Genomic DNA, 72,089 nt, shown 5'->3' on the forward strand with positions numbered 1-72,089 from the left:
TACAGATAGGTTTAGGTGAGGGGTTGTGCAGTGAACTGTGATGGGATCGAATCCTAGCATGTTGGAGAAATTAAATGTGTGTAGTGGGGATTTTACTTTGAGTTTGTTCGTTATAAGGCTAAGCTCTAGAGCTACTAAGAATGCTAGAATAGTTACATCTAGGGCTGTAAGTTTTAGGTAAGGTGGCATTGTTGTTTGGGGGAGTGAGGTGTGGAACATACTATTGGTGATGAGAATCCTCTGAATAGGCTGACAATTGTGAGGCGTTTAATTGGGTTTATTAGGACGGGAATATTTTCGTTAATATTAATTGTGGTTGGGAAGCGGGTTTATCCTGTTAAGGTGAGAAAAATAATTTGAGCGCTATAGGCGCTTGTTAGGGAAGTGGCGATGAGAGTAATAGACAGGTCTCAGGCGTTGGTATACGACGTATTTGCGGTTTCGATGATGAGGTCTTCAGAGCAGAAACCTGCAAGGAAAGGTATGCCTATGAGTGCTAGGCTGCCAATAATAAGGGAAGCGGAAGTAAGGGGTAAAATTTTAAATAATCCTCCCATTTTCTGGATATCTTGCTCGTTGTTAATATTACGGATAATAGCCCCTGAGCATATAGATAGTATGGCTGTAAAGAAAGTGCGGGTACAGACCTGTGGAAATGCCAGGTGTGGTTGATTAATGCTGATTGTAATTATTATTGGGCCTAGTTGACTTGAAGTGGAGAAGGCTACGATTTTTTACATATCATTTGGTGTTAGAGCACAGATTGCTGTGAATAGGATCGTGATAGCCCCTAAGCATACCGTGAGGCTTTGAATTAGCTTATTATTTTCTATTAATGGGTGGAAGTGGATGAGTAGGAAAATCCCTGCAGCAACTATAGTGCTAGAGTGGAGTAGGGCTGAGACTGGGGTTGGGCTTTCTATAGCGGAGGGATTGATTCAGATTCTCTGGTTCTTAGAGGGCCATGTTATTAGTAGTAGTATAATTGTGGGGATAATTATTTGTAGCATTGGAGTAAGTTTAGATTGTATACATAGTCTAAGCCATATGTGCTGGAGATTGAGACTAGTAAAGCAAGGCCTACTGCTGCCTCATAGACGGTGAACACTAACAGGGCAATAGGCATAATATTGATTAAGGGAGAGTGTATATTTAAAGTTGTAAGAGTATTTATAATAAATAATGAGCATATTATTCCCTCCAGGCATAGTAGGGAGGATATCAGGTGTGAGCGATAGATCAATATCCCTAGAAGTGAAATAGTAAATGCTAATACAATGTTTATGTAGATAGAAGGCATTTGGTAAGTATGACTACCATAATCTAATGAGTCAAAATCATTTATTTTTGTTTAAACTACCTACCAATTCGGCCCAGTCTAACCCCTTTTGAGTTCGTTCATAAGTCAGACCTAGTACTAGTATAAGGGATGAATTAATTATTAGTGGTAGGTTGGTTGTTTGAAGGGCTCATGGTAAGGGTAATACTAGGGTAATTTCTAAGTTGAATAATAGAAAGGTGATGGCAATTAGGAAAAATTTTATAAAAGAATGCAGGTGAAAGATAATAGATCAAACTCGAATTCATAAGGGTTAGACTTTTCTATATAAGTATTGAGTTGTGATAGTCAGAATGTAATAATAATTATTAGTAACAGGGCTTGCAGGGTGTTGATTATTAAAGCTAATGCTACGTTAATTACTCTTTTTCGAATGCTGTCGAAACTAACTGATTGGAAGTCAACGGTACTGTTTATACTAAAAGAGTAAGATCCTCATCAGTGATAGAAACATACAGGAATAGTCATACTACATCTACAAAGTGCCAGTATCAAGTGGTGGCTTCGAAGCCAAAGTGGTGATTGGATGTGAAGTGATATAGCAATTGGCGGATAAGGCAGGTGGTAAGGAATGTTGATCTGATGATGATGTGAAATCCGTGAAAGCCTGTGGCTATAAAAAATGTTGAGCCATAGACCCCGTCAGAAATAATAAAGTGGCCCTCAAAGTATTCTGAGGTTTGTAGGAGGGTGAAGTAGATACCTAATAGGATTGTGATAAGTAGTGCTTGAATTACTTGTTTTCTATTAGACTGTGATGGGCTCAAGTAATTGAAACTCCTGATGTGAGCAATGCAGATGTGTTCAGGAGTGGTACTTCTAGGGGGTTTAGAGGAGCAATGCCTGTTGGGGGTCAATGTCCTCCTAACTCTGGAGTAGGGGCTAAGCTAGAATGATAAAATGCTCAGAAGAACCCAGCGGAAAAAAAGACTTCTGAAATAAGTTTGGAGGAATGGAAAAGCAAATATCCTATGTTTTCACTTATAAGTGGGAGCAAAGCTAGAAGGATGCAAAGGCATAAGAATGTAGATGATTTTGGGGACTCAAGGGAAATGGTGCGAGGGCTGTAAGGGATAAACAACTACATTTTGGGTAGAGAGTACACTGCTTGGGTGACAAATGCACCAAAATATCATAAATCACTGCTAAAGAACTTATCCATGTAACTGAAAACAACCTGCACCCAAAAATATTGAAGTAAAATAGAATAAATGAAAATAAAGTGAGAAAAAGACATGAACAGATACTTCTCAAAGGAAGACATACAAGTGGCCAAGAAATACATGAAAAAAATGCTATCATCACTAACCATCAGAGAAATGAAAATAAAAAGCACAATTATAACATATCACACCAGTCAGAATGGCTTTTATTGATAAGACAAAAAATAATCCTGCTTGTGAGGCTATGGAGAAAGGGAACACTTATCACCATTTGTGGGAATGTGAGTTAGTTTAGCTGCTATGGAAAGCAGTTTGGAGATTTCTCAGAAAACCAAAAACGGAACGACCATTTTACCCAACAATCTCATTACTGAGTATATACCTCAAGGAAAACAAATCGTTCTACCAAAAAGACCAAGAAGTCGCATGTTCATTACAGTACCATGAACAATAATGAAGACATAAATTCAACCTCTGTGTCCATCAGAGGTGGACTAGATAAAGAAAATGAAGCACATATACACCATGGAATACCACACAGCCATAAAGAGAATGAATGTGCTTTGCAGCAAAATAGGTGCAGTAGGAAGCCATTATCTTAAGAAAATTAACAAGGGAACAGAAAATCAAATACCACATGTTCTCACTTATAAGTGGAGTTAATCTTGGGTACAAAAGGACATGAAGATGGGAACAGTAGGCACTGGGTACCTGAAAGTTGGGAGGGAGGAGAGAAAGTGCTGGAAAACTTCCTTTTGGATACTATGTTCACTACCTGCATGATGAAATCAATAAAAATCAAAATCTCAGCATGACACGATACATCCTTTTAACAAATGCTCATGTACCCCCTGAATCTAAAACAAAAATAGAATTAAAAAAGGATACAGGTAGGTTAAAAGAAAATAATGAAAAGTTGGATAAGGCAAATGTTAATCATGAGAAACCCTATGTGGCTGTTTTAACATTAAACAAAAAGAGACATCAAGACAAAGAATAAGTCTAGACAAGGTTTTCCAAATTCCTCTCTGAACACTGGAGTTTCCTTTCCTCTGTTGAGAGTAAAAGAGAGCACATGATGATGGTAGATGTTTCAATTTAGCAAAGAATTCATTAGAACCACAATATGTAGGCTCCGAATAACAACTCCAATTCACAAGGAAGTGGTACATTCAAGGATTGCAGCGTGATGTAGGAATGTCCAATATCTAAACAGAAATGGAATTTGAAGCTTCTGGTAACACCTATCCTGGTTATAATATTGTTTTATATTCTCCGTTGGATTATAAACACCAATGTGAATCCAGAAGAACATGGCTTGCCATACTTGTGACAGCTAGTATTAAAGATAATTTTGACTTTCTAGGGCTGAGTGGTAAGAGTTCTGGTAGCATTTCATGTCTTCAGAATTGTTTTCGGTAAATTACAACTTGGTTGAACATAGAGTATATCAATGTTCCATATAATGCTTTAGAGTACTCTTGCTGCTAGATGCTTAATCTATTTTTTGGTGAGGATCTTATTTATTCTACAATATATAAATTTAAATGACTTATGGTAAAAAAAAAAAAACATTACTAATATGATCCAATGGTCCAACAATTCCTTCTCTCACTGTCTTCTATTCCTCTGGTAAGACTTAAAAAGTCATGCTATATTGATGCTCCAGTTAAGGCTTATGTTTAATCACTTAACTTACCTATATTGGAAACATAATTTTGCTTTTCCCCCAGCTTTTATCACTGAAGCACTAATTGTATCCAAAAAATTCAAGCCTAACATCATTATTGATCTATGTAATTAGTGCTAAAATCACATTGTAGAAAATCTTTTAAAAGTCAGAGTGCATCATGCATTAACAACTATTTTTACTGATTGCCATTTTAGGCAATTAGCTTTGTGATCACTATGATATTTCCCCATAGTATACCAGGTATAAAAATCACACAGAATTTATTACCTGTTTAAGGACAAGCATTTTAAATGAAATGCATTAAAAATGATTGAAGTAGTTCCAGTGGCTACATATGATTATAAAGAAGTTTTACAGTAATGGAGGCAGTAAATTATATTACAGATCCATGCCTGCAATGTTTGAGTGGCGATGATAATAGCTATTCAGTGTTTTTCTTTTAGTTTTTTATAAAGAGCATGTCCAACATATATGCCCTCAAGTAATTAAAAAAAGCAATAATATACAGCAATAATTAAAATACCATGAAGTGCTGCCTTCCAAATAAACAAATGCCAGTGTTTTATTAGGGAGTTTTGTACAGAGTATAAAGGTCTTTGAATCATTATCACAAATGCCAGTCCAGGTTGAGTCAATATGTAAATGAGATTGTGAGTCTCTGTAGAATGCGTAGTGCACTGATGCCCATCACAGGCTTAAGTATTTGAGAAATATAAATAGAAACTGATGAGCCTCATATATTGCCGGAAGTAATTTTAAACCCTTTGCAAAAATAAGATAAAATTTCATTCAAGTAAGTTATCAGGCAGCAGAGCATAGTTAAAACTCATCGGCCTGTTCAATCATAGACACGGTAATAGGTTCTATAATTTACTCTAAGAAGGATTTTTCTTAATTCAGAGGTTTATTAATAGTTTCAAAGGCTCTAATGAGAGTAAAACTCCATCTTGTATAAATTACCCCTTCCACATATTTTCGTAGTCTCTCACTGTAATTTTAGAGGTCAAATCACCAAGTTGGGGTTTTCATATTGTGAGAAACACATTGAATAGCTGGAGAAAGTGGCTATTTACATAAGGTCATTTCCATAGGTAAATGGGATACCTTGAAAAATGTTTACATCAGTGGAAACAAAACAGTAGAAAATTGGAGAGTAGTGATTAGATTACCCTGAATCTATGGAAACAGGTACTTGTTCAAATAGCTCACTTACATATACTCTCTTAATTACAGTGCTACAGTAAAACTAAATAAAACTCAAGGATATTTATTTTATACCTAAAAGTATGTCATAGTCAGAAATCCTTCAGTTGCTTCAGTTGAAAATGACACTACTATTTCAGCAGATTTGAGCCGAAAGTGAATTTATTTGAAATATAATGGGAAATATTTTATACGACATACAGAATCAAAATTATACTTTTAAATGTCAACTATAAGTGAAAACAAGCTTAAAAAGTCAAGTTTTTTCCTTGATTAACAAATAAAATGTATTTAGCAGTAGTTAAAGGTGGTGATGCTTCAAATGCTGTTTGTTTCTTGGGTGATTTAAGGTGAAATCCCAGTTTTTAATGTTATGATATTACCAGTTATATGTTAACCAATTTTGCACTTTCTGTATGAATGTAAAGGAAAAAAAAAGAAAAAAGAAAAGAAAGAAAGATTTGCAATTGTCTTCAACACTACATTAACCTGTTACAGGAGCCCTGCACTGTAAGACAGTTCAATAAAAGAGCCAAAAGTCTACCCTTATTATTTTTCATAGCCTAATGATAAAGAAAATTGAAATAAGGCTGGGCACCATGGCTCACGCCTGTAATCCCAGCATTTTGGGACGTCGAGACTGGCAGATCATGAGGTCAGGAGATCGAGACTATCCTGGCTAACACAGTGAAACCCCATCTCTACTAAAAATTTAAAAAATTAGCTGGGCGTGGTGGTGGCTGCCTGTAGTCCCAGCTACTCAGGAGGCTGAAGCAGGAGAATTGCATGAACCTGGGAGGTGGAGCTTGCAGTGAGCGGAGATAGCGCCACTGCACTCAAGTCTGGGTGACAGAGTGAGACTCCATCTCAAAAAAAAAAAAAAAAGAAATAATTGAACAGAACAAGAGGAAACCTACATAAACAAAAGAAATATGCATTCCAGTAATCTTACATTTATAATTGATAACCAATTTGGTTGGATTCTCTTATAGAGGAAATTGTGTGGCATTTAATTTTCTCAATTTTTCCAAGAGTAGTAACAGTTTAAATCTTATGTTCACTCTTGTTCTAAATAACGTATTTGAAATAGTTGGCCATTGACTTGGCTTTGCTTTTCTCTCTGAAGTCATTTGGCTCAATTCTGATTTTCAGTAATCGTCCCCAGAAAGGCATTTTCACTCTGATTCTAGTCTTCTAGCTGTTGTTCTGAAAATAAAAACAGCAAGAAAAAACACTGGTTTTATGAAACAAAAATGTGTTTTAGATATACTGTTTATTTTCGTAATAAATTTGAAAATTAATGAGACTATTACATGTAAATACAAGCTAACTGCAAGTGGAAAAAAGCAAATGAGTTTCTCTCTTAAAGATTTTAAAGGCTTCTTATATATTTTCTGTCTTTTCCTTTCTTTCTTTCTCCATTCCTGTCTCCTTCCTCATTTCTTTGGCATTCCTTTTTTAAAATTTCTCTTTCTTCCTTATTGCAAGTTGAATAAATAGATGTACTTGATTATTGAGTAGCTTCTTTGTTCTAAAGAACAACTTTTTTTTTTTTTTACACGGAGTCTTGCTGTCACCCAGGCTGGAGTGTAGTGGCACGATCTTGGCTCATTGCAACCTCTGCCTCTCGGGTTCAAGCGATTCTCCTGCCTCAGCCTCCCAGGTTGCTGGGATTAGCCACCTGGCTAATTTTTGCATTTTAGTAGAGATGGGATTTCGCCATGTTGACCAGACTGGTCTGGAACTCCTGAGCTCAGGTGATCTGCTCACCTCAGCCTCCCAAAGTGCTGGGATTAAAGGCATGAGCCACTGCACCTGGCCAAGAACATTTTAATTTACAAAACTCAGTTCAACTTATATTCTAAAGACCTTAATTTTCTTTTTATGGGTCAAGATCACCTTTTAAACAGAGACTTGTGGTAGTTGAGAAACATAAAATTTATATGTAAAAACTGATGTGCAAGAGTATCATTGATTTTCAATACATAAAAAATAATTTATAATGTTATTTAAAACTAGTGATTTGTTAGTGTAAGTTGCTATCATGATCTTAATGTTAAGCAAGTATCCAATGATTCTAACCAATCATTTTGAACTTTTGATCCAATATTGAAAAAGTTAAAATACAGATCTCTGTGTTACATAGTCTTATCAAATAATGCAAATACATAAAATAATTTTTATACCTTTGATTAATTATTATCTCTACCACGAAAAGATTATTCTATATGAACACTTTTTAAAAAAAAAAACTATGTTTCTTTGTGAAACATAAAAGTTTAGAATATAGGTCTATTTAAAGTGTGAATACAGTAAATAAGTGCTATTAAATAATTCTGAGACCTGAAAGAATAATTATTATTAGTTAAATGCAGTTCAAATATTTCAAGATAGTAAATAGCTGTGAGAAAGGGAAGGGTATTAGTTTATTGTTTCTTAATAGTTATAAATTGAAAATGTTTTTATACTTACCTCTAAGCTTCATAAACAATACATACACCTGGTTTGCAAAGAACCACATTGTTTAGGTTACCTGAACGTCAATGTCCAAGAATAAATAATTTCATATCATCATTGATTCAAACTTCTTCCTTGTAACCATCTAGCTATTTATAAGGCCACTAGAAAAAAATTAGACAATTATTATTTAACTCCTTTTTGTAAGGCCTACTCTTCAAATTTTTGACTATGCATATAAGAGTCTTATGTAATGTATTAATGTAGGCTAATTTATATTTTAATATATATATACAAATAAGTAAAATTATGTCGCTATGATAAATAACTAAGAGTCATTCCATGTGAAAGTCATATTGAAATTATTTAAAGCCCTTCCTCACTAGGCATGACTTTTATTGCAAAGCACTATTGAATATTACACTCTGTATTATGTTATCAGAGGTAATTTACCACTCCCTACAATCTATCAGTTTATGCAGTTTGGCAAAGATCCTTTCAAAGAAAGAGTCCTGAACATTCACAAGATGGCAGTAGTGTAACACTAATGTTAATAATGCCTGTCATTCAAAAACAAAACAAATATCTTGAGCTCCTAATCTTGAAAATATCTTCAAATACTAAACATGAGACCTAAGTCTAACTATAGAAAATAATCGTAAAAGTAGATAAATTTGATATAAATTTAATACATTATGCCTACGGGAGGCAGCTTAAGTGCAATCATTTTTTCTTGTGTCAATTTCTTTTCTACTGATTTTCTTTTCATGGGAGAGTGATGCAAATAGGACTTTGGACCCTTTATCCTCTAATGCAAGCATGTTAAAAGAGAGTAAAATCCTGAATACATTTTCACAAATTTATTTTTATAATTCCAACAGCAGAGTAAATTCTATATGAAACAAAAACAAACAAAAATAGTTACCCTTTGTTTTCAAATGTTAATAGAAGTTAGGAATGAGTAAAATTACTCACCAAGGTCACTAAAATCAGAAAGACCCATATACAAATTGTGGCTTCTTCACTTTAGCTGTTACTTAAATTCTCTAAGCCTTCATTTTCATATATCTAATGTGGAGGTAACAGGATCTACTTTTCAGAACAACCGTGGGAAACAAATGGAACACAGCTCTTATTATTGCCATTGCTATTAATGTTTGATGCATGTTTACAGCATATACTCAGATTGATGCATTTTCTATCAGTGTGAGATCTTTCCAGCAAAAAAAAAAAAATATATATATATATATATATTCTTATGTGCTTTCGTGGCAAAATTTACTGCGTTGTTCTGGGACAAACACAGTTTTTGTTTTTACCACCATTACTCCAATTCCTTTCTACAGCCCGTCTGAGTTATTCAGTCAATATTGGTTCCAATACCTGTGTTATTCTCAGATGGGTTTTTGGTCAATTCTTCAATGATAATTATTTGGACTTACTCTTGTCCTCAGTCCAATGTATGCTGTTACTAAGGAACCCCACTGGGGGTATGTCAACACCTCTCAAATACTCAAAAGTATTTACTCTGTTGGAGCTGCCAGTAAGATGTCATCTAGGTAATGGATGATCTTGCAATTAGTAAATTCTTTTCTACTGGGGAGCAAAGCCTGATTTACATGATACTGACACATGGTAAGACTGTCTGGCATTCCTTGAGGAAGTACTTTCCAATGATATCAGCAAGCTGGCCTTTCATTATTGGTGGCTGATATTGTAAACACAAATTTTTCTCTGTCTTGCTTTGAGAGGGGAATAGTATAAAAGCAGTCTTTTAAGCCAATAATGACTATAGGCTAATCTTGAGGAATCACTGCAAGGGAAGGGAGCTCCCGTTGAAGGGGCCCCATAGGTTGCAAATTAGCATTGATAGCACGTAAGTCATGCAAAAGTCTCAATTTACCAGACTTTTTGGGAATGGTGAAAATGGGCAAATTCCAAGGGCTGTTTGATGGTTCTATATGGCCAGCTTTTAATTGTTCCTCTGTAATTTATGGGCTCACTGTAATTTGTCTCCCTTTAAAGGCCACCATTCTACCCAAATAGGATTTTGAAAGAGCCATGTTAGGGGTAGGGGAGGAATTGTAGCCAGTAATAGGAAGGGGTCATATGGAAGTTTTCTGCTATGGCCTCACCTCAATTAATCGTTTTGTAAATGGGATAGCAGCTCCATTTTCTCTAATGCTTTTTCTTATTTCTTTATAAGGGTTGAAAGTAATGAGTTCCTATACTAGATTGCTTTGTTGATCTTGCATCACTGGGCAGGCCAAGAGCTCGCCTTGTAATGCCGCTTGCCTAAGACAGGGTCCCATAACTGTAGTGCATCCCTTGTCTTTTTTGCAATATATTGGAGGAGGGGGCTCTGGTGAAACCTCCATTTCCTCTTTTGTATCTTTACCTGGTAACGGCGGGGCTGAGGGAGGAGGAGGAGGCAGTAAGGTAGGTTATGGTTCCTTCTCCCTTCCCTTTCTAGGCTCTTCTTTGTAGAGCAGGGCCAAAGCATCCCTGACTAAGGCCCACAACATTAAAGATGTTACTGGGATCCGTTGCCCTTAGAACTTAGAACTACCACTTGACCCAGCAATCCCATTACAAGCTATATATCCCAAGTAAAACAAATCATTCTATTGAAAAGGCATATTCACTCATATGTTCATTGCAGTGCTATTCACAATAGTATAGACATGGAATCAACCTAGGTGCCCATCAATGTTGGATTGGACAAAGAAAATGTGAAACATGTACACCATGGAAACCTGCACGGGCATAACAATCAACAAAAGTATGTCCTTTGCAGCAATATGGATGGATGTAGCTGGAGGCCATTATCCTAAGCAAATTAATGCAGAAACAGAAAACCAAATACCGCATGTTATCACTTATAAGTTGGAATTTACTCATGGACATAAAGGTGTCAACAGTAGTCACTGGAGACTACCGATGGGGAGGCGGGGAAAGGTACAAGGGTTGAAAAATAAACTGTTGGGTATTATGCTCACTACCTGGGTGATGAGATGATAATAGAAGTTGCACTTATTTAAAAAGTTTTTAAAAAATTTTAAAAACAAACAAGACAGCAAACATTCTGCACTACTAAGTAGAAAGATAATAGGACATTTATTTACACTAGAAGAGCAGAAACAAGAAGGCAGAACATCACTTTATTTTATCTTAGGTGAGAATACGAGTGTCAGGTAACTCATATTTTTGACCTCTTTGCATGTCTATAAATGACTGTAATAGCAGAGTATTAAGTATGAGGTTGCTAATAAATTTCAGCCAGTAAGCAAACTACTAAGTATAAAATCCATGAATAATGAGGACCAACTGTATATACTTCTGTATATCGGTGGGGTTTATTAGCTATACTTAAAACATCAATTGCATCTGTGGTGATGAAACATATTGGAAGGTCATTACTTTTTATTTATCTTGAGGTCTTTATTAGGTAACAGAGTAATGCAGACATCATAAAATAAAGAAGTATGCCCTCCCCCTCAATCTTTTCAAGAAATGTGTAGAATTAGAATGATTTCACTTTTAGTTATTTGGCAAATGTTGTTTTCAGTATCAATCAGCTGAGTCTTGAGGGAGTTTTTGTTTCTCTATTTATTGAAGGGTTTTTAACTATAAATTTATTTTCTTTAATAATTTAAAGCCCTATTCAAATTATTTATTTCTTCTCGAGTGAGATTTTTTAGTTCATATATTTTAAGTAATATGGCCATTTTATATCAGTTATTGAATTTATTCACCTAAATTTGTTCACAATGTTTTCTTCTTATTCTTTTAATATATGTAGAATCTAGGATAATGGCATCTCCTCATTTCTGTTACTGGTAAATTGTGTCTTTTCCCTTTTTTTTAAACTTGGTCGGGTGGGAGGTTTATAAAATTTATTAATATTCCCAAATAACAGACCTTAATTTCTAAATTGATTTTCTTCATTATTTATGTTTTCAATCTTACTGATTGCCACATGCTTTTTAATATTTTCTTTTTTTGATTACTTTGGGCTTCGTCTATTCTGTCTCTGTTTTCTTAAAGTGGAAGCTGAGATAGTTGACCTTTCTTTTTAGATATAAGAATTCAGTGTGATAAATTCCCTCTTATGTATTGTTGAGTTCAAAGCACTTTTTAATTTTACTTTGGACTTCTTAGTTACACAGTAGTATAGTCTGAATTGTGTTCTTCTGAAATTCTCATGATGAACTATGAATCCCTGGTGTCTCAGAAAGTGACTATATTTGGAAATAGATCCTTTATAGTGATAATTAAGGTTAATGAAGTCATATGGCTCTATTCCAATCTGACTGGTGTTCTTACAAGAAAAGGACATTGTAATGTATAAACACCAGGGATGCATTTGCACAGAGGAAAGACCTTGTGAGGACACAGCCAGAAGGTGGCCATCTGCAAGTCAAAGAAAGAGGTCTCAGAAGAAACCAGCTGCGAAGACATTGATCTTAGACTTCTAGCCTCCAGAACTGTGAAAAAATAAATTTCTTTTTTTTAAGATAACCAGTACTTCGTGTTTTGTATGGCAGTCCTAGCAAACTAATATATGTAGGTAATTTAGAAGTGTTATCTAGTTCTAAAATATTTGAAAATTTTGTAGACATCTTTCTGTTAGTGATTTCTTAATTCTACCGTGGTTAGGAAACATAGTCCTTTAACTTGATTGACAGAACTCTTATTCCCCACCACGTGGGCTCTCTTAGCAGTCATCCAGTGTGGACCAGGATAAAATATATTTTTTATGCTTTTTATGTGGAGTAAAAGGAAAAATTTCAATTAGGTCAAGTCCCGATTGTAGGTGTTGCCCATGATTCAGCTCTCTGTCTGTCTGTTATTGGTGTATAGGAATGCCTGTGATTTTTGCACATTGATTTTGTAACCTGAGACTTTGCTGAAGTTGCTTATTAGCTTAAGGAGATTTTGGGCTGAGTCAATGGGGTTTTCTAAATATGCAATCATGTCCTCTGCAAACAGAGACATTTTGTCTTCGTCTCTTCCTATGTGACTACTGTTCGTTGCTTTCTCTTGCCTGATTGCCCTGGCCAGGCAATCAATTTGCCAAATCTCTGTCTACTTGGTCTCTCAATTTTGAGACAGAGATGTCGAAATCTGCAACAATTATTGTGGGTTTCTCTGTTTCTTCCTTCCTAGATCAGTTCATGCTTCACGTATTTCAAATTTCTGTTATAGGTACATAGTCTTTTAGGATAATTAATTCCTCTGGATAAATCGCCTGATTTATCATTATAAAGCAAGCTTTTTATCCACAGGAATGTTCGTTGCTAAAATCCGCCTTGTCCGGTGTTAGTATTTCTAGCGTCCTGTAGTTTGATGTAATTGTGTATGCCTTTCTGCATTTCTTTACTATTAAATGTGTGTGGCTTTATTATTTAAGTTTGGTTTCTATAGGCATCAAATAGTTGGATCTTGCATTTTTATAATTTAATTTGAAAATCTCTACTTCTTAGTTTTGTGTTTATATTACCTACATTAAATGAGATGAAATTGCTGATAACTGCAATCCTCAGGGGTTTCATGTGGTGGTTAATCAATCTTCCCAGAGGTGACTTCTCCACTTTTGTCTGATTAATGTCAAAGATGAATCCTAGGAGTTTTAGGCAACATCTGATGCTGAAGCTGTTTCTTATGGCAGCACTTTTACAAGATGGCTAGAAGGAGCACGTGGGTGGCAACGGCCACATAAAGTTGGGATTCAGCTGTTCACCTGACCAGGAGAGTCTTTGTCTGGAGACCTTCCTCAGAGAATGGAGAGTTTTTCCCTCTTTTTTATACCTGAATTTAGTCTGAGTCAGTAATCAGGTGTTTTTCTTTCTTTTTTTTTTTTTTTGTAAAGGGAACTTTAGCTATTTTTAATTATTGCCTCAATTTCAGAATCTGTTATTGGTCTATTCTGAGATTTAATTTCTTCCTGGTTTAGTCTTGGGAGAGTGTATGTGTCTAGAAGTTTATCCATTTCTTCTAGATTTTATAGTTTATTTCGTAGAGGTGTTTATAGTATTCTCTGTTGGTAGTTTGTATTTCTGTGAGATCAGTGGTGATATCCCCTTTATCATTTTTTATTGCATCTATTTGATTCTTCTCTCTTTTCTTATTTCTTAATCTTGCTAGAGGTCTATCAATTTTGTTGATCTTTCAAAAAACCAGGTCCTGGATACACTGATTTTTTTGAAGGGTTTTTTTTGCGTCCAGCCTCAGTTGGAAATGCAGAAATCACTCGTCTTCTGCGTCGATCTCCCTGGGAGCTGTAGACCAGAGCTGCTCATATTTGGCCACCTTGGAAGCGACCATAGGATTTTCTATACTATTACTTTGTTTGGGTGACACTGAGAAGTTACTGTCATCTGTTCTTATAAGTAAAATGTTTTAACATAAAAACTTGTAACTCTTTATAACATGCATAATTTGAGCATATATATCGCTAAAATCCCCATCACCTACAAATGCAACATTTAAATTATCTATACCATAAAGACTCAGAACATGGGGCCCTACTGAAGCATTAATAAAATAAATGGCTTGTTTTTAAATATTTTTAAACATAACTTTAAAATTAAATTGTTTTAGATTTGTTGAAAGAAACAATTCTCATTCAGGATATATTATTAATATACACTTAAAAATTAAGAGAAAAACTCTAGTGTTCTTAAAATTAAGAGAAAAACTTTGGTGTTCTTGGAATAAAATAATCATTTCTATTACTTGTTCTTTTATTCTAAAAGCAATAGACTTTCTATAGAAAGTGAATTTTATAAAGTATATAGACTATTAAAAACCTACTGAATTGATCACTGTGAAACTGACCATGAAACAATTATCTTAAATTTAAATCCAACAGGGTTAAAACAATTTCTGAGCAGGGCATATTGATAAATACCGGATACAATCTGCATTATAAACTAATGTAAATGTTACAGATTTGTGTTTGCTATTTTACTGTTGCACATATTCTATATGCCTATATTCCTTTAGCATATATTTAAACATTGTTATAAATGTTTTTTGCTTAATTTACCCAAGATTTTAAGATATTTAAAGAAGAAAAATTAAGGAAGGGGCAAAGAAAATGTTATATTATGGGTTTTATGAAACGAATTAAGATTACAAAGGTAGTATTGAGTTGGTGGCTTTCACAGGGTTGTTTGGAAAATGAATGGAGTCAGGAGTATTGCAACATAATACAATATTTGAAGCATGATCAAACGTGGGAGTTGGTAGAAAGAACTGGCAATGGAAGAATACTGCTATGGCTTGAATAATGCTGTTTCCTGAGGAATTCTTGTAAAAAATTAATCCTTAAGGCAACAGAGTTGAGAAATGTGGCCGTTAGTAGACAATTGTATCACAAGGCCTCTATCCTCATGAATGGGATTGTTATGCTTATAAAAGAGTTCAAGGTTAAAGCAAGTGCCCTCTTACCTTTCTAACATATAAAGATACAGTGTTCTTTCCCTCTGGGGGAAGCAACAACAAAGTGCTGTTTTGAAAGGAGGGATGTCATCATGGAAGGTCCCTCACCAGGCACAAAAGCTACCGATGCCTTGATCTTGTACTTTCCAGCATCTAGAACTAAATGAGAAATAAATTTCTGTTTGTTATAAATTACCCAAGCTAAGGTATTATGTTAATAACAGCACAAGCATACCAACAGATACCTAAGAAACATACTTCAAATGAAGAATTTATAGGACTTGGTCATTCAAAAATAAATTCGAGATGACTTACCAGGTTTTATGTTGAGGAGACCATGGTAATGGAGAAGCAAATTGCACAGACAGGGACATCGATAGTGGGGTTTCAGTTAAATGGGAAGATGATGGTTTTGTTTTAGATATTAAGTGGATATTTACTTAGCACTTAAATATTTCACATGTACATAAAGGGAAGGTGGCTGCTCTTGCTATTTTAGTATGGGGAATATGAAAATATACTTTTTAGCTCTAAAAACCCGCTGTAAGACTAAAAACCATGTAAAAATGTAGAAACCCAAATTATAATGGCTTAGATTTTTTTTTTTTTTTGAGACGGAGTCTCGCTCTGTCGCCCAGGCTGGAGTGCAGTGGTGCGATCTCGGCTCACTGCAAGCTCCGCCTCCCGGGTTCACGCCATTCTCCTGCCTCAGCCTCCCGAGTAGCTGGGACTACAGGCGCCGCCACCACGCCCGGCTAATTTTTTGTATTTTTAGTAGAGATGGGGTTTCATCGTGGTCTCGATCTCCTGACCTCGTGGCTGTAGAGAATACTTAGTTGGGGTCTTTTACTGAACAGGAAGATAGGTTGTCAGCAACTTTAAGTGATGCTTCTCATATCTACACAAAGGGACATTTGCAGAACTGGGACTGTAACCAACCTCTCATGGTACTCTGAGTTCACAGCTATTTCTTCACTACTGTGCTGCTTCCCAATCTTGTGAGAGATAAATATCAATTTAGTGTCTCTGGCTTCGAGTTGTATTTGATTCAGTCTTATGCAAATTGGATTTCAGAAAAAATGTAGCAATGATTGTGGATAACATTTTATATTTGTAGGTGTTTTGTAATTTATCACAAAGTAAGACTTAGCACTGTATTAGATAATTTGGAATAACATAAAAAACAGACACTTTAAGCTCAGGTATCAAGTTGGAATGAAATGGACAAAATAAGTTATAGCTGTATAAACATGTCTATTTAAATATTTTAAGAACAACAATTCAATTAGATAAAATAGATGTTTTTAATAACAAATATTAATATCAAATAGCTCAGGTTTTACTATTTACCTAGTTGTTTTCGTAACCTAAGGGCAAAAGTATAGCTGTTTATTTTTAGTATAATTATAAAGTATTTAGTTTTAGAGCATCATATTCTCAAAAATTGGTATGGCATAACGTACAGTAAGAGGGATCAATAAAAACATAATTCAAGTACCTATTTTCTTCTTTACCAGGATTACTAGTGTACATCAATTAAAGTCAACTTCTAATGACAATATTCTCTCTGAAACTGTGGGCATAGAGTAAAAATATACAACAGAAATCTTTTTATCCAAAGGTAATTAAGATTTAGCTGCCACACGTTAAATGCTCCAATATGTTATAAAAAGTGAAGGCAATATCACTGCCAATTTAAACACTCCATGTTATCATTTTAATTGCAATACAGCAACAGGATGTTGTGATTCTATTAATATACATTAAAACTTTCAAAAGCAAGTGAAAATTAGAGAATAAGAGTACGATATCTGGAGCCAGACCATCTGGGTTTGAGTCATGCCTCTGTCCTTTTCAAATTGTGTGACCTTGGGGAAATTACTTTAGTTCTGACTGTTTCTATTTTGTCCTCTGTTAGGTAAGATTGATAATGTAATAATGCTACTACCATCCAAATAAGATTTCTGTGGTAATTAAGTAAATTAATATGTGCTATGAGCTTAAAGCTGTACTAAGAACAAAAAGTATTATCTTATTATTAGCTATTAATACAATTTCTTTTTTCTGTATATATTGATGCCAAGTTGTCATCATGTTAATGATGTGGAGAGAAAGATTTGGAAGGGCAGTATGACGTGTTTTAATGTAAGCAATTGAAAATGCATACAATACCATCTTTAGAGCTACTGTGCATTTTTTTCAAAGAAAGATTCAACACTGCCTTTGCCAAAATAATAGCTAAAACTCACTCAATTTCAAAACTTTTATTAATGATGTAACCTGAATGAGAACACACGTAAAATAATTTGATATTGCACTTACGTTCAAAAATATTTAAACAGTGGAATTTATTTTCTTAAAGATGCATGAAGACTCCATGTTCTGAATGTTTATTTGTATAAATAATTTAAATATTGCATTTGTAGGCCATGGGGATTTCAGTGATAAATACATGTGCCCAAATTATACACCTAAAGAAGAGTAACATGATTTTTTATTGCAGTATATTTTACTTGTAAGAGTAGAAGTATACAGTGGTAACTTCTCAATGTCACCAAAGCAAAGTAATAGTATGGGAAACCCTAGCATTTTCTTTCTATTTTTAAAATTTAAGTTGATTGTTTCATATTTTTAAATTACCTTTAAACAAATGTGTATTATTCATACTTCACTATGTGCAAGGTAATATACTGGAAAAAAAACTGAGTATTAACAATGTGTTATCATGGACCAGTACGGAAACATAGCATCTATTTTAAAAATTAGTTAAAATTAACATTTATGCCTACCTCATCATTTCTAAATTTTTCTATAAACGTGAGAAAAGAATTATTTCTAGTGATTTTTACAAAGATGCATATTTTCCAAAATATTTATTCTAACTAGCTACTCTTTTCTTGTAATTTTAAGAAAGCATCATATATATTTTATGTTTATATCCTACACAGTTTAGCTATTTTAATGGAAAAAATATTAAGTAATATTTTAGAATTTAGGTTATGTTTATTTAATTATATCTGAAACCAAAAAGAGATAGTTGTGATGCATTCGCCTATTTAATTATGTTAAATTTGCAAAGTTTCTAGTAGTGCTTGGCCTGTAAAAGACTTCCAAATAAAATACAAGCATCACTAGTATATAGTTACAACTGTTGCATCAAATTGCATCAACTTATTTTAACAGAAATTTATTTTGTTTCTTTGCCTTTTCTCTATATTGTAAAGGAGGTAAAAATTTCAGGGCAGAGATATATTAGTGAATAAACAAAATTGCATCACATGCAGAACATTTTATGTAATAAATCTCTTTGGAATTACAGAGTATCAAATGTCAAAGAGTAAAATGGACCAGGACAAAATTATGCTTTTCTATTTAACTGTAGATGATGTAAAATTGGTTTGAGTTAGTGAGAATATTCCTTGTCTCTAGCCCTAGTAAATCTGGAGGATTATTTTCCTTGTCTTTAATATTATAGGAGCGTGTTTCAAGGTTCACAAAACACAGTGAAGTTTTTCAGAACTTTAAGTATTGCCAGGTCATAGTAGCTTGAATTTACGTGCCAAAGAACTATTTTTAGAGAGAAGTAATAAATTATCAATGTGTAGTCTTTCATTTTTTGTTGCTTATGAATTACTCACATTTAATAGGTCCAAGATTCTGATTTAATTTTTTTCTCAGTCATTTTTGTATTACATTGATGAAGTATTTCTTGTGTTCAAAGAATACAAGGTTTAGGTAAACAATTAAATTAACAACATTTATTTAGAACTAAAAACTGTTTTTTCATTTAAGTACTTCAATAGATAAATGTATTTATCCTTTTGAGAAAACATTGTGGGTGACATTTTCTGAAAACTTTGTCATTTTGTAAATATGGTATTTTCTCAAATTTAGCCAGATAGAAAATTCTAGTGTCACAGTTTGTTTTTCTCTGACTTCTTTAAATATATTCTTTTCTGCCTTTTAATGCTGTAGATAAGAAGTCTTAACAACTATTACTCCGCCTTCTGTAGGTAAAAACAACTTCTCTTTCTCTAAAAGTTTTGTCTAACTCACAAAAACTCTTACTAACATATGTACAATTTTAAATACTGTTTTCCATTAAGAAACAGGACTTTGACATAATTCTGTGAAAGCTATGTTTGAATCTGATTTTGTTTCAAATTTTTAAATTTGGTTAATATATTATGTGCTTTTTGTTAGTAATTTTGTAGCAATTAAAAAATACAACTTAACTAATGATATTGCTCTTATTAATATGTCTCCATTAATGTTATAGAATTATGATAAATATTAAACTAAAATGCAATTAGGAAATGAAATATAAATTAATTACTTATCTTTAACAAGTTAGAATATAATTTTAAATGATGATGAGAACACTTTACTATTTTGTTCATAATATTTACTGAATGTCAGGTATTGCATTCCAGGCACTGTTAAAATCCTGGATAATGCAGCAGGACATAAAAGACAGTGTTTGGGCCAGGCACCATGGCTCATACCTGTAATCCCAGGACTTTGGGAGGCCGAGGAGGCCAGATCACCTCAGGTAAAGAGTTCGAGACCAGCCTGACCGACATGGAGAAACCCCGTCTCTACTAAAAATACAAAATTAGCCGGGCGTGGTGGCGTGCGACTGTAGTCCCAGCTACTCAGGAGGCTGAGGCAAGAGAATTGCTTGAACCCAGGAGGCGGAGGTTGCAGTGAGCTGAGATTGTGCCACTGCACTCCAGCCTGGGTGACAGAGTGAGACTCCGTCTCAAAAAAAAAAAGAAAATGTTGGATCCCAGTGTTTAATATTCAACTGAGAGGAGATAGGCAATAAACACATTAACAACAATGATAACACAAAAATAATTTAATTAGAATTTTAAAAGACTAAGAACGGCAGAATATTCTCCTGGGTGAGCAGCTTTATCATATTTAGGCATAGGCAATATTTGGAGGTTATATGAACAACTGAAATTTAATAGTGGTTTCCTGAATGGAGAGTAAGTGAAATTCTTTTAAAATGAGAAAACAAAAAACAAAAATCACATTTTTGTGGATGAAAAACAATACATTGATTTGTTCTTTCATTTTATTTTTCATATCTATTTCATGTATTATGAGCAATATAATTTCATTAATTATTTTGGTTAAAAAAAGTAGAATAACAATCATTCCATCTATGATGATCATAGCACTTTTTGTCGGTTTCTTAGAAACAGCCTCCTTTAGGAATACACGGTGGTTAGATTTGTGTATATGATTGCAATGTGCAGCAGAGCTTTCAGAAAACAGCTCAAAACTCAGGCAAAATTAATTCTTCCACATTTAGTCTTTATCGTGTTTTCAGTAACATTTGGAGGGAAGGGTGATGAATGGCTAAAATTCATCTGACTTTAATAATTTCTTTGGCCTACACTTTTGATAATTTACCAAATGGATAAATATTTGAGTAAAATTATTCTCCATAAAAAACACAAATATAAAATTTTTAGTCCTTATGGCATATGTATAAATACATTTTTTTATTATGGATTCCATAAAAAGTAAATTTAAAGGCCGTAATTGAAAGGTAATAATTCTGCAGTTCTTAGTCTTAAATCACTAGACAGTCAGGTGCGGCGGCTCACGCCTGTAATCCCAGCACTTTGGGAGGCTGAGGCGGGCCGATCACGAGGTCAGGAGATCGAGACCATCCTGGCTAACACGGTGAAACCCCGTCTTTACTAAAAATACAAAAACTTAGCTGGGCATGTTGGCGGGCGCCTGTAGTCCCAGCTACTTGGGAGACTGAGGCAGGAGAATGGCGTGAACCCTGGAGGCGGAGCTTGCAGTGAGCCAAGATCGCGCCACTGCACTTCAGCCTGAGCGACAGAGGGAGACTCCGTCTAAAAAAAAAAAAAAAAAAAGAAAGGAATCACTAGACAATAAACATTATTTTAACTAAATCTTACTTGAAACTAAAATTAACTTAATGTTAACGTCTTTTGCTGTCTAACTAGATCCTGAATGTCATTTCCTTTGGACCTACTGGAAATTTACTAACGGCAAGAGTTTGGATCTGGGACTAGATTGAAAGGACAATGTCACTTTCCACTGCAACACTGTTATCCAGATAGGAGCGACATGAGCATGGCATCAGCCACCTGCCTAAAGAGAAAATGGGGCCAATTGGCACATGTACAAAACAGACATTTTAAAGCTCATTAGGAAAAGAGCCGGCAAGCAGCAGTCATTTTCTCTGATAAAAATCCCTTGATCTTTTTAGAAGAAATGTCTTTTAATTGTATGTAGGAGTTCAAATGCACCACAAACTATCACAGTGTATCAAATCTCTATGCACTCTTACTACTGCTTAAGTGTAACGTTTCCATTATTCTAATTTAGTTAATTACACTGTACCTACCTAAATTCCCATGGCAATTTTCGTTGGATGTAGCAGTTAATTGCCTTGTTCCAAAGAGACATTATCGGGGGCTGTTAAACTGCTACTGTTCTCAACTTCGCAATGGTTGCTTTCAGTTTTGCTTGGAATGGGTTCCTGGGTCTGTGTCTTAGAAGCCATTTAAAAGCTTAGAATCTATATGTTTTAATTCAGTTCTAATAGTTTTAATATGTCAATTAAGGTGTATATTAGTTCTTGAAATGTCTTATCCTTGATCACACTTTTTTTTTTTGGCATTAAGGTAGTGTAAATTAAGTTCCAGTGTTTTATTTAAATTTGGGAGATATATTTATGGTATATATGTGCATGGTCAAATAGCTAAAAAATACAGTAGGAATTATATGTAAGATGAACATGTTTTTCAATTAGGTTAGAGTATAGAATTTAAACAGAATGTATAGCAATGGTAACCTGACACAGGTTATATTTTTTACATGTTAATTAAGCATAAATGTGGTACACGTTATGTAAATGATGACATTTCACTTTTACATAAAAATCAGACACAATGTATTCTAGGAGTCAGGTGTAGAGAAGAAAAAATGAACTATAAAAAAGAAAAAGTCAGCTCCATAACCACAACTGAGACTCCTTAACCTATGCTGACAGAAAAAAAGTGGGTTTTTCCAGGGATTTAGCAAGAAGTGGCTAAGAACATAGAAATAAATGGTGCCTAAATTTTGCAAGTCTTGACCACAAACTGGTTGTATCTCTGTCTCTTTCTCCAAAGCTCCCAGCCATAGCAGAGAGTAAAACCAGCAACTGTTTCCTTTATTGCTGCTGACTGGGCACTATTTTGTTGGTGCCTGAGGCACAGTCTTCTGTAAACTATTTTATGTTATTTTATCAATTTGTCAGACTTTTATTTTAGGTTCACGGTACATGTGCCGGTTTGTTGTATAGATAAATTGCATGTTGTGCAGATTTGGTGTACAGATTATTTTGTCGGCCAAGTGATAAGCATAGTACCTGATAGTTTTCTGATCCTCACTCTCCTTCCACCCTCTACCCTGAAGTAGGCATCAGTATCCATTTCTCCCTTCTTTGTGTCCACGTGTACTCAATGTTTAGTTCCCACTTACAAATGAGAACATGTGGTATTTGGTTTTCTGTTCCTACATACAAATACATTTTAAAGAAGGAGAAGACAACTTTTATATTAAGAAGTAGAGGGTATTTTGTTTGAGTTTCTGGCAATTGTCCTATGTGTCTCCCGACAGGAGGGTAAGAAGTACAGTTTCAGCTTTCCCAACTCTAGATGACATTTGGCTAAATACTGAACTTTGATGTCAGCTCCCATAACCAATGAAATAACCAATTATCTTTCTTTCCACAGCATCTCTTCCCATCTCATATTCTAGCCAATTAATTCCAAATTAATATAGAAATTTTTATCCAGCATTCAGACAACTAAACATATTTCTCTCCCTCAAACCTTACCTACTGTCACTTTCACACAGCAGCCCTTGAAACTGCAGACCACCTCTGATCTTCTAGGCAAGAAGCAATAATTCTTTAGTTTAAAAAAAAATGTTTAGTCATTATGAATGCATAATAGTTATATGTGTGCATGGGATACATAGGATATTTTGATACAAGCATATAATACGTAATGATCAAACCAGGGCAACGGGGATATCTCTCACCTCAAATATTTATCATCTCTCTATGTTAGGAAAGTTCCATTTCAGCTCTTTTAGTTGTTTTGAAATATAATATAAATTATTGTTAACTAGAAAAGCCCTATTATGCTACTAAACACCATATTCATTTCCTTCTGTTTAACCGTATTTTTTTACCCATTAACCATCTTCCCTTTGCTTCCACCCTTCCCTACCCTTCTCTGCTTCTGGTAACCATCATTCTATTTTCTGTCTCCATGTACTATTCACAGTAGCCAAGATATGAAGTCAACGTAAGTGTCTTTCAGTGGATGAGTAGATAAAGAAAATGTTGTGCATATGCACAATGGGCTATTATTCAGTCATATAAAAGAGTGAAATCCTGCCATTTCCCACAACATGATGGAACTGGAGAACCTTATGTTAAGTGAAATAAGCCAGATACAGAAAAACAAATATCATAATTTTTAATAATATGTGGAAAGTAAAAAAATACTTTTCCTGACCTCATTGCTATATTTTTTTTATATTTAATACCCATCTTCTACCTTCTATTATTTGTGCAGAAACCTTATCTCCTAGACTGTAACTCTCACAGGCCCAATAATTCCTCATTTCATTTTTCCTAATAGTCACTGCATCAGGTTAATAAATGAATTATCAATTACTTTTTAAAATATATTTAAGGGATTATTTAATGATATGTTTAATCCCAACCACGTACCAACTTCTAATGCTGGTATCTGACAACAGACTGATTTAGGTAAAAACTCAAAACTGAAAGATCATTTCAAACCTGACCTCTTTCTTGGCCGATCTGGTATGAGTTGTCCTGTTTCCTTTTCTGGGACTCAGGTTAGAATACGTAGGAAACTGACTTTGAGATGTATACTAGCTAGGAGAAAGTATAATGGGGAATGCTTCCAGAGAAAGAGGGGAGACTGGGAAAATAGGGAAACTGACTTGCAACTCAATCCCAATAAAGTTCTCAGATAATCCAAAATCTTGCTTGAATGTCGATGGTCCTTTAGAGTTGTCATGAATTGAGGCAATGGAAAAGAGATTTTTGTACTTCCAGTTCAGTTAGTCATCCCATAGATGTGTATAGCCATAAGTGAGACAACTAGAAACTCTTTTCAGTAGGAACTAACCCAGGAAATTTCATTCTTCAGCAGCCAAAACTACTGACAGTTGAAGAAAAGGGTACCTAGATTTCAAAGCATTCATTTGGTAGCACATCCACTATATGGGTTCCTCTCCGCTCACATAAATCTGCCAACTATATCCAGGCTTCACTCCTTTCAGATATGGGACCTGGACTAATCCACACCTCTATCAATTCTACAGTGGTATGAGGAAACTCTCTTCTCTCTTTGTGTTTCACTACACTTGGTCTCACCACTGCCTTCAAGTTGGGAAACACCTTTATGAAGATAAGAACACTTTAATAAAAATCCTCTGTCTAACAAAACCCTTTGTGGGTGGGGCAGATTATCACTAATAAATTACATTGACTTTTTTACATGTAACAAATTCTTCCCAAACAAAAATTTAATTTGTTTGAAAATCCTACTGAGCATCATTTATTTTATATTTTTTAATATAAATATTAAACTAAAATGGAAAGATAAATAATGGGTGTTAAACCTGTACTTCTTATGCATCTTCATTAGTCCATTTTCATGCTGCTAATAAAGACATACCCAAGACTGGGAAGAAAAAGAGGTTTAATGGACTCATGGTTCCACCTATCTGTGGAGGCCTCACAATCATAGCAGAAGGCAAGGAGAAGCAACCCATGTCTTACATGTATGGCAGCAGGCAAAAAGAGAGAGCTTGTGCAGGGAAACTCCCCTTTTTAAAAACCATCACATCTCATGGGACTTATTCACTATCACCAGAAGAGCATGGGAAAGACCTGCCCCCCGCTGCCGCCATGATTCAATTACCTTCCACCAGGTTCCTCCCACTGATGTGGGAATTCAAGATGAGACTTGCATGGGAACACAGCCAAACCATATCATCATTTCATTACAGGAAAGGAAACTGGGTATTTGAAAGAAAGTCCCTGGGATAGCCAGAGGACTGAAGAAGGAAGGAGTCAATGACTTATATGAGTGATAAAGTGAAAACAATTTTAAAAAGCCTGTTTATCTGAAAATCATTTTCCTGAAACCTAACCATTATTTACACTGATGTCATAAAAATATGAAGACAAATTCCAAATAAGTTTTTAATGAAAGTAAAATGTAAGGAAAAATTATTTATTGAACTAAATAATAACTCCTAGCAACAAGGTAGTTCAGGCAATATGCTTATTAGGCATTTCTACATGAAAACACTAAACTAAAGTAAAAAGTGACACAGATGATTGACTTTCACAAAAATATCACATAAAACCGGTCCAGAAATATTAAGACACATATTTAGGCATTGAGTTCCTACATAAGGGGTCTACTAACATTACAGCTTGCTACTGAAATGTTAAGAATTTGTCAGTATGCACACACATTTCCTTACACACACATTTGCACACACCCGTACAAACTCACAGCTCCTGGTTTTGCTAGAATGCACACTCTGGTTCATGTTGGTAGATCAGCTGCTCTGTGGTACAAAAAAAATCACTGATTCACTTTAACTTCCATGGCTCACTGTGTATAGTCAGTATTCCTATATGATAAACTTTATTTCATGGGCTCTGTGAAGACAATTTGTTGGCTTTCAGATCCATTTCTTACTTTATTCTTATTCTGCTCTGTATTGGGGCTGAAAGAGGGGGAGGCTGGCATCTGAAAGAATTTTTTTACAAGTCCCTTTGTAAAATGGCTTCCAACTGTATTCAGTCCATGGAAGGAATCGGCAGGAGGATGTAAAGCCAAAGAATGGAGAAGTCTGGTATTTCTTGTTCTTTCTACTTGTGGTGGCATCACTCTAAGTAGTAGCCAGTGGCTGTGTTTCCAACATGTTTTCAGCGCTTCATGGAGATATACAACTTTGATGGACCCAGCTCTTTCAAGAATCCCCCGTTGTGACTCTAGTATCCACCAGATGATCTGAGTTTGGAGGCACAGGCAATATCTTCTCCTCCCTGTGTCTCCTTAACCCTAAGGATGATGGGAACTTCCTGCTATTGTTAATCTCTGGTCCACCCCACCATTACCAGTTCTAATTTTCAACCTGTTCATTACCTGTGTATCTAATTCCCTGTATTTTCTTATTTCTTTTTGAAATATCTAGAGGGATCCACATTTTTTGGCTGGATTCCAGCTGAAACACACTGAGTAGTGTGCTGTTAATATTTAACAATACATTCAACTGGGATAGAAATTTACCCTCAGAGATTTGAAATTTGCCAACTTTCAAGGTGTAAATACTCTCATTATGGTTAATGTTAAGTTACTAAGATGATGCCATAGAACCTGGACTTGGGAAGAGATGAGCACGATCGGTTCTTGTGACACAGCGTGAGCCAGCTCCTATACTTCACTGTCACGCTTTAGTCATCAGCTGAATTTTCATTGATCATGTTCTTCTATCTTACAGACATTTCTGAATTTTAAGAATTAAAATTGTTGCTACATTGTAAAATCTTCTAATAGGCTTCCTTCCTCAATGAAAATGAGATGACAAATAGAAATTTGGCTAGGAGTTAAAATTTATCTAATCCTAATTAATAATTCTGCCCAAATATCAGATAGAGCAACACTAATTCCCTTTGTATACCCAATGCATCAGTACATTATAACTATGCCATCTTATCGCTTCACCTTAAGAACAAGCAAATCAGTGATGAGAAAATATGACTGCTTTTTGCCTTCAGAATTTGATTAAGACATAAAATTAGGAGAAAAATTTATTAAAATTATTGTAAAATTGTAAGATTATTATCAACAGTTACACTTAATACCTCATTTAAGGAATTTATATACAACATATGTAGATGGATATTTGTAGAAATAACATATGGATCTTAAATCCCTCCTTACATTTTTAAATTTGGGAATATAATAACTATCAACAATACTCCTCCAAAAGATAAAATTTTAGTTAAATGCTGTTCTTACATCATGAACTGTGCTAAGATATTTGCATGCATAATCTCAACTCCCAATGGATATTTGATTCAGGAATCCTACTACTGGGTATTTACCTCGCCCAAAAATTATTATATCAAAAAGATACCTGTACTTGTATGTTTATTGCAGTACTATTCACAATAGCAAAGATATGCAATCAACTTAAATGTCCATCAACAACTGGTTGCATAAAGAAAATGTGGTATATATGTATAATGGAATATTATTCAGCCTTAAAAATGAATGAAATTATGTCTTTGCTACAACAGGGATGGAACTGGAAGTCATTTCCTTAAGTGAAACAATTGAGACACAGAAAGCAAAATACTGCATGTTCTCACTTAAAAATGGGAGCTAAAAAATATGTACACATGGGCATAGAGAATGATATACAATGGAGACTCAGAAGGGTGGGAGGGAGTAGAAATGGAAGACGAGAAATTACTTAATGGGTACTGTGTATGCTTTTTGAAGGATGAATACCCTAAAACCTCTGACTTCACCACTACGCAATCTATGCATTAACAAAATTACCCTTGTCTCTCATAAAATTATATAAATAAATAAATAAATGATAACACGATGTTACAAAGCAAATGTTTCTATTTATGCTATTTTGTAAATAATAAAATAGGCACAAATAAGTTTAGAAAATCTGTCAAATCACATACCTAGCAGTGAACACATATTATTTTATTATATTAATTTCATTCTGTAAATCATCTTTTAGCCATTGTGTTTTATAATCTCTGACCTATTACAAATCATTGCTATATTTAACATACTTCTCTGATTCTAGTGATTGATAAATAAGGACAGTGGTGAATTTATCCTCTCACACAAGAGGAAAATTTAACTCTAAGCAAAAATGAATTTCCAAACTGCTGCGTAAATTGTTCAATATTTTGTCCTTTCGTTTTTGTTTCTTCATTTCAAAAATTTCTTTAGAGATTATATCCTCTTGTGCACCTCAAATATCCTTGAAAATAAAATTGTTCTTAATTTCTTTCCTCCATCCCTTAATTATTCTAAAGGAGTTGAATTACCTGTTGCATATATCATTAATAGTCCTAACCTCATTGCAAATAAAGGAAAAAAATGCAAAGTGAGCTTCTTTTTCAGTACCCATGACTCTCATTAAAGAACAGTCTGCTTTCAAAGAGAATAAAATTCTTAACAATTAGAGTCTGACTTTTCCACCTGGAGCTGCTGGCAAAGGTTAGCATCAAGGTGTGCTGTGACATATTTGTCTTTTTCTGTTTCAAATTGGGATAGAAAAGAGATTCTCACTCTATGAACAAAGGTACATTTTTTGTTGCATGACTTCCAGATGGAGAGGAGCCAGCAGGTATGTTCAGATGATAGGTTTGACTTGCACAGCAGGCTCCAGAGCATTCTTTTAAGCAGTAACTCTGTGTCATTAAAATGTTCATAGGCCTTTGTCACCTTTAATAATAGACAAAATGCCAGGAGCTTCCTATCAATTTTGGTTTTCACCCACTTTGTAACCATGTCTAGAGAACATGAAGATGAGATTGGGAATTACAGATAATTTATTTCCTTAACCACATCAGAATAATTCATTTTAATGCTTAAATAAGTTAGCTTTTGCTACAAAACATTTAAAGCAACGACCATTTTTTGAGGTCACAATTTTGCAATCTGGAAATCTGGGCTAGCCTCACATAGGCACACCTTCTGGTCTGGTTCAGGTTCAGCTGATCACACCTGAGGATGGCTCATGCCTCTGTAGTCAGCTGCTGGGACAGGCAGGGCCTGGCTGAGTGGAGTCTGGAACACTCGAATCTGCTCCAGTTGACCTCTCATCCTCCAGCACACTATCTCATTTTGGGCTCATACTTGTTCTTAGCTTTCCAATAGCCTCAAGACCCAGCATACAGCTCTTGTCACCCTCTGCTTGTGTTATATTTGCTGATGTCCCATTGACCAAAGGAAGTCCCATGACCTGCCCAGATTCAGTGTGTAGGAAACAACCAAAAGGCTTGCATAAAAAGGAATGATTTGTGGTCATTTTTGCAATTACAACATGTCCCTAAAGTTAAAACCAATTGAGTTTTACACCTTTAGCATCCACACTAACCCATCATTTTGTTCTGTTTCTAAGAAAGAAGCTAATGGTCTTCTTTTAGACTGGCCTATAAATGAGCGATGCATATCCTTTGTCCTTCTTTCTGTTTGGAAACTCTCTTCTTTTCAAGTCTCCACTCCTTCCTTTTCGTTGTTGTTAGTTTTTAAAATATTGTATCCACAATCAAATCCAACTCCTATAAAAATTAATAGTAGTATTGTTTTCTAAGCAATTTCTGTATTTTATTTAATAAAATTTATTAAACTTTCTTTACTTCCTAATCAAGGATTTTCTTAATAAACTAAAAAATTTGCCTTTATCAAATACTGCATTGCTTTGATTGGTTTCTGTCTACATTCTACTCACATTCTATGTCTTTTCTTAGTTCACATTCTTCCTAGTCTCCCCATACTTGTGCTGCTATTGATTGTGAGATTATAAGGGCTTTATTTTGCTCCTTTTCACATACTACTATTTTTAATACAAATATTTGTGCCTTCTCAATTTATTCATCCAGTTATTGGCCTTAACCTTAGATTGTTCTCTAAACACACTGGTCTTAAGACACAATAAACTCATTTTGATACCTTTTACCTTTACTCCAGTAACTTAAAAGCGATATGTTCATACCAACTTTTTCCACTGCTCTATTTCAAATATTTTTCTGTGAAATAAGAGGCTGCTTGGCTTTTAGTTATGCTATTTATTTTTAAGTGCCAAACACCATAATAATAAGGAAATATAAAACAGGTTTAATAATGTTTTTGAACTAACCAGATATAAGCATAGAAAAACAAGATTCTATCCACACCTCAATCGTATGTGTAGTGACAACGAAACATTAAAAATCAGTTATATTCTAGCCAATGATGAACACATATTACAAGAAAAGAAAATGAGAAGGAAGAAACAGAAATAGGAAGCCTAGCAGTATTCTGTGGTAAGTAGAAAATTTAGAACCATGGGACAAATTCTGTTAAGGTAAATACATTTTTAAATTTAAAGAAAATAAAAGGGCTGGGCACGGTGGCTCATGCCTGTAATCCCAGCACTTTGGGAGGCTGAGGCGGGCAGATCACCAGGTCAGAAGATTGAGACCATCCTGGCTAACACGGTGAAACTCTGTCTCTACTAAAAATACAAAAAATTAGCTGGGTGCGGTGGCGGGCACCTGTAGTCCCAGCTACTCGGGAGTCTGAGGCAGGAGAATGGCGTGAACCTGGGAGGCGGAGCTTGCAGTGAGACGAAATAGCAACACTGCAGTCCGGCCTGGGCGAAAGAGCAAGACTCTGTCTCAAAAAAAGAAAGAAAGAAAGAAAAGAAAAGAAGATGTTATTTATAATTTTGTAAATATAGTTGTCAACCATTTCCAATTATCTCATTATCATGATTAACTGGAAAGCTTCATCACAAGCTTCCTGATAAGGAAGCTGCAAAGTTCACTGTCTTTCACAGTGTTTGCGAACTGGATTGTGATTGTAAGATTAATGGCAGCAATATGGTTAGGCTTTGTGTGCCCACTCAAATCTTGTTTTAAATGGTAATCCCTATAATCCCCAAATGTCTAGGGAGAGAACTGGTGGGAGGTGACTGGATCATGAGGGCAGTTCCCTCCATGCTCTTCTTGTGATAGTGAGTGAGTTCTCATGAGATCTGATGGTTTTATTGGGGGCTCTTTCCCCTTGGCTACTCACACTTCTCTTTCTTGCCTGCCACCATGTAAGACCTGCCTCTGCCTCTCCTGCCATGATTGTAAATTTCCTGAGGCCTCCCCAGCCATGAAGGACTGTGAATCAATTAAACCTCTTTTCTTAATAAATTACCCAGTCTCAAGTATGTCTTTATAGCAGTGTGAAAATGGACTAATACTGGCAGCTTGCTGTGTCTATTTTATTATACTAGAAGGAAGGTTGATGCCATTGTTCACAAAGTATAGTGAAGAGGCTAAAAACAGACAACCTTCATATTTTTTTAAGACCTGGGACTGAGAAGGGCTAAAAACTTAGCTCTTATTAGTTATAACAATTCATATTTAACTATTAGCCTTTCAGAAATTCTAACTTCTATTCTTTATTGTGTGTGTGGTGGGGGTGGGTGGTGGCTGTTTGTCAGTACACACACACACACACAAACATTCCACTGCTTCAAGCTTCAGTATCTAGGTACTCAACCCGTACTGTCATAATTGGGTTGTGTGTAGTAATACTAGGGAATGATAGAAAACAGGAGATAGGTTAGTTCAACTTTTTACTTTTTTCAACTTCAAGGGACAGGAATCCAATTATAGAAAACAGGCATTTAGCTTTTTAATAGGTTTTTTTTTTTATTTTCTCTGTGTGTAGATACAGACACAGATGCTAAATTTTCTACCACTCTTATCAAAAGACAAACCACTGTCTTCCTGCTTCTGAAAGATTGTGTTATAATATGGTTGTTACATGTTATCCTGATTACTTTATCCGGAGTATTGTTAGTTTTCAGGAAACTCTCAATGTTTTTTTTTAATTTTTCTGTTTTACTTTAATTTCTGGGATACATGTGCTGAATGTGCAGGTTTGTTACACAGGTATACACGTACAATGGTGGTTTGCCGCACCTATCAACCCTAAAAATCACGTAGGTTTTAAGCCCTGAATGCATTAGGTACTTGTCCTAATGCTGTCCCTCCCCTTTCTCCCCACCTGCTGATAGGCCCCAGTGTGTGATATTCCCCTCCCTGTGTCCATGTGTTCTCATTGTTCAACTCTCACTTATGAGTGAGAACATGTGGTGTTTGGTTTTCTGTTCCTGTGTCAGTTTGCTGAGGATGATGGTTTCCAGCTTCAGCCATGTCCCTGCAAATGGCATGAACTCATTCTTTTTAATGGCTGCACTGTATTCCATCGTGTATTTGTGCCACATTTTCTTTATCCAGTCTATCACTGATGGCCATTTGGGTGTGTCCCAAGTCTGGGCTATTGTAAATTGTGCTGCAATAAACATACGTGTGCATGGGTCTTTATAGTAGAATGATTTATAATCCTTTATGTATATACTCAGTAATGGGATTGCTGAGTCAAATAGTATTCCTGGTTCTAGATCCTTGAGGAATGGCGCCATGCTGTCTTCCACAGTGGTTGAACTAATTTACACTCCCACCAACAGTGTAAAAGTGTTCCTATTTCTCAACATTCTCTCCAGCATCTTTTGTTTCCAGACTTTTTAATAATTGCCATTCTAAGTGGTGTGAGATGGTATCTCATTGTGCTTTTGATTTGCAATTTTCTGATGACCAGTGATGATGAGCTTTTTTTTCTTATGTTTGGTGGCCGCATAAATGTCTCACTTCGAGAAATGTCTGTTCTCATCCTTTGCCCACTTTCTATGGGGTTGTTTCTTTTTCTTGTAAATTTGTTTAAGTTCCTTGCAGATTCTGGATATTAGCCCTTTGTCAGATAGATAGCACATCAAAAAGCTTATCCACCACGATCACATCAGCTTCATCCCTGGGATGCAAGGCTGGTTCCACATACACAAATTAATAAATGTAATCCATCACATAAACAGAACCAATGAAAAAAGTCATGTGATTACCTCAATAGATGCAGAAAAGGCCTTCGATAAAACCCAACACCACTTCATGCTAAAAACTTTCAATAAAATATGTATTGATGAAACATATCTCAAAATAATAAGAGTTATTTACGACAAACCCTTAGCCAATATCATACTGAATGGGCAAAAGCTGGAAGCATTCCCTTTGAAAACCAGCACAAGACAAGGATGCCCTCTCTGACTATTCCTATTCGACATAGTATTGGAAGTTCTGTCCAGGGCAATCAGGCAAAAGAAAGAAATAAAGCGTATTCAGATAGGAAGAGAGGAAGTCAAATTGTCTCTTTTGCAGATGACATGATTGTCTATTTGGAAAACCCCATCGTCTCAGCCCAAAAACTCCTTAAGCTGATAACTTCAGCAAGGTCTCAGGATACAAAATCAATGTGCAAAAATCACAAGCATTTCTATACACTAATGATAGATAAGCAGAGAACCAAATCATGAGTGACCTCCTATTCCCAATGTTTTTTAAGTTAATTACTAAGGATCTCATTTATATAAACCCCAATTCCTTTTAATTAGGAATACCAAAAGCACATTTTACATATTTATATTCTTCTTGAAGACTGAAAAGTCAAGAAATTAAGATTCTTAATTACCTAAAATACTGTTTTCTTTGTTTGGGTAGCTTATATATTCTCATGTAGCTATCTGTCGAATATATTCTCGATGTCTATGACATCATTTTACCCTCTCAAAATTATATATATTTGGCTAGGCAAAATTATAAAATTTCGAGAAATGTATTTAAAAAGATAGATTCTTATCAAATCTAGTCTCCCTGAAGTTTTTAAACAAATACCATATGATGAAAATATGTATGAAATAATCTACTTACTTTCTGTTCAAATCAGGAAAAAAATAAACTGAAACAAATATCAAATTCTTATTCCTCATAAGTGGCTAAGAGTAATTCATTAAGTTAGAGAGAGTCCTGTACAGTGCGTGATACACAAATAACAGACCCATGTTTCACGTAATGGAATGAGAAAACTGTACAACTTGATTAATTATGCAAGTTCTTGTGACTTCATGCTGGTGTAGACTTATACGAGTTAGTGTAATTGAAAATTAACCTTTTGTTACATACAAGTAAAATTATTTGACTAATTTTATAGAAAAATATCCACAATTACATCAAAAGAACTATCTGAATAAGTATCAAAATTTTACATTTTGACTGATATTATAGAAGAAGAGTGGTTTTGAAACAAAATATAAGTTGAAAGTAGCCTTTAAAGAAATCTATTAATGATATTTAAGTTAAAGATGAAATAACTGAAGCCTTGAAATATTTCATTTCTACATATTTTCACTGTAGATATTCACGTTATAATGAATGTAAACCAAGTTTTTACAAGTAGAATTTCAACATATTGAGTAGAATATTTATCTTTATTTATTATTCACCACAATTTCAGTATTATAGATACTGAATATATGTCTAAAAGACCATTAAAGCAAGGAAACAAGAATTTCCATTAAAAAAAAATTCGTACTGGGTACTTCAAGAAAATATTCATATGGTCATTTCAGAAGAAAATAGAAATGTTTGAATTTCTTATAGTTTTACTTCAGCTTTGTGTGATTTTATTTTGAATTATGTGTTGAGGATTGATGTATCTTTCCAATGTTAACAGCTACTTAAGATTTTCTGGGTACTTCACTCTTTCCTTCTAATTTCTGAATTTACTGTACCCCTAGCCAATGCCATCAGGCTTTGTGTCTTATTCTTTCTGTAGAGAAGGAATCCTTATTTTCTTTCTTCATCTGAGAAATTTTTGTCTAACCTTAAACACTCAATTCAAGTAGTGAAGTCACCCTTGATTATCTGTGTTATATTCTTATAACACACAATTTTACAATAAAAATTAGCAATTTAAAATACAGTTTCAGCTATAATTATTTGTTCTTAGAGCTGTATCCCACAGAAGACTGTGAACTCAGTGGGTCAATGATAAAATTTTATTTCTATGGAGACTATTATAAGTTACTGGTGCATAGTGACAAGCAAATATGTGCTGAAAGAATGAACTCATTAATGTATGAATAAGCTAACTAATTAATAGCTGAATATGTGAAACAAAAGGATGAAAGCATGTATAAATAAATGAATATAGACATTGAGTTTATTAGTTTGGGCTATATTAGACTGATGTTTTCTTTTGTTACTTCTTATTTTTAAAAAAGTTAGATGAAGATGAAGGAATCCCAAGATTAAAGGTTTCTTCAGTATTCTTTGATTCCATTGGGGTCTAGTTTGTAGTACCCATATGTTCCTTTAAAATCACAGAAAATAAAATAAAGAAAAATAATTTAAATATTCTCTAACATTTTATTAACTAAAACTTTCAACAATGTGTATATACATGCTTTGGTTTGTGTGTGTGTCTGTGTGTATGTATGTGTGTGTGTATATATATATACCCACATAAAATATGCTATGATATTGAGTAACTCTGGAAAGAAAATGTATAGAAACATAAAAGAAATAAAATCAATCACATAATGTCATAAGGGTTATGATTTCCACTATATACGGTTTTATAATGCCTATATTTTAAAATGAGAAAGGTGAATATATCTTATTAACACTGGTTTCCTGCAGACATCTTTTTGGAGAAGAAATATGTAAAATTAATATATGACCACTCTAAAAGGCAAATAATGAATGAATTATTAGAAGTGATAAAATGTATTTTTTAATGAAAATAAAAATATATACGGCAGTGCTTGTCTATTAATTTCTCCTCAGCCTAAATCTACTCACGTACAAACCTGGCTTGTTGATTGAGTTGTTTCATTAACGATATGAAATGAGACACATGGAACACTTGGGAAAACAGCAAGATTTAGAAGCAAAGAGTGAATTCAAAGAGATGATTTGAAGGTTATGTGGTAAAAGTTCAGTTTCTTCAACTAATTAGGGCTGTTGGGACTCTTACAATATTTAGTTTCTAGGTCAAATTAAGTTTTGTGGCTTATTCTGTAGCCAAGTGAAAAATAAAGTTAATAAATATTTTATAATACAATTATTTTCAGTTGGTAATGTCATCACTTATTTCCTTTTTACTTTCTTATTTTCTTTTTTCATCAAAAAGAATAGCAGATAGTTAAAAAATGTAATTTGCACTACTACATTTTCATATTTTGAACTTCTATTTTAAGAAATTTAATAAATGTTAGTGTGATATAACATTTAAATTACTGGCTGTATTTTATTATTAGAATCTAACTAATGTAACCACCATAAATTAGTTGCCATTCAAAAATTCTTTACCAAAAACATATACGTTGCAAGAGAACTAAACCCAAAATTGTTTTACCTAATGATTTTATATCTAGAGTTGAAACTCCAGCAGAATAACATCATTGGTTATGATCAATGAAAAGCATTTTGATTCTATCACATGTGTCTTATTATTGGGGGGTTGGACACTTCCAATTTTTCATTCTATTTCTTTTGTTCTTTAACAGTTTTATTGTGACACAAAAAAGGCATTCAGACAAAAGTATAAAACATAAATGCACAAGTGAACAAATTATCTTAAATCAAATACCCAAGTAAAACCTTCTGTCTGAAGATACAAAGTATTGTCAGAAATCCCAATTCTGCCAAAATCTTCTGACAAATCTCAACTGACAAATGTCAATTATCTACTTGACAGGGATAATTATAGTATACCTTTTTGGTAATCACTTTCTTTAACCACCTAAGTATGCAACTTTATACGAGGTAAGTTTGGTTTTGCCAGTTTGATACTCTAAAGTGGAATCACACGGTACATTTTTTGTGTGTTCTGTTTCTTTTCCTCAGCACTGGATTTTTAAAAGACATTTATATGGCAAAAAAACATATGAAAAAAACCGCATTATCACTGGTCATTAGAGAAATGCAAATCAAAACCACAATGAGATACCATTTCATGCCAGTTAGAATGGCGATTATTAAAAAGCACTGCCCTATACATTTTTATTTTCATTAGAAAATACATTTTATCACTTCTAATAATTCATCATTTGTCTTTTAGAGTGAGCATATATTAATTTTACATATTTCTTCTCTAAAAAGATGTCTGCCAGGAAACAGTGTTAATAAGATATATTCACCTTTCTTGTTTTATAATATAGGCATTATAACACTGTATATAGCTGAAATCATAACCCTATGAAATTATGTGATTGAGCTTATTTCTATTGTTATGTTTCTATATATTATCTTTCCAGAGTTACTCAATATACTATGATATATAGATATATTGATATACATAGATATAGATATGAACATCATAGCACAATGTGTGTCATTTTGGTTTTAGTCTTCATTTAAGATTTTTTCACTACAACTGATATAGAACATTTTTCATATTTTTCATATTTCTCAGTATGTTTGTTATCCATTTGGATTTTCTCTTTTATAAAATTCTTACTCAAGTCTTTTGCATTTTTTTTCTATTGAGTTCACTCTCTTTATATAATGATTTGTAGGTATTTGTTGATTCTGCACATAGATTCTCTAACTATTGTATGTATTGCAAATGTATTGTCTTGCAATTTGGCTTGTGTTTTGTTTTTCCAACTTTGATATGTTTTGATACACAAAAGTTTCACCTTAATTAAAAACGTATCAATCTATTTTTATATTTAGTGCATTTTTTGTCTTGTTTAATAATGTATCCTATTTTAATTATGCCATCCATCATCTGGATTTCAAAAAATGTTCTGAGGAATGTGTTCAAATTGTTTTTATTTCCTCCATATGCATATTCAATTCTCTCAATACTATTTACTGTGAAGACTGATAATGTTTTACTGTTCCACAGTTCTACCTTTTTCATAAATTTTATTTCACATATATGTTGGTTTGATTAGGTGCAATTCTACTCCATTCTGCTATTCTATTTTTCTTGAATACTTGGGAGAGAAAAATATCTCACTTTGTATTTTCATAAATATTAGAAAATGTTTTCACTTTTAAATCATGACCAGATGTTGAACATCAGCGGCAACTATGTCTCTTCATCCATTGTTATGACTGATGTTCCTCCTTAATTCTGCTATACTCACCTGCAGTTCCTGAAACAATCAACTTGGTCAGGACATATGACCTCTGTCAACCATGGGAGATTCGTTTTGCAAATCATTTGTTAACAAATTTTGCATTTATGTCCATGAAAAAGTGGCCTTTTTTCTATTTTCCCTTAACCTTTTTGTCTGTTTTGATATAAAGTTTATGCTAACATCATAAAATAAGCTACTTAAGTACTTTAAAATAAGATACTAATTTTTTTTCTAGTCCCTGGAAGACTTTGCATAAATTTGACTATTAATTCCTAGAAAGAATGTTTTTGTATGTCAAAAATATTTTAACTATAGATTTGACTCCTCCTAGCTGGTTTAGAGCAATTCAGTTTACTGGGGGTGGGGAGACAGGGGTTGCATCATTTTAATGTTTATTCTCCTAAGCATTTAATTTTAAATACAATTACAAATATTTTGGTATACAGTGTGCAAATTTTTTTATCTATATCTACATGAAATGTACTCAGGTCAGATCGTCATTTCTGATATTTGACTTTTTGAGTCTTCTTTTTTGTTTTTATCAGTCTTTCCAGAAGTCTATCAATTCTTTTTTTTTTTTTTTCCGAGATGGAGTCTTGCTTTTTTTGCCCAGGCTGGAGTGCAACGGTGTGATCTCGGTTCACTACAACCTCTGCCTCCCGGGTTCTAGCAATTATCCTGTCCCAGTCTCCTGAGTAGCTGGGATTACAGGTGCCCACGACCATGCCCAGTTAACTTTTTGTATTTTTAGTAGAGACAAGGTTTCACCATGTTGATCAGGCTGGTCTCAAACTCCTTACCTCAGGTAAGGCCATCTGCCTTGGCCTCCCAAAGTGCTGGGATTACAGGCATGAGCCGACACACCTGGCTACATATGAATTAATTTAGAAATTTATTTCCAAATTCCAACTATATATAAATATTTTATACTTATGTTTAGGTTATTTTATTGCATAGTTTTATGCAAGAAAAATTAACTATTTTAGTCTTGTTATAAGTTATTATTGCTAATTTGTCACCCATCTTTTCATCTACCCATGTATGGAAAAATGTGATATTTTTTAGGAAATAATTTTATTTATCTCCAAAAAAATCTTACTGTAAGTGAGAGACTTGAAATTTTTAAAGCCAACCATTTAATAAAAAGCCCAGAGGTAGCCTACGCGAGCCCTCATTTATTTGGGATTTACTTTTAAGGCCATCTCAAAGTAGTGATTAGATCACCTGGGTCCTCAATCTCGGCAGCCACAGATTCTTCTAGTTCTGAAAGGCTAACATAAGGACAACTTAAGCTGTCAGGGGCACCTCCAGGTTTCCCAGTGATTTGCTTTGCTCATACTTTTAAATACCAGAATCTCATACTTGTGGTTCTTGTTACGTTTTAGCTTTTGTGGCTATAGTCAGTAGAAAGGGATGGTCTAAATGACCTAATCAGCTATTATATAAAAAAAAGAAAAAAAAGTCATTTTAATTATTCTCAATCAGGTATGATAGCCAGCAGATGACTTGCATGTTTTTTGCTATGAATTCACAGAATTTTCAAGTAAAATTTCTCTTTGCACTTTTACGTCAATTTTTTTTTTTTTGCTAACTCATGGGTAGAAGCTAAAAGATGAAATCTTCCTAGAAATACTCATGTCTTTATAAGTGATACATACAATTTAAAAAAGTCATAAATATGCAAAAATGTTCTCAACATCATTAGATTTTAGGGAAATGCAAAGTAAAATCATTGTAATATTACATACCAATAAAGCAACTAAAATAATAAGATTGATAATATACAATCTAGATTTATTGTGGAGAAACTGAAACTCTCAATTCTGCTGATAGGAATGTAAAATGCTAAAAACCACATTAGAACATAGTTGGGCACTGTCTTAGAGATTAAACATATAATGACCTTATAACCTAGAAAGTTCCCTCTTAGGAGAATTTTTTTAATATACCTTTGTAGAAAGACATATAGAAAAAGTATCAAAGAGGGTTTATTGTTTGAGAATAGGGAGTTGTAATCAACTGGAAAACAGCAAGAAAAGACATTTTGAGGATGATGGAAATATCTTTTATGTTGATTGGTTTTCTAAGAGTTACACCAGTATATACTTGCAAAACTTATTCAACTCTACAATATATATTTTTTCATTTCTTTTCTGTGGAGTAGGCACATTAAATCTCAATTTAAGGCACGAGAACTACGTGATGAATAAACAAGCCTCAGTAGCTGATTCGATCAACTGGAAGAAAGGGTATCAGTGATGGAAGAGCAAATGAATGAAATGAAGTGAGAAGAGAAGTTTAGAGAAAAAAGAATAAAAAGAAATGAACAAAGCCTCCAAGAAGTATGGGACTATGTGAAAAGACCAAACCTACGTCTGATTGGTGTACCTGAAAGTGACGGGGAGAATGGAACCAAGTTGGAAAACACTCTGCAGGACATTATCCAGGAGAACTTCCCCAATCTAGCAAGGCAGGCCAACATTCAGATTCAGGAAATACAGAGAATGCCACAAAGATACTCCATGAGAAGAGCAACTCCAAGACACATATTTGTCAGATTTACCAAAGTTGAAATGAAGGAAAAAATGTTAAGGGCAGCCAGAGAGAAAGGTCGGGTTACCCACAAAGGGAAGCCCATCATACTAACAGCTGATCTCTCAGCAGAAACTCTACAAGCCAGAAGAGAGTGGGGGCCAATATTCAACATGTTTAAGAAAAGAATTTTCAACCCAGAATTTCATATCCAGCCAAACTAAGCTTCATAAGTGAAGGAGAAATAAAATACTTTACAGACAAGCAAATGTTGAGAGATTTTGTCAACACGAGGCCTGCCCCAAAAGAGCTCCTGAAGGAAGCACTAAACATGGAAAGGAACAACCGGTACCAGCCACTGCAAAAACACGCCAAATTGTAAAGATCATGGAGGCTAGGAAGAAACTGCATCAACTAATGAGCAAAATAACCAGCTAACATCATAATGACAGGATCAAATTCGCACATAAAAATATTAACCTTAAATGTAAATAGGCTAAATGCTCCAATTAAAAGACACAGACTGGCAATTTGGATAAAGAGTCAAGACCCATTGGTGTGCTGTATTCAGGAAACCCATCTCACATGCAGACACACACATAGGCTCAAAATAAAGGGATGGAGGAAGATCTACCAAGCAAATGGAAAACAAAAAAAGGCAGGGGTTGCAATCCTAGTCTCTGATAAAACAGACTTTAAACCAATAAAGATCAAAAGAGACAAATAAGGCCATTACATAATGGTAACATGATCAGTTCAGCAAGAAGAGTTAACTATCCTAAATATATATGCACCCAATATAGGAGCACCCAGATTCATAAAGCAAGTCCTTAGAGACCTAGAAAGAGACTTAGACTCCCACACAATAATAATGGGAGATTTTAACACCCCACTGTCAACATTAGACAGATCAACAAGGCAGAAAGTTAACAAGTATATTCAGGCATTGAACTCAGCTCTGCACCAAGTGGACTTAATGGACATCTACAGAACTCTCCACCCCAAATCAACAGAATATACATTCTTCTCAGCACGACACCGCACTTATTCGAAAATTGACCACATAGTTGGAAGTAAAGCACTCCTCAGCAAATGTAAAAGAACAGAAATTATAACAAACTGTCTCTCAGACCACAGTGCAATCAAACTAGAACTCAGGATTAAGAAACTCACTCAAAACTGCTCAACTACATGGAAACTGAAGAACCTGCTCCTGAATGACTACTGGGTAGATAACGAAATGAAGGCAGAAATAAAGATGTTCTTTGAAACCAACCAGAACAAAGACACAACATACCAGAATCTCTGGGGCACATTCAAAGCAGTGTGTAGAGGGAAATTTATAGCACTAAATGCCCACAAGAGAAAGCAGGAAAGATCTAAAATTGACACCCTAACATCACAATTAAAAGAACTAGAGAAGCAAGAGCAAACACATTCAAAAGCCAGCAGAAGGCTAGAAATAACTAAGATCAGAGCAGAACTGAAGGAAATAGAGACACAAAAAACCCTTCAAAAAATTAATGAATCCAGGAGCTGTTTTTTTGAAAAGATCAACAAAATTGATAGACCACTAGCAAGACTAATAAAGAAGAAAAGAGAGAAGAATCAAATAGACGCAATAAAAAATGATAAAGGGAATATCACCGCCGATCCCACAGAAATACAATCTACCATCAGAGAATACTACAAACACCTCTACGCAAACAAACTAGAAAATCTAGAAGAAATGGATAAATTCCTTGACAAATACAACCTCCCAGGACTAAACCAGGAAGAAGTTGAATCTCTGAATAGAACAATAAGAGGCTCTGAAATTGAGGCAATAATCAACAGCTTACCAATACAAGGAGGAACTGGTACCATTCCTTCTGAAACTATTCCAATCGATAGAAAAAGAGGGAATCCTCCCTAACACATTTTATAAGGCCAGCATCATCCTGATACCAAAGCCTGGCAGAGACACAACCAAAAAAGAGAATTTCAGACCAATATCCTTGATGAACATTGATGCAAAAATCCTCAATAAAATACTGGCAAACCGAATCCAGCAGCACATCAAAAAGCTTATACACCATGATCAAGTGGGCTTCATCCCTGGGATGCAAGGCTGGTTCAACATACGCAAATCAATAAATGTAATCCAGCATATAAACAGAACCAAAGACAAAAACCACATGATTATCTCAATAGATACAGAAAAGGCCTTTGACAAAATTCAACAACCTTCATGCTAAAAACTCTCAATAAATTAGGTATTGATGGGATGTATCTCAAAATAATAAGAGCTATCTATGACAAACCCACAGCCAATATCATACTGAATGGGCAAAAACTGGAAGCATTCCCTTTGAAAACTGGCACAAGACAGGGATGCCCTCTCTCACCACTCCTATTCAACATAGTGCTGGAAGTTCTGGCCAGGGCAATCAGGCAGGAGAAGGAAATAAAGTGTATTCAATTAGGAAAAGAGGAAGTCAAATTGGCCCTGTTTGCAGATGATATGATTGTATATCTAGAAAACCCTATCACGTCAGCCCCAAATCTCCTTAAGCTGATAAGAAACTTCAGCAAAGTCTCAGGATAAAAAATCAATGTACAAAAATCACAAGCATTCTTGTACACCAATCACAGACAAACAGAGAGCCAAATCATGAGTGAACTCCCATTCACAATTGCTTCAAGGAGAATAAAATACCTAGGAATCCAACTTACAAGGGATGTGAAGGACCTCTTCAAGGAGAACTACAAACCACTGCTCAATGAAATAAAAGAGGATACAAACAAATGGAAGAACATTCCATGCTCATGGGTTGGAAGAATCAATATCGTGAAAATGGCCATACTGCCCAAGGTAATTTATAGATTCAATGCCATCCCCATCAAGCTACCAATGACTTTCTTCACAGAATTGGAAAAAACTACTTTAAAGTTCATATGGAACCAAAAAAGAGCCCTCATCGCCAAGTCAATCCTAAGCCCAAAGAACAAAGTTGGAGGCATCACGCTACCTGACTTCAAATTATACTACAAGGCTACAGTAACCAAAACAGCATGGTACTGGTACCACAACAGAGACATAGATCAATGGAACAGAACAGAGCCCTCAGAAATAATGCCACATATCTACAACTATCTGATCTTGGACAAACCTGACAAAAACAAGCAATGGGATAAGGATTCCCTATTTAATAAATGGTACTGGGAAAACTGGCTAGCCATATGTAGAAAGCTGAAACTGGATCCCACCCTTACACCTTATACAAAAATTAATTCAAGATGGATTAAAGACTTACATGTTAGACCTAAAACCATAAAAACCCTAGAAGAAAACCTAGGCAATACCATTCAGGACATAGGCATGGGCAAGGACTTCATGTCTAAGACACCAAAAGCAATGGCAACAAAAGCCAAAATTGACAAATGGGATCTAATTAAACTAAAGAGCTTCTGCACAGCAAAAGAAACTACCATCAGAGTGAAAACACAACCTACAAATTGGGAGAAAATTTTCACAACCTACTCATCTGACAAAGGGCTAATATCCAGAATCTACAATGAACTCAAATAAATTTACAAGAAAAAAACAAACAACCCTATCAAAAAGCGGGCAAAGGATATGAAGAGACACTTCTCAAAAGAAGACATTTATGCAGCCAAAAAACACATGAAAAAATACTCATCATCACTGGCCATCAGAGAAATGCAAATCAAAACCACAATGAGATACCATCTCACACCAGTTAGAATGGCAATCATTAAAAAGGAAACAACAGGTGCTGGAGAGGATGTGGAGAAATAGGAACACTTTTACACTGTTGGTGGGACTGTAAACTAGTTCAACCATTGTGGAAGTCAGTGTGGCGATTCCTCAGGGATCTAGAGCTAGAAATACCATTTGACCCAGCCATCCAATTACTGGGTATATACCCAAAGGACTATAAATCAGGCTGCTATAAAGACACATGCACACGTATGTTTATTGCGACACTATTCATAATAGCAAAGACTTGGAACCAACTCAAATGTCCAACAATGATAGACTGGATTAAGAAAATGTGGAACATATACACCATGGAATACTATGCAGCCATAAAAAATGATGAGTTCATGTCCTTTGTAGGGACATGGATGAAACTGGAAACCATCATTCTCAGTAAACTATTGCAAGGACAAAAAACCAAACACCGCATGTTCTCACTCATAGGTGGGAATTGAACAATGAGAACACATGGACACAGGAAGGAGAACATCACACTCCGGGGACTGTTGTGGGGTGGGGGAAGGGAGGAGGGACAGCATTAGGAGATATACCTAATGCTAAATGACTAGTTAATGGGTGCAGCACACCAACATGGCACATGGATAGATATGTAACAAACCTGCACATTGTGCACATGTACCCTAAAACTTAAAGTATAATAATAATAAAAATAAATAAATAAATAAATAAAAATAAATAAATTTGATATTGTGCTTTAACAAAAAAAAGTTAGGTCAGAATAAATTCATTCATTGAATTAAGATTATTTTATTTTCCATATAATTTTATGAGAAAATCTTTTTTCTGCCTACATGTAGGGCTGAATCCAGAATTTTAAAATCTTTCCTGAAAGTGTCATTAAATCACATTAATTAGAAATACAGAAGGCATTTTTCCAAGTTCCTAATTTGTTGAATCATTCTGACAAAAGTAATGAATTATACTACTACATATTAAATAATTCTATTTACCTTTTCATGAATGTATCTATTACTCTTAAAATATTAATTTAATATATGAAGTGTCATTTTAACTGCATGATTTCAGAACCACAGTGTAATACTAATTTAGATATCAAATGTCTATTTTAAAAATGCATAGAACTCTGTATTTACAAATATTTTATTTAATAGAAACTCAGAATGCTGCAGTAGTTATGGTACCAGATGAAGGTTTAATAAATCCTTTTAATTATTTATTAACTTATAACTCCTCATCTTTGGAAGAGTAATATAAATTGATTAAGTGTTTTGCTGGTTATACTGAGAAAAATACATATATATTTAGAAATGTATCTATTATATTTGTCCTAAAATGTTTATAAGAATTATTGTGCTACTAAATATATATATGTTATACATGTTAGAAACTGGCTCAGAAAAAAATTTACTTTTCCATCTAGAGTTGTATTAAGTTACTTTTTTTATCTTTAAAAATGTCCAGACCTTGGGCTTTTTAAAATCCATTGCACATATTTTAGCTTAGCCACCTACCTAATTCTACCCAGATTCTTTGTACTTTCATTGTTGTGAAACTATTATAATCATTCTCAAATTATTATTATTATTATTAATTATTATTATTTCTTGAGACAGAGTCTCATTCTATCACCCAGGCTGGAGTGCAGTGGCGTGATCTCGGCTCACTGCAAACTCCACCTTCCTGGTTCAAGCGATTCTCCTGCCTGAACCTCCCAAGTAGCTGGGATTATGGGCATGCGCCACCACACCCAGATAGTTTTTGTATTTTAGTAGAGACAGGGTTTCACTATGTTAGCCAGGCAGGTCTCAAACTTGTGGCCATAAATGATTCGCCCACCTTGGCCTCCCAAATTGCTGAAATTACAGGCATTAGCCACCACACTGGGCCCATGATTATTAAATTATTAAGTACTCGATGTTACTCTGGAATGAGGTGATTCTTGACAAACGTTTTACATCTTCCAGAATTAGTCAAAAAAGCTAGAGATCATTTGCGCACAGAGGTATGAGAGAAAAATGGAGAATTCAAGGAATTGAATAGTATATGTGCATAGCACTTCTGTGTGTATATGTGTGTGTGTATGTTTCTGTTATTTTATCATTATGTGGGTGTTAGCACATATGGCTGATGGATAATTAAATGAGTGAAGGAATCACTAGCATTGGTGTTGCTAGAATGCTTAAAGTTGGGAGAGATTTGTAAAGATAGGAAAAAGCCCTGGAGTGGTGTCATCCATGGCTCACTTCAGAAAATGAGTATTTTTAATGGAAATAGAGAACAGATGTTGAAGTTAAGATATATTTAAGAAACCAAAATAAAATAATTTTCTAATTGTTTGGATATGAGAAGACACGGAGTAGAGTGTAGAATGAACTTCAGTTTTCTGGTTTGCATGAATGCATGACAGGGGAAACAAAACAAGTGTGATGTAGGAGAAAGATGAAGAGCTTGATGATGGACATAGGGAATTCGCAATATCTCAAATGAAGAACTAAGGATAGAAGGTAGCCCCTACATATTGGCTCCACTTCCTCAACTTATATTTTTCTTTGGCAGAGCACAGACTGATAACCTATCCAACTATTTTAGTGAAACCATAAATGCTAAGGGCAACCAAGATACCAAACCCATCAAATAACACTAAGCATACTGATGGTTGTAGAAATAACCCAAATATACATTTTTAGACTTGATAAAAAGTTACAAAAATCACAGTATCCATAGAAGGAACAAAATAAATAGGTTTTCAACATGATTATTTTGTACTTACCACGTATGAATGACAGGAAATCACTCTTTATGTTCTTTTAAGGTTCGTGAGGGCTTGGTTTTAAAAGAGAAGTTAGAACCCTAAGAGTTTCAAAAATTCAGTAGACAAAATTGTGTAAACACTAAAACTACATTTTATCCTTTTTCTATTGATTTTTTACTGTTAGTTTCTATTTTAAGTATAGTTTGAGAGACATGTAGAATTACAACAGCTTTGCGTATTTCATTTAGATAGATTTTATAACCTTTCATTTTAAATCACTGCATTGAATCAAAGTAATTCATATCGAATTTTGTTCAAATTATATTTATAGTTTGAATAATATTTTATTAGGCATCATTGCTAGAAGTAAAAGCTGTTTGGAAAAGCATAAAGACAAAGAAGGATATATTGAGGGTTTATATGGTATATTTTGAATTCTGCTAAATATTTGTTTTGAGATTGTTTAATTGAAGTTTAGACAAACTGTTGAGGAAGAGAAATATGATTTTAATTTTGAGTTATGTATTTATCATATTTTTTGAAGATAACCAGCTTTTAAGAGCCTGCTCATAGCCTAAGTTTGATATAAATGGGGAATTATATATGCATATAAAAAGCTTTTTAAAACAATACCATAATGTAGAATAAAAATAAAGACCATTGAGTCTCAAATATTTCAAAATTGGAAAATCTTCCTAGTTTAATTAAATTTGTGAAACTAAGTATTTCTTGCATCATTACTATTAAAGGTGAGTTAATTCAAATTAATTTTGTTGTAGATTTAGAACACTCCCATGATCTGATGAGTGCTAAAAATATTTAAAAACTGACATGACGTAGGATCGTCCAGCAATTCAGAAGAGATGACAGAGACTACCAACTCAAATTAAGAAATACACAAGGGAAAGAAATTTTGAAAAAACATAATTTGTAATTCCAAGTTTCCTTCTTTTTATTGGTACACCAGAACAATGTAATTTAGTGAGGCCTGAAAAGAAAAATGATGTGTCATTATGTGTCAAGACCAAGAGTTTTCTTGCTGTAAGCATAAATTCTCTGTGGTTATTGGCATAACTCTGTTTCCATTTTCCTTAATCACAATCTTATTCTTATCTGACAAAATTATCTAATTTAAGTAAGAAGATTTAGAGAAATATTGTAAACTTTTCTGTTAACAATTTCAATTTGTTTCCAGCCACCAAAATTAAAATAATAAACTGATTTTTAAGTCAAATAATTATATAGTCCTTACAACAACTGTTCAAGACAGGTTTCATTTTCCCTGTTTTATAAAGGGGACACAAAGTCATAGAGAGGTTAAGCTGATCATTCATGGTCTCATAGCTAAAAGGTTTTAAACCACTTGTGACCCAGAACTATATATCTCCACAGTTAGCATACTCTGCTCTGCTCCACAATGCACGGCATTGTGGAGAGGTTTTGGACTAGTGGTCAAAGACCTGGAGAAAAAAAAATCCAGCTTTTTAACTTGAATAACTTTTTATGTGTTACCACACTTCTCTGGAAGTGGATTTCTCTGACTAGGTAATTATAGCACTGACTCATAGGGTTCCAGTAAAAATGAAATAAAATTGCCGTAGGCATTCAGTAAATGTGAGTTTCATCTGAGTTACAAGGGAGAACATTACAATAATTTTACACCATGTTTAAAATTATTTTTAAGGGTATAATAAAGTTAATCATTTCTAGTGTTTCTGTGATTAATAAAATTTCTCAGGTAATCTCTCCTAATATTTTATTTTATGAATAACAAATGGGTTTATCGCTTGAATCAACGAGGCAACTCAGTAGGAGGGCATAAAGATTGCAAAAATATTAACAGAGACCTATTCAGTACCTTGGGCAATGGAGTAGCTGTCTTCTAAGTGATAGTGGCTCAGAAATGGCCCAGAGGCTGCTGGGAGCTACTTAATCCTGTATTCTGCTTCCCCATCCGGGAGCCTCCCTCCGCAGAGCTGTTGTACTTTCTGATGCTGTGACATGTAAGATTAAGGGTAATCTTACAGAAACATAAGATACAGATACGAATATATCTTATGATGTATATTTATAACATATTCTTTATATATGACATGTATTCTTTATAACATATATTTTCATCTACAAATACATATAAATTCAAATTTATGTGGATGAACCATTTATATAATGTACTTAATAAATCAAATTATCAGCCAACTAAGTCAAATTTAGAAAAGATAAAGTTTTCTTTAATTATAATTGTTTTTACTCAACTAAGATGACTTGAATAATTATCTTGCTCTCTACTTTTCCATTATTTTTGCTTGACTCTATGCATAAGACAAATCTACCAGATAATTTCAAACAACCATATCCATAATATTTGCATAGAGGTATTATGGCTTCAGTATGTTATGCTTCTTTTGCCTGTTTCAGTGGTATAGTATATTGGCAAATTGCCTTTAACCCAAAGACCTCGATTTGCATAATAATGTGCATAAGGGTTTTAATCAAAAATAAAATCAATTCTGAAATTAATTTGCATCTTCATGATAAATTAGAGAAATTATATGGTAGATGTATACCCCAACAATTAGGACTGGCATTTGGTAAGCATTTTATTTGCTTTATTTTCCCAGGAGATAATTAATATGACCAGGGAAAAGGGGACAGTAGGTTAAGTACCAACAAGAATCATTAATATCTTAAAAACCTCACAATTGACATCACTAACAAATAGAACTGAAATTTTAAAATTATGTTATTAACTTCTCTGTACATATTAAAAAAATTCAGAAATAGATATTACTCTTTCGTACTGAATACATTTTATTCAAAAATGGAATAATATTATATTTCCATTTTATATACATATTTATATACTTGTATAATAAACAAGGAAGAATAAAAGAATAGTCACTGCTTTTTAATAGCTTTACTTAAGTTAAAAGATATCTCTAGTAATTAATGATGTCTCCAGTTGATAAGCTAAAATTTTAACTATACTTTAAAATTCTTCATTAATAAATATTTGTTTTCTTTATTTCTATTTACATGTCAAACCACTGATCTTTCTATAGCTTTATATCTCCGAGTGAACAGAGCACACACATAAAATACAATATTAAAGATAATTTTAATTCAGCCCCTTTTATCATGGCAAAGAAACATATGCTGTAAAATTTCTTATCAAGTTAATGAGACTTTAATATCCACTTCCTCATTTGTTGTTTTTAAGATCCGAAAATATTCAGAATGGACAACATTTCATAAATCCTCTAGGCAGGATATTTTATATAATCATTTTTATAGAATGACTTTGGGCTGTTTACATTCCATTTCTTCATTTATTTTGTGGAAAATGAATTATGCGCCTATAGTTTAAGTGATGTTTTTGTTGATTGAAGCAATCTTATCGATAATTTAGTCAAAATAAGAAAGAATTTTTGATCATATGATTACAAAATCTCATTCTTAAGAGTAATTTTTAATTTGGCCAACTGAGCTCACAATTTTAATGACCAGAAAATGTATAAAGATTGAGAAGAGCAATATCAGATAGAATACAGTCATTAAAAAAATTATATTCTATCTGAATGTAAAATTAAATTAATTTACAATGAGCTAAAATTAAATTACAAATATATAAATACTAACATTTTAAATTAGTGAATGTGAATACTAGCATATTTTAAATAATTCTTTTGAAGTATTAAAGCCTATATGAGAGTGAGGAATTGAATTAACGCGAGCCACTTGTGAAGAAAAATTTTAGTCAAAAGTGTGACATGGAATTTACCAAATAATGATGATAATTTTTTAAAATTGTCTATACCACCTCCAAAAACTACCTCATACTATGTGATATTTTGTATGAAAAGAAAATAGAATTCAGATTGGAAAATGCTATAAAAAATTATGGAGTCACTGGGTTATAGAAGTTAAGAGAAAAGACTCTGGAGCCAGATGGTCCAGATTTAAATTACATAGCTCTGCCAGGAGCTGGGTGAGCAACTTTGGAAGGTTTAGCTATTCTGTCTGGGCCTCATAATTCTCATCTGTAAAATGGAAAATAGTAATATCATATATACTTACTTTATATGGTTACTGTGAAGATTAAATGAATTAATACATCGAAAACACTCAGAAAGTTGCCTGGAAGAGATTAAACACTACATATGTAATTTGCCTTGAAGATGGTGGCTACCAGTAGAATAGTGCAAAGGGCACTGAAGTAAGAACAGGAGCCCTGGTTTCTGGTCTCAGCTCTCTAAGTGAGACAGGGTTGTAGAACCATAAGAAAGTACTGTCATTACATTGATTCTCTTGTCTTTAAAATGAATGAGTTCAAATACATCAGTGATTCTCAACCCTGAATATAAGTAGAACTTTTATGGCTTCTTAAAATTAAATACATATATATATATAAAATATTATACACACACACAGACATGCACACGAGCCATGAACTATACATAAAATCAAGAAAACAAAACTCCTGGTTTAGGCCAAGGTATCAGATGTTTTAAGAACTCTTAGTGATTCTGAAGAGTACTCAGGATTTTTAACATAACCAAAATGATTAATTAGTTCTCGTTTGCTTAAAAAATCCTATCATTCTCATCAATTTAATTCATTCTTACCTGTAATTTTACCTTATAAAGTAATGTATACGTATAACATGTATCTCATAGAAATTAGCTTAGGATAAACTAACAGTTTTAAAACAAATAATAAAGTAATAATAGGTTCATTAAGAATTGTTAAGTAGTGTTATGCAAATGAAGATGTTGATACTACTTTCCATAAATTCTGTTCTCAAAGGGATTTAGTCAGCTGTATAAACTGTAAATGTCAGTAAGCACTATGGTTTGAATGTGTCCCAAAGGCTCTGTGTTACAAAGTTAATCCCCAATGCAATAGCGTTGAGAGATGAGGCCTAATGGGAAGCAATCAGGTGACAAGGGCTCTCACCTCATAAACGGGTTACTGTTGTTAGTGAAGAACTGGGTTGGTTATCAAGAAAGTAGATGTTTTATAAAAGCACGTTTGGCCCCCTTTTTAAGGTCTTGCTCTTGCCCTTTCTTCTTCATCGTGGGAAGTCAGGGACTCCAAACGGAGGTACTGACTGGAGCCACGGCAGAAGAACATAAATTGTGAAGATTTCCTTTTAACATAGACATTTATCAGTTCCCAAATAATACTTTTATAATTTCTTATGCCTGTCTTACTTTAATATCTTAATCCTGTTATCTTCGTAAGCAGAGGATGTACGTCACCTCAGGACCACTGTGATAATTGTCTTAACTATACAAATTGATTGTAAAATGTGTGTTTGAACAATATGAAATCAGTGCAGCTTGAGAAAGAACAGAATAACAGTGATTTTTAGGGAACAAGGGAAGACAACCATAAGGTCTGACTGCCTGAGGGGTCGGGCAAAAAGAGCCATATTTTTCTTCCTGCAAGAGAGCCTATAAATGGATGTGCAAGTAGGGAAGATATCACTAAATTCTCTTCCTAGCAAGGAATATTAATATTAATACCCTGGGGAAGGAACGCATTCCCTGGGGGGAGGTCTATAAACGGCCGCTCTGGGAATGTCTGTCTTATGCAGTTGAGATAAGGACTGAGATACGCCCTGGTCTCCTGCAGTAACCTCAGGCTTACCAGGGTGGGGAAAAACCCAGCCCTGGTAAATTTGTGGTCAGACCAGTTCTCTGCTCTCGAACTCTGTTTTCTGTTGTTTAAGATGTTTATCAAGATAATATGTGCACCGCTGAACATAGACCCTTATCAGTAGTTCTGCTTTTGCCCTTTGCCTTGTGATCTTTCTTGGACCCTTATCAGTAGTTCTCCTTTCTGCCCTTTGAAGCATGTGATCTACTCCCTGTTCTTACACCCCCTCCCCTTTTGAAACCTTTAATAAAAAACTTGCTGGTTTGAGGCTCAGGTGGGCATCACAGTCCTACTGATATGTGATGTCACCCCCGGCGGCCCAGCTGTAAAATTCCTCTCTTCGTACTCTTTCTCTTTATTTCTCAGCTGGCCAACACTTATGGAAAACAGAAAGAACCTGTGTTGAAACACTGGGGGCGGGTTCCCCTGATACTCATCAGATGACATGGAACCCTCCCCAAATCCCAGCACCTTGATATAAAACTTCCTAGCCTACAGATCTGTGAGAAATAAATTTCAATCAAAGGATTTAAGTCAGAGACTCACTGCTAATCTTTATTTTGATTTGTTTGTGAACAAGTAATTATAGGAATTGTCAAGCAATTAGCAAAGCCTTCATGGCCTATTTAAAGATGTAGACTTAATTTATTTTTTTAAGTTGTGGAGAAATGACTTTTTCCTTTTGAGAATTCTCTAAAATTTCAAGTTTTGAAATTGATGCTTGAAATGCATCCAGTATTTTCTCTAGATGTGCTTGGCATGCACATTTTTTTGAGTATGTAAAACATCATTGTTCTCTGAAGAACAGCCAGCCTAATGACTTGAACACAGGTGGAGTGGATTCTCTGACTGAAGATGCTGCTATGTATAATTTTGTTTTTTGTTCTTGTATAGCTTATCAAATCAGATAATTTCTGTAATTTTACATTATGCAAGAGATGGGCCTGTTTTCTGCTAAGGATATGGTATAAAATAAAAGCCAGAAATCTTATGAAGCTCATAAAAATTTGAGATTTAAATACACTCAAGCTAGGCAGTTGAAAGTGATGGCATGGGGCAACCTGCTTGGGTCCCCTTCCATGCTGTGGAAGTTTTGTTCTTTCGCTCTCACAATAAATCTTGCTGCTGCTCACTCTTTGGGTCCATGCTGCCTTTATTAAAAAGAAAAAGAGAGAGAAAAAAAAAAAAAGAAAATGATGGCCCTGCCAGAATAAGCCTTAGGGACTTCAGAAGTCCTCTGTAGTAACAGGGAATATCTCTAACAGAGAAATAAGCTAAGTAATTTGTTGTGTTATAATGAGCAGAAGATTAGAGTCAAGAAGTCCTAGATTTAAATTATTATCATGAATAACTAGGATGAGCCTCCAAAAATTATCTGGTTTCTCCAACATTCAGCTTTTTTATCTTCAAAAAGTGGGATTTGGAAACTAACCAAACCTAATGTGTTGGTTCATGCCACAATATATAGTCACGTGTTGCTTAACATTATGAGAGATGAATTGTTAGGCAATTTTGCCATTGAGTGCACCTCATAGAGTATACTTACCTACACCTAGATGGTAAAATCTACTGCACACCTAGGCTATTTGGTATAGCCTATCACTCCGAGATCACCAACCTGTACAGCGTGTTACTATCCTGAATATTGTAAGCAATTGTAACATGGTAAGTATTTGTGTATCTAAACATATCTAATTATAGAGAAAGCACAGTAAAAATACTGTATTATAATCTTTATAGAACCACAGTTATAGATGCAGTCCGTCAGTGACTGAAACATCGTTATTCAGTGCGTGATTGTATATTCAAAGTGTCTAGCACCATTGCTATATGATATGGTCCTGGCAGCGCTCAAGGAACATCAGTCTCCTTCGCTTTGGCCTTCCTAACGGGAATCCCATTCTTTGGTGCATCAGTATTAGTTTGGTTCTGAGACTTTTTCACCAATATCACAGGTAAACAAAGTGAATGATTATAAGAGTTAGCAGAATTTTCCAGGACAAACTACGAAGTTTCAACCTTAGCCAGATTTGTTCAATAAGTCATTCATGTCAAATAAAAGGAAAATGTTGGTCAAGTTCCCAAATGATTTGAAACAAACTTACTTTATCATGTAAACACTTTATATATCTGATACAAGAAATAATCCATTCTACTGAATACAAATGAATTACACCTTTCTGTTTTGTGTGTGAAGATTAAAATTTTGATGTGCAATGATTAGAAAAAATCTACTAGAAAGCTTTTGCTTCACCTGGAGCAACTCTTTTTCACATCATGCACCGGAAGTAAATCTGACAACTATTTTATATAATTATAATTAATTATTTTTGCTATGTATAATAAATCCACAGAAGTAAAGGCAGAGCTACTTTTATATTAGTTTACGATCATATGGGAAAAATATAATGACCTCAAATTCCATTCAAAGTAATCAGATTAATCAATCATAAAAGTAGCAAAATGAAAAAAATCTACCACAAGTTCCAAAGTAATCAGATTAATCAATCATAAAAGTATCAAAATGAGAAAGATTTATAGGTTAATTCTAAATATCTGTATTATTTTCAATTTATTCAAAGAAAAAAGTTATTTCTATATTTTGTGTATGTTACAAAAAGAAAAACTTCCATGAGAAGAGCCTAAATAAAAGTGCAGTTTGTCTATGGATTTATAAAGAGCTTGGTTCTAAAATAGCCCATAAGCCCTAGTTTTTTATTTTTAATATAATGAAATATAATGAATATAATATAATGTATAATATAATATAATATAATGAAATCAATGTAAATGTTTAACATTTTCTTTAAGTCTGGAAAAACATTTAGAAAATTTACCTTGACACTTCTGTTGTTTATGGTATTACAATCAAATTATCTTTACATTCCTTCTAGGCCAAAGCAAATAAGGATTTAGGATTGTGAAAAGTTTTATTAATTTTTTTTTCTTAACTTTGACCTTTGGCTTCCACTTATTTTTTGGATCATGACATTCATCCTCAACCCTAAATTTTAAAGTATATCATTCTATATTAGATCTTGGCATTTAAAATACTAAAGAATGCACTCTTTAAACAATATGATGTTCAAATATTGTTAATAATATTGAGGACTTCTTTTATATTCCTAGGTCTGAAATAAGATCTCAACTAGAAAAAAATGGGCTTAATTATATAAGGTGAGTGTATGGATTAAATTACCTAAGAAATATGCAAATTATGATTTAGACATAAAATTAAATAGGAATAAATTTAGATTAGTATTCATTTAATAGTGTATTTCTTTCCATTTACCATCACTAGGTACCGAGTAAATTCTATTGAAATCTGAATTGCAATAGTAATATTAATTTACAAAATGAATCAAGAAGTACAAGGATTTTGTTTGGCAAAAGGAGTATAAAGCAACACTTCTTTGAGTGTGTTTTATACAACAATGATCCCACTGGTTCCAAGAAATATTCTGTGAAGGATATAAACAAATATGTATATTCCGCATATTTGAAAGTCCAACAAATAAAACATACACTTTTATTTAAACCAGATTTTTCCAAAATTATTTGGCAGATGGTAAGGGTCATTTCATAAAATTTATTTTCATGAGATGTTTGAGAAAATTAAAATTATTCAGCATTAGCATTAATTCTTTAATGTTATATAATTATTATAAGCACATGCATGGAACTTTAGAATTAAATACACATATTTTTCAAAGAATTGTATCACATATAAAGCACAGACGGCAAAACTACACTTCTTAGAGGACTACAAAGTCCAAAAGATTTCATGTTATTGACCACCATATGATACAGTGGTAAGACAAATACAATCAAATATAAATTAAGACTATGTATTTGGTTATTCTATATAATAGGATAAAATTTAAAATACAACATATATTGATGAATAAAATTGAAAATCAGAAACAAAAAAAAATTACGACCTTGCTAAATATTGTGAAAATCAAGCAGCATTCACCATTAGTTTCACTTCTTTGTCAAAGAGAACAATAACACATTACAGGGATATTTCAGACAGCTTGGCTTTTGCATAATGTATGGCATCATGTTATTCATCAGTGTGCATTCTTTGCCAATCAATGGGACAGTTTCCCATTGTGTAGTGGTGAAAAGGAAGTCTGAATAACTAGAAATAAAAAACAAAGAAAAAAATGGATTTGTATAGAATATTTGTCAAAAAATACCAAGAAAATAATGTTTTATTTTTTAAGATAACATCTATGGTTTAAAGTCAGTTCTCATCCAATATTGGGTTCTATAAGATACAGTATCCAGATCATCACCTCAAAAATTATTTTAATGTCTCCTTAATGTCAGTGAAATTGAGAACAAAGTCTGTCAAAATATTTTTCATGTATAAAAAATGTATTTGAATATTTTAAAGGTAACTAACTCTACAAATAGGAAACTGATTTTTTGAAATCTATCTTTAGTGTTTAGGCATGATAAACTATACACTGCATTGTAATAACTGATCAAAACAAAGCTGACCTTAGGAAAAATTCCCTTTAGCCAAACAGGTCTGGTGATTATCTTAGATAAGTTTCCCTTCAGATTTGCCACATTGCTTGATTTTATATTTTGCCTAAGTAACTGTGTTTCGATATTCCCATACAGGTATGTTCCAATATTCCCACCTGTATATTCCCATACAGGTGGGAATATTGGAACACAGTTACTTTGGCAAAATTCTAAATTATGAATTTATATAACTACTGCATAAAATATAAAGTGAAGCATTTAGGAAGGAGATAGCACTTTTTTACAAAAATCTACAAAATATTTTCAAATGCTTCACCCCACAAAAAATATACATATATATAGATCATTATATGTGTGCGTGTGTGTGTATGCATACACATATACAAGAACATTGAGCACTTGCTGTGTGCTAATCACTGAGTTAGGCACTCAACATGTATCAGTTCATTTAATCTTCAAGATAATCTCATGAAATACTCCATTATCATTTACATTTAGCTTGTGAGAAAACGGCACAAACAAGCTAAATTAGTCTTTTGAAAGTAATAGAATCAGTTAGTGGTAAGGCCAGGAGTTGAACTATGAGAAGTTAATTCCAGGTTCTGGGGCATTAATGACTTCTTTAGGAACTATATCTAAAACGTGATTTTTAAGCCTATCATTTCTCTTTCTCTAGCTTTGTTTTATCTCAACTACACAATTGGGAATATACATGAAATTTAGTTTTAGGTTTGTTATTGCCACGTCATGCACATTTTCTTTTTTGTCTTTAACTCATTTTAGCCTAAGCATCAGTAAAATAAAATGGAGGGGTTGTGCATATAATGGCTTTTTTTTTAGCTCTTTTTGAGGTAAAATTGTATAATTTTATAAAAAGTTATTGCATCCTGACCCAATTACTGAGCTGAATGTGAATGAGGTTATCGCTGTTTAATGGACTGCATTCTCTGTAGATGCTCTTGCGTTGCCCTTGTATTGAGCTCAGAGGAAAACATCAATTTTTTCCGATGTGACTGGTGCCTTCTCAAGATTACTGCGCTGTCTTATGTGTTCTCTCACAAAATGCATGCTGATAGTTACGTTTAATCACTTTACTCAAGAGCACTAAAACTAATAGCCCTTGCTTTAAGCACATGAAAAATCCATAGAGTCTTTTTAGAAACAGTGCATTACCTGGAATTCTGTTTGTAAGATAATATGAATTAATATTAGAAATGCCTACTCTTGGGGGCCCAAGGAGGGGAGAAATCTTTATCAATATCTAAGTGTGTATTTGAGGTAGAGCTTCTGTCCAAAGAGAAATTGTCAACTGTAGCCCAATTTCCCTTAGCTGCTAAACTGATTTAATGTATCAGTAGCATGAACTCATAAACTATTATGCTATCTAACACTATAAACTAAAAAATATTAAGGTATAATTAGGAAAATCAGTATTGTGCAGTATAAACATCTTAAATCCAGAGTTCTAGCCATGTAATAACCGAACAACTTTAAGTCTCTTGTTTCCATTCGTTTTATCTTACTTTGATAATTTTCTTCAGAACATGCCTATGATACAAACAGAAACCTCACTGTGACAGGGTGCAGTGGCTCGCCCCTGTAATCCCAGCACGCCGTCGAGGCAGGCGGATCACCTGAGGTCAGGAGTTTGAGACCAACCTGGCCAACATGGTGAAACCCTGTCTCTACCCAAAATACAAAAATTAGCAGGGCATGGTGGCGCGTGCCTGTAATCCCAGCTACTCGGGAGGCTGAGGCAGGAGAATCACTTGAACCTGGGAGGCGGAGGTTGCAGTGAGCTCAGATCATGCCACTGCACTCCAGCCTGGGCAACAGAGCAAGACTCTGTAAAAAATAAATACATACCTGCATACATAAACTTATTTATCTATGAAATATTCTTTAAGAAAAATTCTTATTTTACATATCCTAAGAATAAACAAAAGAAATATTAAGGTTTTCTTTTTTGTGTCCTTATGAAAAATTCTTGTACATATCCTAAGAATAAACAAAATAAATATTAAGATTTTCTTCTCTCGTGTTTAGAAACATAAGCTAGCCCCAAATCCAACTTGTATTTCATATTTCCAGCATTTTTAAAGGCTAATGAATACACCATTATGTTTTCTAATATAATTAGCATGAGTATAAAACATGAAAAATTTTATGAGTATCAACTGTCACTTCAATGGCATAGAACTTCAAACTTTCAAACTCTCACAGTTCACTCTTTCAAGCTTTAGAGTTTGTCCTCCGTGGGTAGGAACTCAAGCTCAAACTGTGAAACTGCACTCAAAGAACATTCCACAGGCTGACAGTGCCAAATACTAGCTCAAGGGATAATTTTCTTGTCTGGAATTGAGCCCCCAACACCACAGTTAAGAGGGGTGGGATCTTTGTGGAGCAGGAACCCTCAGTAGAAAATGTTTCCAGTTATTACTCTTCACATCGTATAAGTATGACAAGGCCATTTAGCATTTGGAGATGATTAAGTTTTCACACAGTTTTCTTCCATGTTACCTTCTGTTTTCCTTCATTTTAAACAAAACAGCTGCTCCTCATTTGCCTCTTAAGGCATTTGGATCATCAAACAGGCATTCGATCTCACATGCTGGTACTCATGGGTTTTGTGGTAATTAAAGATGATAAGGTGAAAGTGAGATAAAGAAGGTCCAAACTGTTCATCGAAGAGTAAGACTGTGTATTCCTCAAAACAAGCAAATGCTACAGTAACTTTAAAGTACCCCCCTGACACTTTGAAGTTTGTCTCTTGTACTGGCAGGTCTAAAATGAGACCCAGCCAAGATAGGCATTAGCATGTCAAAGAATAAGCTTCATTTACACTGTGAGGACTGCATTTGAAGTCAATGGTGTGGTACTCTGGAGGCAGCTGAAATGCGTGCTGTTATTCCAGATGTGCATTGTCCCTACTGAAATACAATTTTACAGTCATTAAACCTGTTAAGTCCATCAAGAGTTAATTATAGCCTAAAGCCTGTCAGATGTGCTTCAAAATCTTGACGAAAGATTTGCCTATTGATCAGCTTATTGATTTTTATTACCTAGGAATTGGACTGCTTTTAGATGTGTGTTATAATCAAAGGAATTGATTAGCCTTGGCCAATCTTAATATTGAATATTATAGAGAAATATTTTGGTGTCAAATATCCTTAGCATTATGTCTCAGTGTAGTAGCTGCAAGTATTAGCTCTTTCTTTTCTTCCTAGAAATGTAGTCTAGGTGGTTTCTTTTCACATCTACAATGTATGTGTAGGTGGTTTTTAATCAAGAAAAGCTGTTAGGATGGCCAGAAAAAGCAAACACATGCTGGCATAAATATCATGGCGTTTGCTAGATATTTTCATTTAAGATAACATTTGTCAGTTTGGCTTAAACCTGATTTGTAGCTAAATTGAGTAAAAGCCTTGAGAATTTAACAAGTGAGCTACTAAAGCAAAAATGAAAAAACAATGGGAAATTATCCTTTAACCCAGAAACCACATTTTCTTTTTAAATTGTAAAAGGAAAAGGTGATCTTAGGATTTCAGAAAATTCCCAATTATTAAAAATAAATAAACTCTCCCTCTGTTAACCACATCTTAAAATCCTGGTAGATCCAGAATCTAAGCTAATATAATCATCTACGGTGCCTGTAGTCCTCAGTCAATCAACCCTCCTCAGTAAATAAAAGGAATCATCAATACTGTCTTGATGTATTCCTGACAATTGTACCACTTGCTCCTCCGTGGCTGTAGTTAAGAAACCAAATAGTCAGTTGCCACTTGGAACTGAATGCTATGACATGTTTTGAGGAGACAACACTTTATATTAGAAAATAAAAAGGCAATTAACTACAATTTTCTTAGAATCTTGATATTTTATTAAGTATTCTTTTGTTTTGTTTGTTTGGTTGTTTTTCTTGAAAGCAATAGTCTTGGACCTAACAGTAAAGAAATAACTGTCAAACTCACTGGATATCAAAGGGCATAGGCAAAATGTAGTTTTTCTTTTCACACTACTTCCCTTTGAAGTTAATGTATTATACTTTTCCTGATGTCATGCAATCTACCTCAAATTTTATTAATGATATACTAGCTTATCTACCAAATATCATCATGTTTTTAAGCTTTTAACTTCCTCTGTAAGACTAAATTATTATGTATTTTCTGTTTGTTTTATTCTAGATATTTCAATCTGAGTTCAGAAAACAGCAATTCTGATGAAGAGAAAAATTAGAGGGATGCAGAAGAAAATTTACGTGACTTGATTTAGATTTATTTTCTAAGTAATGCAAGTAATAGAAAAGAATGCACAGTTGAGGAATGTAAGTAATAGTAACAAAATATAGCTAAATTGCCCTAAAAGGAGAAATAATGGAAAGAGTATAGCATTCTACACACGACAAAGATAAAAGAAAAATAAAACCCGGGGAATAAAAATACCTGGAAGCTCTTTGAATATCAAAAGTAGACAGACATGACTTTCCATACTCTGGCATTAGGATAACTCTACTCCAAGGCTCCCAAGTGTCTATGTTTTATTGCGATTCTTTTAAGAGAGTATTTGGTGTCACTTTGTTTATGTACGGAACTCTGGATAAATCAAGTACATCAAGAAGCACAGGGTTAAAAACTACAGCCATTGCTATGTCAACCCACATTTGTATAATAAGGACATCCTCAGAAAAGAGAAAATTAATATAAGCCTTAGGGCTATAACAAGAAATTGTTTTCTACATTTGTTCATATTTTCAATGTAATATAAAATAATGCATAGACTATTTGTACTGTTGAATTCCATCTTGCCTCTTCCAGCATAAAAGCCTTAGGTAACTGGGACTACAATATAATATGAAGATTAATTTTATGTAGTTACAGAACAAAAACAATTGTTTTAGTAAATGTATACAGAAATTTTTCTTTTGGCATTTCCTTTGAGTGAAAAATAAATACATTTCTGTTCAAATTCATTGTATTCACAAATAACGTGTTTTTATGGTAAAGAAAAAATGAGAATACATTCGGCACAATCAACATTTATTTCACTTTACAATCTAATTGTATTTTGACAAAATCAGCTATTACTCATACACATTGTTCTATCAAAATTTTTGGAAAAGTTTTAATCATGTGTTTTGTCTGATTGTAAAAAAAATACTATGTCCACACAGTTAACATTTGGTAAGTACAATGAAGTGAAAAATCTCATTTAGAGAACAATGTTACTATTTTGTCTCTTTCGTTGTAGTTTTTATTTCTCTCTCTGTGTGTGTGCATATATATAATATATATAGGACTTATAACAGAATTATTATAGTACAGTTTGTTCATGTTTAATCTTTATTTTTGCCATTTTTCTATAATTATAAGGACAATTTTCTCATGTTGGTAAAGAGTCACCAAATAAGTGATTTTTAGGACTACTGAATACTACATCATGCCAAATTACAGATACTGTTGATAGCTCGTCCGTCATCAAACTTTTCTACATTTTCAGTATAACACATGAAGCTACACTATCTGTGGATTGTTGATCATATTTCTGTTCATATCTCCCTAATATGGATAAAAAAGAGTAATGAAATAAATTTTGCTTATGACAAATATGTCTATTTAACCCAGTTCCTATCGCGTCTCTTCAGTCTTCAAGAAGCCATCAGTTTATTTAATACAACTTGAAAACCATTTCCATCAACTTCATACATCTTAATAGTCTTAAAATAATTTTCTCAAGAGTTTACTCTTTCATGGCTACGCAGACTTTATGTGTCAATTAAGTCATCTAAACAGCAGAATAAGTACAATGTCCATGCATCTCTTAAGTTTTTTGAACTCCAACTACAGCTGTAAACAACACTGAGAATCACACAATCAGGAATTGAGGAGGCTCCCCGCTGCTCATCTTTTTCCTTAAAAGCGTAATTCCACAAGGCACAGTGCTAGTGGTTGTCAGAAAAAGCCAGTTGATGACTTCATGTAAGATTTTGTAGTATATATGACGGTACAATGCTAAGTAGTATATTTTCATACATGAGTACAACAAAAGACTTGAAAATCAGTTTATCTAATATTACCATAAAATACAAGAAAAATACATTGAACCTAGTTAGAACAGAGGTATTCATGATATATAATATTTTTTACAGATTTTTCTTAGTTCTTAGGAATTTTTCTTTCTGTTTCACTTATTTTTTAATGTTTCTTCTATCTTCTCTTGATTTTAACAGTGGAAGATTAGTTTAGTTTAACTGTTTGCATACTTGAATGTGGTGATGAGTAATTTCAAACATAGAAAATGCTTATGTAACAGGGCAAATGCCTTATGAAAATCACTCTGTTTTTCTCTACTTGACAGATAACACTACCAAATTCTATTTTATTATAGAAAAAAATTGCTTAAATAAGTTAAATATATTACTCTGCCTTCCAGAATTGGTTGAAAATAAACTTTAGTTCAAAGTCCAATGTGCCAGCTATCAGAACGTGATAATAACTATTTAAAATAAAACTTCTAGTTTTTAATATATTATTTTCATTGAGCATTATCAATCTTATATGCTTTTTACATTTATCTCACTGGCATTAAAATTCTATTTCTTGGTTGTGTCCTAGATGGAACTTCAAGAAGTTCAAATATTAATGTCTATATATTAAAGATCTTCCTATATAAAAATAATTGCTCATTCTAACCAATTCTCTTCTCTAAAACTAAATATCCGCTGATAAGTTCTTAGCATTCTTTACTAATTCCTTAGCAACTTGAATCATACCTAACTGTGAAGCTGTAATTGGACCTGATAACCACCTGGAATGGTTGTTTTTATGGGGACTGCTGCTGGGTTTTCTTCTTCAAGTCACAGAAGAGAAATCTAAATTGAATGATATAAAAAACCTCTGATGATGTGTAGTAGCATTCAAGCAGAGAACTATCTTGCTGTGTTCACCTCTCTTTCTCATTTTAAAAGAAAATTAGTGAACTATATCAACCAGAACCCCATGAAACAAGTAAGCATGCTCCGGGCCTATGGGTTTTAGCAGCTTTTAAGATAGCTCTTCCAAGTAGAATTAATAGACAGAAAGGAGAATATATAGCTAAGTTGGAGTTTATTTCAAAGTATTTTTATATCAGGGACATTGACTAAGAACTATGAAATTCAACAGTATCCTAAGTAAAAGATAGTTTTACACATACAATCCCTTGAATAACCTAATAAAAATAAACATGATGATTTCCTCATTAATTTTAATATTTGAATAATTTATTTTGACTTTCATATGGGTGGAACAAAATGAAGCCTTAGGTCCTAGAAAATAACTGGTTTTTATTACAGAACTTAAAAGGATAATGTGTATTAACTGAAAAATATAAATTCTAGTAAACACTAAACTTTATCTTCAGAAACTTTGTTACTAACATATTAAGAAATTCAGATGGCCAGTGTGGTGGCTTATGCCTGTAATCCCGGCACTTTGGGAGGCCAAGGCAGGTGGATTATTTAAGGTTAGGAGATTGAGAGCAGCCTGGCCAACATGGTGAAACCCCATCTCTACTAAAAATACAAAATTAGTCATGTGTGGTGGTGGATGCCTGTAGTCCCAGCTACTTGGGAGGCTGAGAAAAGAGAATTGCTTGAACCCGGGATGTGGAGGTTACAGTGAGCCGAGATCTTACCATTGCATTCCAGCCTGAGCGACAAGCGTGAAACTCCGTCTCAAAAGAAAAGAAAAAAGAAAAGAAAAAGAAATGCAAATGCTCCTATACACTATCTTTTCTTCTGAAAGAGATAAAGTCCATCACATTTAGGGACCATCCATTTAATCTGGGATAATCTTGTTATTTCAGTCCTCCTCAGGCTAGCTCAACTAAAGACCTTTCATAAACAGATTCACCATCATACTTTCCTCAATTAGCTAAGCACTTTGAAAGAAAGACTGTGTTGAGTCTCATCTTTTCTCTTCCTCCTGACCATTTACTTACCAGCCCATCCACACCCAACCCTGATTACCCACTCCTCTGCTACATATACTAAAAGCTCCTGGGCACTTTGCTCCAATCTTTATGGACAGTAGAATTTACCTGAAAATGGTTCCGTTGAAGATCTGACATACATCTTTCTAGCAGGGATGTGAGCATTAAAAATGGGGGGAGTTGATAAGATTGCAGTAAACTTCAGTTCATTCTTCTCTCGTTGTTTACTAAACCATAGGTCTGAAGTTTGCTTCCCACTCTGCTTGCATAGGCCATCTAGTCTTTTTCTATCCCCTTCTTTGAAGCACTGAATCTGATTCTATCAGCCCAAATATACTGTGCTGTTCAGATAATATCCTATAGCTACTGAGGAGCATATGAATAGTTTTAACAGGAAAATCATGTAATTATTGCTATATTTTATGCAATTTGTTGGATTTGCTAGAAACAGAGAGATTGTAAGCACCATATTGCAATGGCAGAAGGAATTAATAAACTATTGCAATGTGATAGAGAGATAGATCATATGATTACTTGGAAAGAGATCACTTTTAGAAATTAGCTAGAATATGATAATTTCTAAACCACTTATGATAAAGCAGTACAACAACAGCAAATAAAAAATGCAAAATGACTCTCATCTGCCTTCAGAAGGGAAAAGATGTGTGTTGCTGGATAATCTAACTACGTTAAGAATGAAATTCAGGGCCGGACACAGTGGCTTATGCCTGTAATCCCAGCACTTCGGGAGGCTGAAGCGGGCGGATCACGAGGTCAGGAGATCGAGACCATCCTGGCTAACATGGTGAAACCCCACCTCTACAAAAATATAAAAAATTAGCTGGGCATGGTGGTGGGTGCCTGTAGTCCCAGCTACTCAGGAGACTGAGGCAGGAGAATGACGTGAAACCAGGAAGCAGAGCTTGCAGTGAGCAGAGATCATGCTACTGCAGTCCATCCAGCCTGGATGACAGTTAGACTCCGTCTCAGAAAAAAAAAGGATGAAATTCAGAAAAGTCTGTCACAGAGAGCTAGTCTCCACTTACACTTTACAACTATGTATTAAATTTAATGACTTTGATTGTGGGGAGGAAAAGAAAAAGAAAAAAACCTAGAACCCTCTGGGCATGGTGGTTCATGCCTGTAACCCCAGCACTTTGGGAGGCCAAGGCAGAAGGATTGCTTGAGCCCAGGCATTCAAGACCAGCTTGGACAACACAGCAAGAAAATGTGTCTACAAAAAATAGAAAAATTAGTCAGGCATGGTGGCGTGGGCTTATGGACCCAGCTACTTGGAAAGCTGTTGTGGGAGGATAGCTCGATCCTAGGAAGTCAAGGCTGCATTGAGCTGTAATCAGGTTACTACGCTCCAGCCTGGGCAACGGAAAAAGAACCTGTCTCAAAATAAATTCTCCACAAACCCAGAAACATAGACATTATTCATATCAAAACATTATTGGGATACATGGTATGACCTTAGGACTGAAAGCACAAAGGATGGGGTTGGGTTATCAAATTGAAATGAAAGACAGTTGTGGAACGATATTGATTAAGAGGGGATTCATCTCAAATATATTATTATGAATTGATGGTGAGGTGTGGTGGCTAAACGCTTGCAAATAACAGGAAAATAAAAGCTGCAGACAGTGAGGTGTCTGTTAGTTGACTCAACAGCATAATATATGTTGAAGGCAAGAGCAAACATTTGCACTAAGGTAGCTGTCTCACCAAGCTCTGTAAGATCCTTAGGAAAATATAACCCAGAAGGTATTTCTCCCCTCATTTCTTAGCAGAATGTGAGCTGTTTAGCAGTACTGTGAATATTGAGGCTTACGTATTTGAGCAAACTGCAGAGATCTGCATCTCAGTACCAGAACCTCAACTCAGCAGATACTGAGATAATGAAAGTGGCCTCCACAGATTTGTGAGTACCTGAGAGAAAAGCAGAGCCTTGTCTAGAATCACCATGATGACCGTAAGAGACGCCTTGGAGATCCTAAAAGGAATCTGTTGGGACAAATATCAGTGATAAAAATACTCAAAAAAACTAGAAAATGGAGTGAACATTCTCTACCTAAAAAACAATATCCTTCAGAAAGCTTATAGCTACACTCAATGGTGAAAGAATGGATAATTTTCCCTAAAATCAGGAATAAGGCAAATATTTCTACTCTCACCACTTCTATTCAGCATTATACTAGAGGTTCTAGCAAGGGCAGTTAGTGAAGAAAATAAATAAATAAATAAAGGCATCCATATTGAAAACGAAGAAGTTAAGCTAGCAAATATTCGACGACTTGATCTTATATAAATAAAATCTTAAGGAACCAATTAAAAACTGATGGCTAATAAACAAGTTCAGCAAGATTATAGGACATAAGATCAATACATAAAAATAAACTATATTTTTATATACTTGAATGATTATCCCAAATATGAAATTTAAAACAATACATTCATAATGGCAACAAAAAGAGCAAAATACATAGAAATAAATTTAAAAAGTTCAAAACTATGCTGTAAAAACAAAATATCATTAAAAGCAATTAATGATATAAGTGGAAAAACATCCCATGTTCACGAATGAAATAATTTAGTATCATTTAGATGCAATAATCTCGCAAACTGAGCTATAAATTCAATGTAATACAATAAGAAGAATCCTAGCTGACTTCTTAGAAAAGGAATAAAAAATGACAAGCTTATTCTAAAATCCATATGGAATTGCAAGGGACCCTGACTAACCAAAACAATCCAGAAATAGAAAAGCACAGTAGGAAGTTACCATAAGTCCCAAAAATTCGACTCCTAGGTATATATGCAAGAGAAGTATCTCTACCTATCTACACTCTTAACCCCTTAACCTGTTTGGATATATATTTTTTAATCTTACAACCGTTTATCATCAGGCATAGGTAAAATATATATATATATATAACATATATATTTTATATATATGTGTATATATGTATATAAATATATGTATATAAATATATATTATACATGTATATATGTATATAAATATATATTATACATGTATATATGTATATAAATATATATACGTATATATTTTATATATATGCATATGTATATGTGTATATATGCATATATAAAATATATATAATTTGTATATATGTTATATATAAAATATATATAATTTATATATTATATGTTATAAATAAAATATATATATAATATATGCTATATATGTTATATATAACATATATATAATATATGTTATATATATAAAAAATATATATTATTTATATAATATATGTTAGATATAAAATATATATTATATATAAATTATATATTATAATTTATATGTTATATAAATTATATATATATAATTATATATAGTATGTTACATATATAAATTATATATATAATTTATATATAATATATGTTATATATAAAAAATGTATATAATTTATATATTATATATGTTATATATAAAAAATATATATAATTTATATATATTATATGTTATATATATATATTATCACTATTCTTATACTAAAATTACACTGGCTGATGAGAAACTCTTTGGTTCAAGAAGAGTGGCACAGAGCAGATGCTCAGTAATATTTATTCAATGAATAGAGATGTTATATTTTGTAATCCTGGAAAAATACAAGTTAGAAACAATTTCTTAGCTTGTGTCATAGCATAGATTGCCTGTGGGTCTTGTACTAGTCTGTTCTTTGCATTTCTACTTTTTATCTGTGTATATAAAACAAAGTTTTTATTTTGTTTTATTCCATTTAAATTATGTTATATTATTTGTGGTATTATTAAATTTTAACACTAAATTTTATGTCTATAAATTACTAATTTTTACTTTTTATTTTCATATATACATATTGAAATTTTAAATTTAAATATCAAATTTAAATAAATATTTGCATCAGCTTCCTGAGATCACAGTTTAAAGAAAACTAGTTTTCTTACTTTTTTCGAAATTCTAATCAAGAGAAAGACAATTGATTTAGAGTACTCATTTATTCAATAAACCTTTATTGGGTGTCTAGTATGTGTCAGATACTGTGTTAAATTCTGAGTTAAAAGTAAGGTGAATGTAAAAGCGTCTGAGATCTCCTGGGTGTCACATGGAACCATCTAGGACTTTGAAAACCCTCCTGTAAGTCCTTTAATTTGTTTGTGGTGTTGGTTTAAAAAACTATCCTTTCTTTAGTTTTTGTTTATAGTTTATTGAGGATACCAAGTGTTGATTTTTTTCACTTAATTTAATGAGTTATCATTTTCTGTTGCATATAATTTAATTCAAAAGTTATCTTGCTAGTCAGCTTCAAATTTCCACCATTGCTACCCTTCCACAGTAGTGAATATGCACTTGTAATATAATAAGTTAAAACAAGTATCTCATTATTATTTAATTCATATTTCATATTAACTCACTATTGTGAGTTAATTAATAGTTTTTATTCCTTTTTATGAATGTTTTTAGTTTATATGTTCATTTTTATGGATTAACTTATTTATAATTGCTCTTTATAGTCAACAGTCCAGTCTACTAGGATACTTACAATGATTGACTTGGTATTCTAGACAATACTTGAGACCCTTGTCCAGGCACGGTGGCTGATGCCTATAATCCCAGCCCTTTGGGAGGCCCAAGGCAGGCTGATTGCTTGAGCTCAGGAATTGGAGACCAGTCTGGGCAACATGGTGAAACACCATAGCTACCAAAAAAAAAACCCCCCAAAACAAAAAAAAATTAGCCCAGTGTGATGGCTCACATCTGTGGTCTCAGATACTCCAGAAGCTGAGGTAGGAGGATTGCTTGAGCTTAGGAAGAAGAGGTTGCAGTGAGCTGAGGTCGCCTCAATGGGCTCCAGCCGGGGCAAGAGAGTGAGACTCTATCTCAAAACAAAACAAATACAATACTTGAGACTCTAGACAATGCAACATAAAACCACAGCCAATTAGATAATAAATACAATTAAACAATAGTAAAACCCTCTAATGCTGTTATTTGTGCCTAGCCTCTCTTTTTTTTTTTTTTTTTTTTTTCTGAGACGAAGTCTTGCTGTCTTGTCCCCCAGGCTAGAGTGCGATGGCGCAATCTTGGCTCACTGCAACTTCCGCCTCCCGGGTTCAAGCCTTTCTCCTGCCTCAGCCTCCCAAGTAGCTGGGATTAGAGGCACGAGCCACCACACTTGGCTAATTTTTGTATTTTTAGCAGAGATGGGGTTTCACCATGTTGGCCAGGCTGGTCTCAAACTCCTGACCTCAGGTGATCTGCCCGCCTCAGCCTCTCAAATTGCTGGGATTACAGGCATGAACCACCACGCCTGGCCACCTCTCATTTCTAATTAGCCTGATGGAACTGTTTCTTTGACAGCCAGAAGAGAAAAAGAAAAAAAAGAGTTTTTTATTCTTCTTTCAGTGAACATCATGTCGTTTATATGGATCTCTGTAAGCAGCCCACTTAAGACTTTATACTTGGGGCTGAAAGTGACCAGTCCATAAGATTTACATTACTTTGGGTGAGATTGTTGCTTTGAATCACCAAGGCATTTTAGCATGTGCAGATTTGCCAGATATTCCGAGAACATTCTCTGTGACCTGTAAGTCACTGCTTTTACTTCTTATCTGGCTTCAAATAATTATGCTTTTCCTTGCTATTATTTACCCAGTGCAGTGTGTCTTTGCCCAAACCCTCACATATATACACACTTTTGTTTTCCCAAATAGCACTGCAGTGCACTATTCAACATGCTAAAAACTATAGTTTAATTAAGTTTTTACACATTGTATCTCTTACCTCAAAATATAAAATTGGCAACACAGCCTATATATTATAATTTCATCATCATATACCCACATTTTATTCCTGCATCTGACTTTCTTTTCCTATAATCAAATAACCCTTCTATGTTATTATATGGTTTAATATCAAACAAACGAGTTAGCCATTTACATTACATTAATTTTCTGTGGTGGCTGTAACTCTCATGATACATGAATAAAAATGTGGATTAATTATTACATGTCAGATATTCTCTTCAAACATCTTTTTATGTATTAATGTTCACAACATTCCATATATATTTATATGTAGATATATGTGTACACAGAAATGCACACATACTATTATTACCTCCATTTTGAAGACACATTAAGTACACAGATTGGTTTAAAAAAATGCCCAGCATCATACATGATTATCTCCATTTTTACCTCCCATTTAAACTCTAATATTTTATGAGACTTGATATCTATAAAAGGGAAAAGGATGGTATTCTTATTTACTGCCAAAAAAGTAACATTATAAAATAAGGTAATTGTCTAGATGATTCGTTGACAATTTTGTAAGTCATTTGGATTTCTAAACAAGGAGGTTTTTACAGAGAGAATTGAAGCAGTCACTCTCTGACATTATTTTAAGCCAGTGGAATTACTATGTTTTTTGAGTATGCCTGTAGTTAAAATACTAATTATTTTTCTTGACTAAGGTCTATCAACTTAATAGTTATTTTGATGAATTCATCATTCTATCAGGCATATTTTTTGCTTTTAGAGCCCATTTTCATCTGTATGTTTGAGCATTCACAAGATATTGGGAGACTGAAAGATTATTTACCATGAAATAGTGGTTAATGGTTAGTTTTGATGAGAAAAGAGGAATGTTTGGAGGCTTAGTTTGGTTCGCATGAGGGCAAGCATGGGATATCTAAAGAATGATCTTTAGTAGAAATTAGAATTTAATAACTAACATTAAT

The 72,089-nt window shown here is 33.9% G+C and overlaps 1 pseudogene; it reads right to left on the bottom strand.

Annotated features, from left to right (window-relative positions):
• Positions 1-929, bottom strand: part of LOC116476601 (NADH-ubiquinone oxidoreductase chain 5-like) — a 20,331-nt pseudogene extending 19,402 nt beyond the window's left edge.
• Between the last annotated feature and the right edge of the window lie 71,160 nt (positions 930-72,089).

The sequence above is a fragment of the Hylobates moloch genome, unplaced genomic scaffold (assembly GCF_009828535.3).
Source record: "Hylobates moloch isolate HMO894 unplaced genomic scaffold, HMol_V3 SCAFFOLD_2, whole genome shotgun sequence".
NCBI lineage: Eukaryota > Metazoa > Chordata > Mammalia > Primates > Hylobatidae > Hylobates > Hylobates moloch.